This window comes from Callorhinus ursinus, unplaced genomic scaffold (assembly GCF_003265705.2).
Source record: "Callorhinus ursinus isolate GAN/ISIS: 27379988/994484 unplaced genomic scaffold, GSC_fseal_2.0 scaffold33, whole genome shotgun sequence".
NCBI classification, from domain to species: domain Eukaryota; kingdom Metazoa; phylum Chordata; class Mammalia; order Carnivora; family Otariidae; genus Callorhinus; species Callorhinus ursinus.
The window spans coordinates 5,457,814-5,523,113 of NW_027397095.1; the positions used below are offsets into that span (position 1 = coordinate 5,457,814).

General features: G+C 40.6%; 1 protein-coding gene across 1 annotated transcript; it reads right to left on the bottom strand.

The window, feature by feature from the left end:
- Positions 1-40,689: 40,689 nt before the first annotated feature.
- Positions 40,690-41,293, bottom strand: LOC112809308 (large ribosomal subunit protein uL11-like). The gene has a single exon (XM_073879092.1). It carries the CDS (start codon positions 41,227-41,229, stop codon positions 40,732-40,734), a length of 498 nt encoding a protein of 165 aa, XP_073735193.1. The 5' UTR covers positions 41,230-41,293; the 3' UTR covers positions 40,690-40,731.
- Between the last annotated feature and the right edge of the window lie 24,007 nt (positions 41,294-65,300).

Sequence of the window (65,300 nt, forward strand, 5' to 3'; positions counted from 1 at the left end):
AATCCTCCCACCAACCCTATGAAGTTGATCGTTCTTATTTTACCCATAGTACAGATGAAGAAATCAAGGCCCAGAGAGTTTAAGTGACTTGTTTAAGATCACACAGCTAGCAAACAGTGGAGATGGAATTTGAATCCAGGTTGTCTGACACTGGAACCATGGTCTACAAACCACCAAATGTAAAGCCAAGTGTGTTTCAGTAATGACTGATAATCACCTAGTTGCTGAGGTATGTTTGCATACTTTTCCTAACCTTTTTCTAGAGTGCCTATATATTTATTGAGCACCTACTATTGACCCAGATGATATTTTCATTTTAACAGTGGCATTTAATGTCTTAATTCATAGGAGTGACTAAAGTAGGCATCATGAAAGGATTAAAGAACAATTAAATGTTACATTGCATAGTATTGATCCTAAGTACACTGGTGTTTAAGGGTGTGGAATTGTGCTAGGTTTGGACAGGTAGAGATAAAGGAAGGGAAAAGCATTTTAAGCAGGGGGGGAATAACATAGCAAGGGATAGAACTGAGAAGAAGGTGAAAAGGGAGGAATGAGGAGATGTATTTGGCTAGCATAGTGATTTTTCAAGTGTCTGTGTAACTAGGACAGAACCTCCCAAACTCTATGGCCACAGCCCTTCCTGTTACATCTGCCAAGGAATATCTCTAGCAGGGAAGGTACATTGTCTTGTAATAACAGCTAACATTTATTGGGTACAATGGTTCTACAACATTTATGAAAATTATTTCATCAAATATTCAAAACAGCCTTATGAAACTGGAGCTGTTAGTCTCCCCACTTTTGAGATGAGGAAATAGAGGCTCAGGGATGCTAAGAAACTTACCCAAGGTTACATAGCTAGTAAGAAGCAGAGCTGGAAGATGAACCTAGGTAGTCTAGCTCCAGAGAATGGATCTTAACTATAAAGATATACTTTATCTGTTTGGACAGTCCTACTGCTATATAGGGTCTTATAACCTCTTTGTAAGCTCATCCTCTGGTTTGTTAATCCAGACCTTATATTTGAAAGGACTACTTTTGTCCTTCAAGCTTATGGCCTAGGTCAGGAGCAGACCAAGTAGCTTCTTTGATTCTTTTTGTCTAGGGTCCGACTTTGGTTTTGGCTGTCACTGTCATCACCACTCTTACAAAATGTAACACAGAAAAACAAAACTAAAGAAAATAGGGCCCTTCCCCCTAAAGTCTAAAACTGAGCTGGCCTTAACTGTTTTTGCTAGGCTTCTTTACCTTGGGTTCAACCATAATCCTGTTGGGCCTTACAAGTGATGAGCTCCTCCTATTAGATGCTTGAGGAGGAAGAGTTAATTCTGAGAAAGAAGCAATGGAAAGAGCAGTTTTCTTAGTCTACTTACATATACAGAAGTTGTACCATCTAACATGGTGGACAGAATGGGTTTTTGGAGGTCATTTTGACCTTCAGCCTTATGTATTATGGACTTAGAGAAGATAGAAAGAAAGCTTTAAGCTCTCCTTTAGCTGTAGGGCAAAACCACTACTACACCACAATTTGTTGCTTGGTTTACCCAAGATGATTAATAGTCTAGCCTGTGACCACTCCGGAGTGTTGTTCTTTCTTTTAATGAAATAAAATTTGGTTAAGCGTCTGCCTTCGGCTCAGGTCATGATCCCCAGGTCCTGGGATCAAGCCCCACATCGGGCTCTCTGCTCAGCGGGAGCCTGCTTCTCCCTCTCCCTGCTGCTCCCCCTGCTTATTTATTCATGCCAAATGAATAAATAAAATCTTCAAAAAATAAACCTTTTGTGAAAGTCTCTTTCATGTGTGCCCCCTCCCCTAAGCATCTGAAATTGTTCTGTACACAGTTACTTTAATTAAATTCACCAAACTATGACAAAAAGCTGCTTTGTATTGTCTATTTCTCATCTCATTCACCGCTATGTTAGAACACCCTCCCCAGAGAGGATTTAACAATGTATGTGTTGTCCCAAATGGGCCCTCACCCAGAAAAAGCCACACTAAAACCCTCCTCCCATTATCAAATGTTTCCCTGTTCTCAAAAGGAATTTAAATTTCTAAAAATTAGGAACAAAATCCCTTCCCCCTCAAAATGATTTCCATTCTCCTCTTTGCACAGAAATAGGCTTTATTTAACAGGCAGGAGGTGGCAATTATAAGTTCTTAAGCAGCATGATAAAAGTGGTGTTACAGGAGGATTGATCTGGCAATAGCATACTATTGCTATAATAATACTATCTTAACACAGTATTTCTCACACTGTGATGCAATTGCCTGTTTACTTATCTTTCTCCCTGAAAAGACTGTAAACTTGTGGGACAGTTACTTAGTCATCTCTACTTCCAGTGCCTAGTACAGTGTTCATTGAATAAGAAGAGACTGGAGGCAGAAAAGCTAATGATGTAAGAGTGGGGTAGAAGAGAGGGCTACTGAAGTAGTTCAGATATGTGAGGTGACAAGAGCCCGGATAAGGACAGCATGTGTGAGATACTTTGTAAGCAGATATGCCAGAATAATATGGATGAAGGGGTGAAGATTTAAGAGATGACAAGATTTCTAAGTTGGAGAATCATAAAATAGTACTATTGGGTTTTAGTGGGACAGAAAAGAATACCTCTTTGTTCCTGTACTGAGCTCAGAACCGAGAAATAAGACTCAATAAATGAATGAATATCAAAATGTGAGTACCTTATGAATTATGCAGATTTCTCCTTATAGTAATTGGCCTACCAGGACAACTGTAGCCTTCCCCTCCAGGAACACAGCTCATCCTGTAGGATTCTCACTTGGATGAGAACAGCCTAAAACAACGCTCTCAGTGCAGGCATATCTGAAAGAGAAAGCCCCATCTGCAAAGAGCCAGGTAATAAATATTTGAGACTTTTCAGGCCATATGACTGGTCCTGTCACAACTTTTGCCTCTGCTGTTGGAGCATGAAAGCAGCCATAGGCAGTAGGTAAAGAACAAGCATGTCTGTATTCCAATAAACTTTAGTAACAAAAGTAGGTGGTGGGCTGATTTTGGTTCATGGGCTAGAGTCTGCCAACCCTGGAACAGAAGGAACTGAGTTGAACAGTTTTTCATTATTCTCACCAATAAGCTAACTCACACCTTGAGGAAAAGGGAATGAGGGGTTGCAGACTGGCTATGTATATTATTCTAGTGGAAGCTTTTAGGGAAACCTTAAACCTGGGAAATACTAGATCCCTTATAACAGACACCATTGACAGAGTAACTTGGAAGAGAAGTTTTGTGGAGAAAAGCTTATCTTTGGAGATGCTGAGTTTGAGGTGACAGTAGGATGAACAAGTGGAGGTTTATCTGTAGCCATAGTGATGTGGGGATCTAGCTTGTACTATCTTGGGAGAGCCAATTGTGCACATCTTTTCTCAACTCTGTGTTCAGTGATCTCACTATGGTAGCTTGAAATTGGCCATGGTGGGAGTACGCATAGCATGGAAATTGGCAAAAACTAGAAATCAGTTTCTTGACATAAGCAGAACTGTTAAACATTTACCAGCACAGCACTGCAGGTAGAAGGTATGAAATATGGATCTGAAATACAGTTGCAAATAGGACTCAGTGAGGGAATCATCTGCTTGGAGGTGAGAGCTGAAGCTTTGACAGTGGACGAGTCTACTGAGTATGGGTTGGAAAAGAGCAAAGTAAACAAGCCTGTATACTTGGGGAATATTCACAGTTTAGGGTCTGTACAATAAGTAAACAGAAGCTTGGAAGAGAGACGGGAGAAGTAGAAGGAGAATAGGGAAGATGCAGTATCAGAGTAAGTGGTCATCCCTTACTACCTATGATATCAGGCCCCTTGGCAAACATATCAGAAAAGGACCACTTACTCCTGGTTAATTATAAAACAAGAAGCCTATATACCCCTGAATAAGTTGAGTTGGTGGGGGAGAGACTCCAGGGAGTCTGTGGACCTTCCAAATAGACCCAAGGTTTGTCCCTTTAAGGCTTGCTCCTTAGTCCTGCATGGTATTTCAGACAAGATCAAGGGAGACAGAATTTGGAGCAGCTGATATAATGCCACCTAACAAAGTCCAACACTGACAACTTAAAAGCCCCAAATTCCATATTATTGCTCTTTAACTCACAAAGAATCTAGCTGCTGTTCTGGTTTAAAGCCTTGGATGGCAGTCCTAGCTGAGAAATCTAACAGGAGGGATCCCCCTAAACAAACTAGAAAAGGCCAAGTCTATTAATTAGAGATCAACTAATGCTTACACTAGACCCAGTGGCCTACTTGTTTTGAGGTCACCAATTCCTGAGACTAGTAAGGATCTTGCCCTCTTCCCAGGGGATTCTGAAGCTCATGAAAACTCTGCTGCCTTTGTAGTCTAATGGCCTCAGAGTGTTTCTCCTGACTCTGGAGCTCACTTTGATCTTTCCCAGGGCTAGACCCCTGAGGCCCCAGACACCCAAAATAAAGATGTATACTTGCTAATAATGGACCCAGACCCAAACCTGAGCATACTAGTTGAAGCCACATGTAAGGCTCCAAACACAAATTCTGGTGAGGCACAGCAAAAACTGTGGCCTTTTAACATAGTACTTTGGTCTCCTAACATAGTACTTTAGTATCCAAATGCCATTGTGTTTATTCCCCAACTTTTTATGGCCGTGTTGGAGATTTGTGAGTCTAATCTGCCTACCTGTCTACCCTGCTTGGCTCTAACTAATTGACAGCAAACATAAGGAATTAGTTGTAGATCAATGTTGTACCTTTAGTACCTCATTAGTGATTACTAAAATTTATTAATATATCAATGGTTTGCTAGATATTTTATATCATATTGCTTAATCCTTATATAAACCCTATGAAATAGATATTATTAATATTCCTATTTTATAGAGGAGAAAATTAAGAGACAGAAATATTAAATAGCTTATTCAAGGTCATGCAGTAGGTGGCAGAGCCAGGATAAAAACCTCAGTGATCCAACTCCACATGTTCTCATGAGGAGATATAGACTCATTTCCCTGTCTATATCTACAAGACATGATTCTCTGTTAACGTTGGACCAGAGGATATGGTTTGGGCATGAGATAGAATGGGGCTTATGATTATCCCAAATCAAAATTAGCTATAGGCTTAGAAGCTGGAGAATGCAGTCTTCCTTCCTTCCTTCCTTCCTTCCTTCCTTTTCCTTCCTTCCTTCCTTCCTTCCTTCCTTCCTTCCTTCCTTCCTTCCTTTTCCTTCCTTCCTTTCTTCCTCTTTCTTTCTTTCTTTCTTTCTTTCTTTCTTTCTTTCTTTCTTTCTTTCTTTCTTTCTTTCTTTCTTTCTTTTTCTTTCTCTTTCTTTCTTTCTTTCTTTCTTTCTTTCTTTCTTTCTTTCTTTCTTTCTTTTCTTTCTTCTTCCTTTTCCCTCTCCCTCTCCCTTTCCCTTTCCCTCTCCCTCTCCCTTTCCTTTTCCCTTTCCCTTTCCCTTCCCTTCCCTTTTCTTTTCTTTTCTTTCTTTTTTTTTCTTTCCCACACAGATGGACTTACAGAATGGGAGACTAGAAACTGAGAAAGTGCTACAGAGAAAAGAGACAGGCCCACATAATTATTTCAGTGAAGTGACCCTAAACCTTCTGGTTAATATTGCCCAGTTAATATTTACCCTTCCTACAGTGGAGAGGAGCAAATGTGGGATTCTAATACTGTTTCCTCCTAAGCAATGGAGCAATAGTCCCTCCTTCCATGGAGATAAGAAGCAGGGAATGATATATGCAAAGGGGCTGGTACACAGTAGGTACTCCATGCATGTTAACCTCAGCTGATTTAAATAGACCCAGTCTGCTCATACATATACACAAGACAAGGCATTTCTCTCCTGGCCTTCAGCATTTGTCTCAACCCACAGCCTGTTAAGTGTTCTGACTTGCAATTCTTCCATTTCACCTATTCTGGTTCTCTGTCCTGTCTCTTGTGGTGGGAGAATCAGACAATAAAGGGAAAAATAATATAATGTTAGGTAAGTGCCATGAAGAAAATAAAACATGGTAATGGGTGAGAGAGTGGCTGAGGGAGTGGCAGCATTAGTAGAAAGGCCATCAGAGGAGGTGACATTTGACCTGAAAGCTGAGTGATGAGAAAGACTCAGCCAGACAAAGATAGGGGAGAAGGGGGTCCCAGACAAGAAGTAACAGCAGGTGCAAAGACTCCAAGCTGGGAATGGGAGTTGGCAGGTCTAAAGAATATAAAGGTCCGTGTGGATGGAGTATAGTGACTGGGGAGGGTGTGAATATATGAAATAAAGTTGGAGAAGCTGGCAGAATCTGGGTCACTCAGGGCCTCATGGGCCATAGTACACAACTTGAATTTGAGTCTAAGGACAGTGGGAAGTCCCTGTTGGGCTTACTACTCTGGCTTCTGAAATGTGCCTTAGAGTGTTCTTGTTTCCTCATGTCCTATGTCTTCCCATTGTGAATAATAACAGGTTTTCACTGTCCCAGAGAACTGATTCAATCTCCAGGGGTTTAAAACCATCCATTTGGGGTGCCTTGGTGGCTCAGTCAGTTAAGTGTCTGTCTTTGGCTCAGGTCACAATCCCAGGGTCCTGGGATCAAGCCCCACATTGGGCTCCCTGCTTGGTGGAAAGCCTGCTTCTCCCTCTCCCTCTGCCTGCAGCTCCCCCTGCTTGTGTTCTCTCTCTGTCAAAATAAATAAAATCTTTAAAAAAATAAATAAAACCACCCATTCTGTGCTGTCACTGCCCCTCCCCAGTTTCACCTCTCCATGCCCTGGCTCTGAGTGGGAATTCTTCATTGTTCTCAACACAGAAGCATTGCCGGAATTGGGGGAGCAGGTCAGAAAAGGACTCCCCCCTGAAAGGAAAGGCAACACGAATCTCCCTGGAGTAGATAAATGCAGTTGTTTGCAGCAGCCGTCCAGTGACGTGCGTGAAGGTGCAGCTGTTGAGGTGGGGGTATGTCTAAATGGCAGACAGGGAAATGTCCCCCGGAAGGCATCCATCTCAAAGGGAATTCATGGGAGATACCCTGCAGTATCACTAATTTCAGCCTGTGCTTCAGGAGGTGTCATGGTGATGGAAGCTTTTCCTGTCTGAGGAAATTTTGAAATAGGTGAGTTAGAGATCTGTGATTTCTCCATGTGTTCAAGGGACAGAGACTATGTGCAGGGGCTTTCAGTCCTTAGAAAAGCAGTCTCTAATTTAGTGTAGAATGTTTTGGGTTCTACCACAGGGGGATTAAAACTGCCTACAGAACTCTCCTGTTCCCCTTTCTCAAATTCTTTGTGCACTAAACTGCTTTCTTATTGCCAAAAATAACCACTTCCATTTGTATCATGTTCTCCCGTTCACAAAATATTTTCAAAAATCACCAAAAACAATGCTAAGTGATAAATATTATTCTCCTTTATACAGATCATAAAATCAAGGCCCAAAGCATTGTTACATGAAGCCATGAACCTATATTTAAATTAATGTAGTTCATGTTTATTTTCTCTTCTTTAGAGTTGTTTAAGGAATTCAGTTTCTTTCCTAGAGACCAGGATAGTAGGCCAGAGCATTCTGGTTATTGGATAGGTCCATCCCACCATCATCTATTAAGAACTTGGAGGTCCTTGTTATCAGTCAATTTAGTGTGAATTTGGCTAGTCTGAACCAGTCCCCAGAGGCTGGGGAAACGGACAGAACCTAGGTCTTGTAGAGTGCCAGACCCTGGATTGTGGTGATCATATCAGGGTGCAGACATCCTCACAAGGCCTGGCTGGAAAATAATCTGCTGACCTTTTCCAAACTGTCTTAACTGCAAGATCACTCAACTGTTTCCACTTTGTTTTTGAGCTGCTTGAAAAAGAGCAAACAACTTTAATTTAGCTAGCCAGTTAGCCAGCTGGAGATGTAGAACGGCATGGGGAGCTGATTAAAATGAGGTGGTAGTTTAAAAACCAGGAGTCAATTGACCTTAATTGTGTTTTTTCCAGCTTTATATGTCATTGTTGAAGCTGTAGGTAAGTGATTTACTGGCCTCTTCTCTGGAGAGGTTTTATATATTGTTCATGTAGTCATAATTCGCACCCATTTTCATGCTTCTCAGTTAGGGGAATAATTACTACCTTGGGTTCCTGCTTTTGGGGTATTATTATGTGATTCACTGAAAAGCCCAGTCTGTCTGTCCTTCCTTTTTTCTTCCTTCCTTTCTCCTTTTAACATTTCTTTGTTTAAAAGAAAGAAATCAATTTTTGAATTGATTTTAAATTGCATTTGAATTTAGAAAATTAAAACAAATGAACAGCAAAATACCATTACTTTAGAGCTCATAAGACAAAGCCTGGCTGACTTGGGGTTTTGACTATTGGTTCTTATAACAAATGGCTCCTTTAAGATGGCACCAAAGTCAATACTAATGGTTATTATGATTAAGTATAGCTCCCTTGGTGTCCGTTTCATGCTCTCTGGCTTCCCTGGCTTCCCTCTCCTCTCTCCAATGCACACACATGGATTCTGTAAAGTCAAGTGACCCTGAGATATACACAGACCAAGGAGAGAGAGTTTGCAGCTGGCACTTCCACCTTCCTTACTGTGGTTTCCCTTTCCCTAACAACTCAGTGGCCTGGCTTGAGCAGAGCCCCTGCTGCAGGTGCCCCCTCCCCTGGCCTGCACTCTCTAAAGGCATTTCAAGGTTCTCTTCCCATTACCCCTCATCCTGAGACTGCCTATCCTGGGCACCATCCTCTAAGGACCCTTCTCTCTGCCAGGTAATGATAAGATCAAACACCTGCACTAAAGGTTCACATGGTTTTCAATGTATTATGTCTCCAATATAGGATTAATCCAAGGGTGTGACTGATGGTTGGGTTTTAGGTACCTGTGGTAGGCATCCTAAAGAGAAAGCAGAGGTACTGTTTTGGGTGCCTCACATAATACTAAAACAATTCAGATCTGTACAAGACATTTTATCAAGTACTTTCTCATTCATATTTTGTTTTTTTCTCCTCCAAATAGTATTGTGAGGTAGGTGATATTATTTCATATAAAAAATGTGGAAACTGAGGAAGCTGAGGGTCTGAACAGTTAAGCGATTTGTTTGATACCACACAGCTAGTAAATGGCTGAGACTGGAACCTAGCTCTCTTGAAATTCCTTGTGATTTTTGCTCTGCCACACTATCTCATAATCATTTAACTCAATCATTTGACTACTAATTGTCCTGTGGGGATACAGTGAGGAGTGAAACAGATATAGCCATGTCTTAATAGGAGCTTATTATATTCTAAATATATAGACAATGTAAGTATATGGAGACATAGACAAAACACGTGAATGAATATATTTTAAAATGACAAATCATGGGAAGTGCTATGAATGAAAGTTGAGGTAAAACATTTTGAGGGGGAAGCTTCTTTAGATAGGCCTCTTGAAGGAGTTCTCAAAAACCAAGAAAGAGCTAGTGATGAGGAGTGGCAGAGGGAGACCAGTCCAGGTAGAGGGTATACAAGAGGCCCTGAGGCATATTCATATGGTTGCCTGACCCACACACTCTATGTCCTCAGGAGCCACATACTGTACAGGCAGATGCTTTTACTGCTTGATGGAGTTTCCTCAGAAATTGTTACACTATCAAGCCAACCATATATGCCAGCAACCCTACACACTGGGCTCATTTCCTTACTTACTTTAAGAAAGCCCTTAGACACTAGGCTGATTTTTTTTCACCAGAACTTCACAAGGTTTGCTGTTGAAGTTGGGCATTTCCCCCAATTTTCACAAATACTGTGTCATTTTACAAATACTGTATCCCCAGTATGAGATTATAGTTGGCTCAGGCAGACCCATCCCCATGAATGGAGACACAGATCACAGGGACCATACTGACAAGGGGTCACCAGGATGTGACCAGGCATAATTTTGTGTGTGAAGAACAGATTGTGTGTTCTGGATTTGCAGGAAGAGAAGATTTGGACATCTTTTGCCAGCGGGGTTCTATCATACTAAGATGGATAGGTACTTTACATTTAGCACGTACTCAATGTCTTGATTATGTAGGAATCTTGGGTTAATCTATTTACCTTACTCACTGGTAGACTTCCTTTCTAGATATTTTTAAAGCATTTATTTAAGCCCCAGCTGTATGTACCAGGCATTATGATAAATGCAGAAGTATCACCATCACAGTCCCTGCTTTTGAGGAGGCTTCAGTCTACATAAAGAGACAAAAAATACACATGTTTAGCAATTAGAGAAGGAAAATGGAATATTCCTTCAAATGCTAGGTGTTGGCATAGAGACACACAATAGGAGCTCAGGAAAGGAGAGGACACTTCCTGGGTGCTGTCAGATTGGACAAGGGTCTTCAAGGGTGGTAGGAGTTGGATTCATGGGGAGAAAATGCAAAAAGACCTCCCAGGAGGGCAGCATTGCTATGTCCTGGATGTAGTCAGCTGACGCCTTTTGGAGGTGAGATCCGTGTCACTGCATGTGCAGACTGACTCACCGATATAAATATTTCAGAGAGAGAGATGAACTTGGCTGTTGTGCTGATAATGCCCTAAGGCAAGGAGTATGAAATACTCTTGTTTTCTCTGCTTCACTCATCCTCCTCAGGTTGTATATTGCATTTTGACATTTTTGTTTTCCCTTCAAGATTACCCTTAAAGCTTATTTGTGTTCACATTCTCCTAAATACAAAGAGTGGTGGTGGTGATAGTGGTGTGTGTATGTGTGTATGTTGGAGAAATGATGTGGTTGGGGTTCAAGGAGATCACTTTCTTTACTCTGGACATTTCCCAAAGATGGCCATGAAGTTTACATTATTCCTCAAAAGTGACTCCAGTATGAGCAGGGGGGTGAAGTTGGAGTGAACATAATTCAGGCTTGAGGAGGGGGAGGGGGTGTGTGGGAGGGGACAGTCACCACAAGGGAAGAAACTCAGAGCACAGCTAAGAACACTAGCTGGTACCCTTAGAGCCAGCCAGCAACACTATGAGGATGTCTAAGGAGCAGTAGACATGCTCCATGCCCTCACAAACCATCTGGTGTGGTTGCAAAGATAGTGCACAAGTAGAAATAGCATCAGATGGCAGGATCAGCAGACATATTCCGTGTAGCTGCACAGGAAATATAGGAAAGCAGATGGGGGTAGGGGAAAAGGATGGCCTTCTAACCGTTAGAGCTGTTCATCAGTAGAAGGGCTACCACCTCATGGCATGCTGAGCTTCCTCTCAGTAGAGGTGTTAAAGGTGGGATGCCTCTGTCTGGGATGTTGCAGTCCAAAGAAAGTGTAGCTGGCATGACCTGCAAGCTGTCTTCTCCCTCTTAGAGTCTGGGAGTTTGCAGCTTCATGCCTTTTAACTGACCTCACACTTGGAGTACTATGTAAGCCACCCATGGTGACAGCAAAGGCTTGACCAGCAGGTTGGAAGGGCTCACTAGACTAAGAATTCATCTCCAGGCTCTGAGTGAGATCTGTGGCTGACTAGGAAGAAAGACTGCTAAAGGTGGCACTGACTTGACTGCTTCAGGGCTGCTCTGGGAAAGTGGTTTCAGCTGCCTCTCTTCACAGGCAGGTGTCAGTCCAATGTGTGGCAAGTCACCTCACCCTGGGAGGCACTTTTATGCCCCAAACCTGGGGAAGCACTAGAACTAAAACATCGCCTGAGGGAATCAGCTGCTGATTTGGCTCTGCAAACCTTCCCATCCAGCTAATGAGGAAGTCCTGATGGAAAACAGCAGAGGGAAATTAAAAACCAGAAGTAGCTTTAACCATAGCAACCTCCCTCCCACTCCACTAAAGGCTCAGGCCTGGGCCCCAATGCTCCTGTGAGAAAAATTAGGTGCTGAGACAGTCTTCTGAACTGAACTCTGGGCTCCTTCCCTGTACCAGTTCTTTTTTTAAAAGATTTTCTTTATTAGAGAGAGAGAGAGAGAGAGAGAGAGAGAGCGAGCGAGCGTGTACACAAGCGGGGGCGGGGGCAGAGGGAGAAGGAGAAACAAACTCCTCACTGAGCAGGGAGCCCGATGCAGGGCTTGATCCCAGGACCCGGGGAACATGACCTGAGCCAAAGGCAGACGCTTAACTCACTGAGCCACCCAGGTATCCCTTCCTTGTACCAGAGTTAGGTTCCCCAGGCTTGGAAAGAGTCTTCTTAATGGTCTTAGGGGACCAGGGCTCCGTGGAAAGCAAAAATTACTTCCCAGCCCTTCACTAACCTGGAGTGAAATTCACAGAGCTAGACTAATTTCCCTTAGAGAAAAATAAGCTATTACTTATGTTTCAGAGAGGTCTCAGAGGTGTGATGAGGCACAGAAGCCAAAGAGGTCTGCTTCTTGCTGATGCAGTTCTTGGCCAAGGTCTTGTTCTCCACCAGGTCTAAAGGAATTATCACAATGATTCATATTCATGGCTGATCCAGTTTACATTTCCACTGTCAACAGAGATTCCAGGGGACTCACTTGGGGGTGAAGTGGGGAACTGGACTCTGAAGTCAACCTCAGAGCAAGGGATCTGACATTTATCGAAAGCCTGCTATACATCTAACTTGAAGGTTAGGTATATCCTGCCTCATCTTAGCAGAAATTTATATCTTTATGGCTCTGCCATTAGTCATACATTTGTTTTCCTTTATGCCTCACCTCTTGGGGAGAATATATTGAGTATGTGGGTGTCTGTATGAGGTAGGGCAGCCTTTTAATTGTCCTTAATAGTAAATTGCCCCAGAACTTGACTTCCATCAACCAGGTGCCTTGAACTGGCAATGGAGTCTGCTTTGGCCTCAATTTTCCTGGCAGAGGATCTTAGAGACTGCCAAGGTGTCCAAGGTCATTCTGGGGTTGTTCTGGATCACTGAGATCTGCCTCTGCTTCACCTGACTTGGGATAAACATTTTGTTTACTCCAATATAAAGGGACTTGACATATTAAGTGCTCAGGACCAGGTATGGCCTGCATAGCTCTCTCAGCATATTACTTAAAAGTTTCCTGTGCCCGGGAGATACACAAGAGCACAGCACAGGTGCATTTTTGTTAAACTTTTCATAGGATTTCAAAATCCGAGGCTCCAAAGGCCCTAATACATACCCCCACCCGCCTTGGCATCTTCATCATTCTGGGCTCTCCTTTCTCTCTCCTCTTTTCTCCTTGTTGAAATATGTTTCTAATCTTCCAGGCCTCTCAAATGCATCGGTGTTTCCTGCTTCAGTGGTCCCGGTGGAGTCACTCATTCTGTATTTAATGTATTCCGCACTTTAAATGGGCCTGTTAATTACTCCCTCCTCACTCTGAATTTACTAATTTATTGATCAAATTTCTTTTTGTGCATGTGAGTTTTATTTTGTATGTGCAAAGAATTTATTTGGATCAATTTTATTGACCCCCTCCCACCCCTGCCTCCCGGGATACTTTCCCAAACTTTAATTAAGTCTCTGGGAAGTCTCTTGGCTTAAAGGGGAGTCTCTTGTTTCCTCCTTTTGTGAGCATTGATAGTATCTAAGTATCACATTCTCAAGCAGGTGGATATTTTAAAGGGCAATTAGAGTTGAGAACTAGGGCAGGGGCTCTCAAAACTGGTCCCTAGACCAGGAGCCTCAGAATCCCCTGAGAACTTGTTAGAAAAGCAGATTCTCAGACTCCACCCAGAACTACTGAATTGGAAACTCTGGGGGTGGGTCCTAGCAGTTTGTGTTTTAACAAGTCCTTCAGGGGATTCTGATGCAGGCTAAACATTGAGAACCACTGCTCTAGGGCAGGGTTTCTTAACCTCAACATTCTTGACATTTTATACGGAATGATTATTTTTTGTGGGAGCTGTCCGGTGCATTGTATGGTGTTTAGCAACCCATTGGCCTCCACTCACTGGATGCCAGAGGCACCCTCTAGTTGTGACAACCAAAAATGTCTCCAGACATTGCCAAAAGTCCCCAGGGGGACATATCATTCCTGGTTGAGAACCACTGAACTAAGGGTTCAAATCACCCTCCCTTCCCAATCTAGATTTTTCTCCTCTTTATTTTACTTGGGGATTCATACATCAGATAAAAGTAACTATGAGTGAGTACCTCAAGGTCTCTAGTATACTGCCTTGTTTCATATTGTGTTCGTATGTATATTTTTCCTATCCCCAACTATTCTGTTTTTGGGTTAGGCAGATAATAAGCCCAATGCCTGCTTTGTTTTAACAGTTCACTTAACCACCTAGTATTAATTTCCTATTTCCTGGCCTTTGTACAAAACTCCTTAAGTTTTCGAAAGAGTGATCTGATTTTCATTTCCCCCAGGGATTTGAGAGCATTTCTAGGCTGTGAAAGAAGTGAGTGGGTGGGGGGTTCAGAAAATGTCATCACTAAGGAGGGGAGTAGGAGTAGGGACTAAGTGGCAGCTTCTGGTCTTGACCTTTCCCTGCTGAGAGCACCCAAATACCCAAGTGCCATTGTGACAAGGATAGGTGAGCATTACTGTCTGTGCCTAGAGTAAATTGGTTTGGCTGAATGGATTTGCCTTTGGACAGAAATATTCTTTCCTTTCTATTGCAGCCTGCTTTCTCTTTGCATATCTACTGCCTTATATCCCTCTTCCATACCTGGTCCATGGCAAGCCTGCCCTCCAACTCCTTACCTGAATGACACCATCGCCATTCCTCATGAAGCACCACTGTTAGTACCGGGGCCCAGAATGCAGACTGAAGAAGGTCCTGAGTGTATGGGAATGCCAGGGTCAATTCCAGCACCTGGGCCACTGGGAGAGGCACAAGTCAGAGGGGAAGTCATGGAAACCTGCCTTCTACTGAAGAAACGGGCTGGAACATTTAGTTTTTGTCCAGTAGGCCAGTCTGGGAGATGAAGCGTCTGCTTTTGAGCAGTACCAGTAAGCCCACAGGGCATTCTTCCCCCTCACTCAGGCCAGATGGCCAATTAAAAGGCAGCCAGCTGGAAGGCTTTCCACAGCTTTCCAGTCTAGGTGGGCCCTAAAACATTACTGGAATAAACCAGCAATATAGTGCCAGTTTATTTAGGGTTCCATACAGAATTTCACATAACTAGGGACATGCAAATTGGTTCTGCTCCATCCAAAGTAGGCAACATCCTTGAGTGAAAATTAAAAAAAAAAATAGCACCACCACAGACTCACTTTACAGTCATAGCTGAAATTCTGACACCAATCAAGTATGGCATAATGCTGATAATGGCAATAAAAGATTTATTAACTAAACTTTAAACCTTTTGATATGACTCTCAAGAAATTGGTTGGTTCAGGGGCACCTGGGTGGCTCAGTCGTTAAGCGTCTGCCTTCAGCTCAGGTCATGATCCTAGAGTCCTGGGATCGAGCCCCACATGGGGCTCCCTGCTCCACGGGAGGCCTGCTTCTCCCTCTCCCGCTCCCCCTCCTTGTGTTCCTTCTCTTGCTGTGTCTCTCTCTCTGTCAAATAAATAAATAAAATCTTAAAGAAAAGAAATTGGTTGGTTCAGAAATTGGCAAAAGAAAAACGGAGAGCAAGAATGAAACAAAAGATGCTGCTAAAATAGCTTTGGTCAGTGGGAGTAAATTAATAAATGACTCAGTTTTTAGTAATAAAATATCAGTTTTACCCTACCCCCACTAAATTCATGTTAAACAAATATTTGAAAAGTATGCCCAAAGCATCCCCAAGCCTCAAGCCTTCCCTGCCCAGGTCTGCAGAAAGCATCTAAAAATGTACTGCATTCATTAACTCAGGGAATGGAGGCCCCTCCTACTTTCTCACTGCGGCATCATGCTTGCTCTGTGTGTATCTGTGTTTTCAGACACCTTTGGGTTCCTGTCTTGGCTCTCCCTTCTCACTTTTTCTCTAGACTGGTAACCTGGTTCCCATAGAAGCTGCCAGTAGGAATTGCCCCACACTCCAGTCTTTAGAAATTCTGTTCATGTGCACCTGCAGCAGCAATGAATCTCAGTCCCAAACTCAGGTGTGCATGAAATGTAGCTTTCTTAATTTTCTTTGTTACAGAAAAAGAGAGTGCAGATTCAGAATTTTAAATGAAGTCTTTTCTATTTATAAGAAGTATATTACAGGAAGGGAGTAGAAAAGTACTCACTAGCCAGAAGCTGAGACCCACCACACCCCTGATCCTTACATCAAAATCTCAGGGTGTCTTTTATATATGAGTACAATCTAAGATCCTTTCCCAAGAATTGTCTTGTCTTGTGACAGCAGGGGATGAAAATCCTTATGATCCTCAGAGGGAGGTAGTGAGACCTAGTGACATTCACGGGGGTGTAAGTAGTCCTAATTTATCAAACTTCCAAAAGCCTACTTAAAAGAAGTGCTAGTAACATCATTTGAAAGGGGGACATCACTGTGTTAGTCTAGTGTAATATTAGAGATCTATCATTGATAAGGAAAATCTGTGTCCTAACATGGCCAACCGAGCCGGTGAGAGAGTCCCAGTCCTAGCCCTGGGGCTCTTCCGGGTTCTTCTCCCTGCTCTGCTTCCCTCATGGACCAATCCGGGTTCTTCTCCCTGCCCTGCTTTGTGCACGCTCCAAAAGTGCCAAGTATGCAGAAGTAGAGGTGTATAAATTGTGCCCTTTGTTTGTGCTCGGGGCTCAGACCTTTGGAGACCACTCTCCTCTGAGCCTGCCAGTGTTAAATAAACCTCCTATCCTCCAAGATCTCCGGGTGCCACTTGGTTCTTCCTTCGGGCGATCCAGTCCAGGTTCCATAACATCATTATGCTGGCACTTTTTCTCTTCTAATTACTGACACGGGACAGTGCCTTTTAATGGAAGAGCTAATTTCTTTCTCATATTTTGTCCTCTTTGGATTGTGAGTCTACACAGTTTTACCTATGAATTAACTTGTCTATGAATATGCTTTGCCAAGGATTATACTTCTTCACTATCACCATAAGAGACACTCCAGGGAGATGGACAAGGTGAGAGGCAGGAAAGGAAGCCCTTTTTGGTGGATGATGGCAAACTACAGTGGTAAGCAAGGTGAATATGGTTAAGAAGACTCTAGTTGGTATTAATTAGCTCTCTTGTTTCCCAGTTCATACAGTTAGTCCCAGGGTTATCTGCCTTTGCATTTCTTTGAGACTTCATTGAGGTCTTCCCCTCTATGAATCATGGATGCCAAGAATGGGGATGCCCATTCCCCTCCTGGACTAAACATGCGTGAGCTTTGGAAACCTAGAAGTTCCCATCTAGGCTTTGAGATCTTAAGTTGTGTCTGTTTTGTAGAGGAGTTAGGGTTGCCCAGTTTTCATGGGCTCGTGGCTTGAGTCCTTGGCACTCTGGTTCACAGGCGCAGCAGACTTGCAATTAGTTGTATGTTTCTATTGGGTGATCTTGAACCCACACAGCTGTGTGGGGGTGCTATAGACTGTGTCTTCTCTAAAATTCTTATGTTGAAACCTAACCCCCAGGAGATATATGTGTATACACACACACGTATATATACATATATACACATATATACCTATACATATACATATATGTGTACACATACACATATACACAGATTCGAGATTGGCTCTTTGGAAGGTGATTAGGTTATGAGGTTGGAGCCCCCACAAGGGATTAGTATCTTCATTTATTTATTTTTTTAAAGGTTTTCTATTTATTTATTTGGCAGAGAGAGAGAGCACAAGCAGGAGGAGCAGCAGAGGGAGAGAGAGACAGCACGAGAGAGTACAAGCAGGGGGAGTGGGAGAGGGAGAAGCAGGCTTCCTGCGGAGCAGGGCTCAATCCCAGGACCCTGAGATCATGACCTGAGGCAAAGGCAGATGCTTAATGACTGAGCCACCCAGGCGCCCCGGGATTAGTATCTGTATAAAAGAGACCCCAGAGAGCTCCCTTGCTTCTTCCACCATGTGAGGACACAGTGAGAATACAGCTGTCTATGAACCAGGCAGTGGGCCCTTGCTAGACACTGAATCTGCCGGCACCTTGATCTTAGACTTCCCAGCCTTCAGAATTATAAGAAATAAATGTTTGTTGTTTTAGCCACCTAGCCTATGGTATTCTGTTATTGCAGTCTGAACTAAGACAGGGTGGATCTAGTGAACTTCCTAGGACCTGGCACCTCTGAGTCTGAGGTGGTTTCCTCTCTGGAATTTCTTTGCATAGACCTAGTCCTCTTCATTGGCATATCTTGTTGTGGAATCCAGTGTTGGTCTGTCAACCTGCATACATTCTGAAAGGAAATGTAGACATTTGTCTTTGACTATAAGGCTGCAATGTATCCTTCAACATTTGAAGGAAAGTGCTGGACTTCTATCTGGAGGACAACTGCATGTAGGCTAAGTTGTGACTTGCAGCTCACAGATTCATCATAATTTGAAGGACCTTAGGCCACTTAAGGCCTGCTTTCATGGCAAAATGTACTTAGTCTTTGCTTAATGTCACAGATTTTGTTTTGTTTTTACTTTGCCAGAGCTTTGAGGGTGGTAAAGAATATGTGTTTGAAATTTGATTTTTTTTAGAGGGAGGGAGAGGGAGAATCTTAAGCAGGCTCCATGCACAATGTGGAACCTGACGTGGGGTTTGATCTCACAACCCTGAGATCATGCTATGAGCTGAAATCAAGAGTCGGACGCTTAACTGACTGAGCCACCCAGGCGGCCCTGAAATTTGATTTTTTATAGCTTTAAGTGCATGTTGGAAATTTTGTCCCATAAAACAAAAAGTGAGTTTGTGTTAAGAGAAATTCCACAGGAAATAATGTATCCTGGAGCATTTTATTTTTTAAATAATGGTAGTAGCATCATCCTTACTGCAGAGGACAGCCTTGGGCCATCCAGAAAAAATGATACATGACAACTAAGAAATGGGAGTATTCCACTTCCTGGAAATAGTCAATAAAATCAATTTGTAGGTAGGTGAAGGTCCTTTAACCTAGTTGTGTCCTATATCACATTTGTAGCAGTTTCCTTGCATTATAATTAGCACAAAGAGAAGACATGTGTACACTGAGAAGATGCTATATTGGAAAATCTCAGAATAATTTCAGCATTTCAAATTTATTCCATTATACACTCCTGTTCACCCATGTGTGCTTTAAAGGATATGCTGGGTATATCCCATAAAAGACGGGGAGGAGGGCCTTAGAGGCCATAGAATCCTGGTCAGGGTATAGTGAACAGGGTCTAGAGGGGGTAGGTTGCTGGCCAAGCAGGCTTCCTCTTAGTGAGGCCCCATCGTGTTGAGGGGACATGTAGGACCTGGGGAAAGAACAGAGGGGCTTCTGCTGTGAGCTGACAGTCTGTGCATCTGCGTGGTAAGCAGTGTTAACAGCTGTAACACTTTAAGCATGGCCCTTTTAGTATTTTAACTGTCCTATCTAACAAACAAATCTGCCTAGAAACTAAAAATTTCTTAAAAATTAAATAAATTCATAAAAATGACAAGAGTTAAGGGTCTTAAATGTTTTAATACTAGGGTAAAAAACAAGATTTCATTTTGAAATCCTAACTCCAAATTAATTATACATTTTTCAAATTAGATTTACAAGGCTGTTGTGGACAGGGCAGATTCTTTCATATATCACAAATACATAAAATATCAAATATGCACAGCTTTCTTAACCCAAAAATATAAGTACAATGGGTTATCTCTTTTAAATATCTCTATACCTAATTCTAAATCATCCCACATAAAGAAGAATTACCATACCAACTAAATAAGGATATTTACTGCCAGAGATTTAGGCCTGAAGGCTGACTGGATTCTCATTCATGACCCTGATAGGGTATCTTGAACCCTATTTACGATTGTTCTGTGAGTGATCCATAACCTTAAGAGGTGAGTAATCAGCTACTTAGCCTACTTCCCTGGATTAAAGTTTTATACATTGTGTCATAAGATCTATAGCTTTCATTCCAATTGATAAAACCTTTTATTAATATATTTCTTCTCACTCCAAAGAACTTGGAAATTGTTGGGATCCTGAGATATGTTAATACTTTTCACATTCATTCATATTCCTAAAACCATATAAATCTTGAGTACTTAACTTTATACCCAATTGAGTTCTAGATATTTCACTTGGCTTTGTCTGATTTGAGACCACAGACTATGGGCCATTCTGATATTTCTCTGGAGTCAGAAAATGCCCTCCAAATGATGTTTTTACTATTTTAATTTCTATATTCTCCACTGATACAATAAATTAATCAATAATGCCTCATGACTGAGAAATAAAACTCCATAGAAATGCATTCTATCCTATTCACCTTCTTTTTTTAATTTTTTAATTTTATTATGTTATGTTAATCACCATACATTACATCATTAGTTTTTGATGTAGTGTTCCATGATTCATTGTTTGTGTATAACACCCAGTACTCCATTCAGTATGTGCCCTCTTTAATACCCATCACCAGGCTAACCCATCCCCCCACCCTTCTCCCCTCTAGAACTCTCAGTTTGTTTCTCAGAGTCCATAGTCTCTCATGGTTCGTCTCCCCCTCCGATTCCCCCCCTTCATTTTAAAATCACCTCTTATATTTTTTCTTTGTGTATCATTATGGGAATATGACTTCTCATATATTTAATCAACTATGGTCATTATATTCTCTCTTTTAAAAAATCACTTTATTGAGGTATGATTGACATACAAAATTGTTACAACTTTGGCCAGGAGAGTCTCTTTTAAATTTGCTCCTTGGGGTGCCTGGGTGGTGCAGTTGGTTGAGCATCCAACTCTTGGTTTCAGCTTAGGTCATGATCTCAGAATTGTGAGATTGAGCCCAGTGTAGGCTCCATGCTCAACATGGAGTTGGCTTGAGACTCTCTCCCTCTCCCTCTGCCCACACTCTGTCTCTCTCTCAAATTAAAAAAAAAATGTTCCTATGTCTTCCTCACATTATCCACTGATAATCAAAAGCTTTGTTGCTTTCTCGCACAAGATTTTCCAGGCTTATTTTGTACCTTTCTGCCCCAGACATAGAATCACTCATTTCTCCAAGGAGCTGTGATTCCTCCTAGTGGAAAAATAGTATCAGAGACCAGAATCTGAGCACTAGAGGGCACTGTGGGGGTTTCATTGCTCTTGGGTCATTTCAATGAACAAAGCTAGAAAATATTTGTGTTTTTTCTTGTTTCATATTGATATTTCCAGTTCTTTTCTAAAGGTAAAGAATTCCTTTCTAAATTTTTGATTCCTAATACAATAAATATAATTGTTTAATCTGATAAAACAAGAAGAGTTCCAAAACAATACATATTAAGCAATAAAGCTATGAAATAAAGTTCAAGATTTTCAGTATAGTTCTTTTAGATCTTAGCTGCATCCTACTAAGAATGTACAATCATATTTCTTCTAAAATCACTCTTAGCTCCTCATTCTGTGTGGTTATATAAGAATTTGTCTGATAGTTTCATTCAATTATTTGCTTTCAATTTGAAGGCCTTGACTTTTAGCAGTTGATAATTCTTAGGCTTTAGAAAATGAAGGTCTCTACTACTCCTCTGCATGGTGGAGATGGGAACTAAAGGAGAGGGGGGAGGGTCCATATATCTGTCTACCTAAAGATGATAGAAAATTACAAATGCTCAGTTTACAAGGTTCTGTTCCATATACAATTGTACAAGATTCATGTATATGATTTCTGGCTGAATGAAACATTTCTGACTCCTATTATATAATTTCTAGTAATATTTGAACTTCACATTTTCAAATATTTTTTCACTCTACTGAATTCTGTTCTTATCTTAAAACTACTTAATTTCTTGCTCTCTTTTCTGAGCTACATGCTCTTCTTTGCAACATACCTTTAATAATTGCATGTATCATGCTATGTATTGTTAACAAAAGTTTGTAGTTTATAAAATTATTTTTCCAATTAGTATTATTTTAATGCAGTAACATTCATTATCTTTAACTTTCTGTTGAGGATCAAGATGATACCTAGAATATTAAAATTCCATCTGATTAACAAAAACACTACTCTAAAGTTCTGAAGGTTTTGCCCCAAACCCTCTTTTGATTCATGGCTCACAGTTCAAATTTTACTTTGTATATATTACCAATATCCTTATTTAATTGTATATACTTGTGTGGAAGAATATTAGTTTCTTAGAGGCTCTTGGATAAATACCTTAATGTTATACAAGTTCAAACTTCTAAAAGCCAATTTAAAATATTAGAAAACACAACCAGAGTATATAAAAATGAAATATAGTAATTACTGGAAAACACATCTTTAAAATCTACCCGGAAACTTCAAGATTTTTTTCTGTAGATTTGAAACACTTCCAGGTTATCTGTCTTTGCTAGAATGTATGAGACAAGTTTAGAATTAGAACAATTTCCACTGAGATCACAAGGTTTTGATTATATTTACAATAAAGCTCTAGATATTTTCATTTCAGTACAGAAATCATAATCCTTGCATGAGATCAAATATGCCATGCCCCCATTCCTGATTTTGCATTCTAAAGGTCTACATATGATTGCATTGTTTAATATTAAGGCAAACCCAAAATGTTTTATATTTTCATTATACGATGTGCTTTTCAATCACCTTTTGGAATTTAAAAGGTGTTTGATACTAAATTCCTACATAAATTATACATGTTTATAAAAACAAGATTCAAAAATGAATATTTTATATCAAAAAAGGGATTTAAGATGAACTGACTCGTTAAGATGAGATTTTGTCCATGTCCTGTAGTCCTTTCCAGTGCTTCCAGTCAGGAAATTGGGGTACTTATTTCTTCTTGTCCCTTGGACTGAGGAATGCCCATAGGAAGTCCATCTAGTCTAGAGATGAGTACGCCCCAATTTTTTGAGGTTCTAATGGGGAATTTTCACAACAAAAGTACACTGACAGGCTAGATTCCTACCTGAAAATGGTAAAGCCTTTCTGAGCTGAAAAGGACTCAGATATAGAAGATTCTCAGGCAGCAGAGGGAAGATGAGTAGAAAAGATAAGGTTTTCCTAGGAATGCACTCACCCTGCATCCTCTTACCCATCTCCACCTTTCACTGGGGGTCTGTATTGCCTTTTCTTCTGTGGTGTCTTGCTATCTCCTTGGGATAAAATCTGAAAGTTAGGGGCTCTGGACTCTTCTACCTTGAAGACCAACAGATCTCATTCTCTGTCATCTTGCTGTTGCCCTGCAGGGAAGGTCAGAAAGTGGGGTAGAGAGCCCCCCTCTCTCAGATTCTTAGTTCCCTCAGCTGTGGGATAACATCTTCCTTCATAGGCAGGGCTTAGACATTTTGTCTTTACCAGAGAATCCTTTTCTCCTAAGGGCTTCAGGTTTGGAACTGAAGAGCCAGAATGATTGGCCAGCTAGTTGTTTTCTACTCTGCCACATGCCTCTTCTGAGACAATAAGCACAGGGCAACTACTTGCATTCTGAATGAAGGGAAGGGGAAGAGGAAAATGCCAGGGGGAATCCACCCCCACCTTCTAAATTAATAATTAAAAAAATACTATGATAGTCACACATCCAGGCACAGGCCCTTCAGAAATGAAGACTGAAGGCTGTAGGAAAGGATCACATCTTTGGAGGACAGTGCAAATCTAAGTTGTATATGGGCCCCAAAGATCCTGTAAGAACAGTGTTAGAGGGAGTTCATTAGATACAAAAAAGGAGGAAGCACATCAGGGGGCCATTTTAGGGAGAATTCCGGAAGACTCCTTGCTTCTAAATTTAGAAGTTGTATTTAGCATCTCAATACTCTAAAAGACCATTTATCTCCTTTCTTGTATTTTTTTCTCTTTGAAAATGGTGGAAAAAGAGAAAGAGGATTCCCCAGCTATTGGAGAATTTTTGAAAGAAAACAAGTTTTCATTTTTTTTAAAGATTTTATTTATTTATTTGAGAGAGAGAGAATGAGAGAGATAGAGAGCACGAGAGGGAAGAGGGTCAGAGGGAGAAGCAGACTCCCCGCTGAGCAGGGAGCCTGATGTGGGACTCGATCCTGGGACTCCAGGATCATGACCTGAGCCGAAGGCAGTCACTTAACCAACTGAGCCACCCAGGCGCCCCAAGAAAATAAGTTTTCAAATTGCATCCCACTCATCTAGTAACCTTGGGAGAGAAGGTGGGTGAGTTATTTTCAACTAGTGGGGACCTCCCCGCCAAACTCTCCCAATGTCCACTGTCAGATCATGTGCCTAGAGAGAAGACAGAAAAGTACCACTCTAGGAGATGACGATGTAGACAGGGAGAAAGCTTTATTTCCACCACAAACCTTTTCTTTCAGCTTTGTGATCAGGACTGGGGAGGCTGGCAGACTGTGGCTCCATGGTAGAGGGAAGTAGGCATCTGTAATCAAATCCTGTGGTAGGGGAAGAGGTATGATGGCCCCAGAAAAGAATGTGCAGTGCATAGTAATACAGGGGAGGAATGAGCCATGGCTAGCTTGGTCATTTACTTGGTCATTTACTTGGTAGTAACGTGGTCATTTACTTGGCAGTGAAACTGATCAGTGCATGGTACCTTGCATGTCTCTCAAAAACAAAAAACAAAAAACAACCTTGATGCTCAAGTATAGCCGCATCCTAGAACAACAATGATAAGCTGGAAGTTAATGAATTAAAACAAGAAAAAATACTCCCTCAATGCAGTGAGGTAGTAACTATAGCATCTCAAAAATATTTGGGTAAGGAAATGATTCAAGGACATTTAGGCAAATGAAGTTGCCAACTGACTAGATTCTCTTCTCATAATTTTCTCAGAAAAACTCCAGCAGGCTGATCCTATAAATAACTCTTTATTTTCTACTTTATTTCAAAAGATGGAGCTAGACTGTCTCAGACTACCTACATAAAACAAAAACAAAAACAAAACTGGTTAAGAGAGCTTGCTAGAGGTCTGATAGTGACCTCTATGAACCTATTACCTATTCCAAAAAAAGTAAAACCAATGCCACTGGCCTGACAAACAGAACAAAATTGGAGAAAGCTCTTCCAGAAGCTCTTAGGCTACCATGTGTGGAGTGGCATTCACACAGGCTTACTAGTCCAAAAGCCTGTTAAAATCACAAGCATTCACTGTGTGTTTAGTAATTATGGAGCACGCTTATGCTAATGAGACCAGATTTACAGATTAGCAATGCATTTTAATGATTTAATTATAATCCTGAAGTGATATACAAGGGATGAAACTGTACATTGCAGTGCTGTTACTGATTGGAGCTGCTTTGTTTTCTTACTATTTTTAAAGGTGTGCACACATATGTGGGGGGAGAGGGAAGAAATTTATAAGAGTTCTAGGAATGCTCACGTAATAGATCCCTGGCTTATAATAAAATTACTAGAGCAGAAAAACTACAGTATTCTAAACTCAACAGAAGGGATTTCTAAGAAGTGTTTAGTTTCTGAAAGGATAAACTGAGTAAGGGGCCATCTACTTCCAAATGCCACCCCCTAGTAAAAGCCAGTCAATGAAGGATTTTGTTGAAATTAGTATTTAACCAGTGTTAAAGCATAGTAAACCACTAAGAGTCAAAGACAATGTATTAGTAAATAACTTTTAAGAAAGTCATTTATCTGAATTGCTTATTTAGCTTTTGCTGTCATTTAGTTGAGAGCACAATCTCCAGGGGAGACAGAAAGCATGACAGAGGTTTAGCAGAGAGAAAAGGAGAAAGAGTTGCAGAATGAGGTCCTGTTTAAGCCTTTCCTGGCTTTGGGTGTCACAAAGTATGATGGCATCAGGGCCAGGAAACAGAAACAAAGATAAACTTTATCCACTTCCCAATTTGACTGTGGTTAGTCCTATTATTCACTTCACCAGGAAACCTGAAACTAGAGAGATAATCCCTTTACATTTTTATAACACTTTCTAAGTTTGTAATGAGCTCTGTTTGTTATCACTTTGATCTTCACAGAACCCTGTGAAGTTATCAGGGTCAGGTTTTATTATAACCATTTGGCAAATAGCCACCTGTATTTTCATCTTCTCTTTTGTGGTGGCTCATTCTTCAGCAGGGAAGAGGCTCAAGGAATTGGTTAGGTACTTAAACTGCCAACTGGAAACAAAGAGAACATTTACTATACTATCTGGATTACATTAAAAAAACTGCTTTATTGAGGTATACTTGACATACATAATAAGACTGTACAATTTAAAGTGTACTATTTGGTAAGTGGTTGTATGTATATATCTGTGAAACCATTACCACAATCAAGATGATGAGCATATTCAGTACATCTAAAAGTTTCCTCATGCCCCTTTATAATTCCTCCTGCCCTGTCCTCCCTGCTCTGTTTTTTCTTTCTTCTCCTTGTTTTGGGTTTTATGTGCTCCTCTTCTGGTTTCTTAAGGTTAGAAGCTGAGGTCATTGGTTTGAGATCTTTCTTCTAAAATAAGCATTTAGTGCTATACATTTCCCTTTAAGTACTGCTTTGGTGGTAACACCAACCATGGTTAGGTTGTGTTTTCATTTGATTCAAAATACTTTATTTCCCCTTTGAATTCTTCTTTGACCCATGGTTATGTAGGAGTGTAGTATTTACTTTCCAGATATTAGGGAATTTTCCAGATACTTTCTGTTACTTATTTATAATTTAATTCCACTGTGAACAGAGAATATAATTTTTATGACTTGAATCTTTTGAAATTTATCAAGACTTGTTTTATGGTCCATAATATGGTTATCTTGGTAATGTTCTATGTGTACCTGAAAATAGTTTGTATTCTGCTATTGAATGGAGTGCTCTATAAGTATCAATTAGGTAAAGTTGCTTGGCAGCATTCTTAAAATATTTTATATCATGATTTTCTGCTTAATTAATTCATTTTATCAATTGTTGAGAGAAAAGATGTTGAAATCTCTAACTATAATTGTGAATTTATCTATTTTTCCTTGCAGTTTTTTCAGTTTTTGTTTCATGTGTATTGAAGTTCTGTTATTAGGGGCATAAATGTTTAGGGTTGTTATGTCATCTTGATGAATTGACCCTTTTATCATTATGAAATAGCTTTCTTTATTCTTGGTAATATTCTGAAATCTAATTTTCCTGATAGTAATATTGATACTCAGCTTTCTTTTGATTAATGTTAACATGATACCTACTAGAAATCCTTTTACTTTTAACCTGCCTATATTTACCTAAATTTATGCCTATATATTTAGATACGAAATGTGTTTCTCATAGGCAGCATGTAGTTGGGTCTTGTTTTTCTATTCTATCTGATGATCTTGGCCTTTAAATTCAGGTATTTAGACCATTTACATATAATGTGACGATTGATGTAATTAGGTTTAAATCTATCATCTTGCTATTTGTTTTCTATTTGTCCCATCTGTTCTCTGTTCCCCTTTCCTCTTTTTCTGCCTTATTTTGGGTAAATTGAATATTTTTATAATTGTCTTTATTTCCTTTGTTAGCTTATTAGCTATAACTCTTTGTTTTATCTTGGTGGTCAATTCTGAGTTTATAGCAAATATCTTTAATCACAGTGTACCTTCCAGTTACATTATACTACTTCATATATGGTATGAGAACTTTACAATATTTTATTTCTATTTCTCCCATTCTTACCTTTGTGCTTTTATTGTCATTTTGTATATGTTATAAACCACACACTACCTTGTTATTTTTGTTTAAATAGCCCATTAGCTTTTGAAGAGATTTTAAAAATAAGAAAAACCCATATATTTACCCATATAAATACCATTCCCAGTATTCTTTATTCCTTTGTTTAGATCCAGATTTCCATCTGGCATCATTTTTTTATTTTCCTGACCCTTACCAGTGGTAAGGAGGACCTGCCAGTCTCAGAATTAGGCTCCTGAGGAGGAGGAGTAAATAATTCTTGTTACATATATAAAAACCAAGGTTTGGTTTCAGGGATAATGCCCTTCAGGTATGTGGTCATAGACTTTGCTTTGGAAGAGTGGGGAAAGTCTGAACTCTGTTCAGAGGGGTCAAGACATGATTACCTTAATGGAACAAAGCAAAGAGCCCTGGATGGTTATGAGAGAAGAAATAAGAAGTGGGTGTACAGTGGCACCTTGGAACTTTGCCTCCTGCCAGAAGACTTGGCCTGTAATGGTTCTTTCTTTCTGATATGGCCCATTAGGGAATGCTTCATCAAATTCAAACATGGCAAGATATTTATGAGCAGTATAATGGATGAGTTTGTAAAAATTCAACTGGGTGACTGACACGGATAATATTTTGGGTGTATGGTATGGTGTGGAATAGGACAGAAGAAATAGGAAGCAAGATATCTGCTAACCTCCTACAGGTTGTTGCACTAATCCAGATTGAATATGATGAGCTTTGTCACGGCACTGGCAATGGAGAACAAAGAAGTTCATATACAGAAGATAAAATGATAAAAAAAAAAAAAACCCTTAGACGCTGATGTGGTTCTCAAACATTCAAGTGTATGTGCATGCGGTAATTTCCAGGATGCCATTTGAATTTAGTAAGACTTTTTTAAAAGATTTTATTTATTTAAGAGAGAGAGAAAGTGAGAGAGAGCATGAGCAGGGTGAAGGGCAGAAGAAGAAGCAGACTCCCCACTGAGCAAGGAGCTGGATGTGGGACTCAGTCCTGGGACTCCAGGATCATGACTTGAGCTGAAGGCAGATGCTTAACTGACTGAGCCACCCAGGCGCCCAGTAAGACTTTTTTTTTTTTTTTAAACAATAATGGTCTCCAGAAAACCATAGGCTTCCAATATGGTTACTTAAAGTCATCAGATTCAAACCATATCGTTGGCTTTTCCTTACAGGCAGAGTTATCCCCAGTTTCCATTCTACCCTTCTTTGACAGTAATAGAGTCATCAGTTTCTTGTTGCGCTTATGGATGTCCACAAAAAGAACTTCTTTATTGCTGTCAGATGTAGCCATTTTATGCCAATGGGATGACAGTAGAACTTTGTGGCAGTTTTGGGGAAATTTTATTAAAACTGGCACATTCTTTTTTCTTCTTTTCCTCCTCATTCAGTTTCTGGATGAATGTGACTTAGTGGACCACAGCTGCAATTACAAGTTTTAGATTGCCTACCTCCAGACTTTCATGTAATAGAGAAATGAACTTCGGTTATTTGGGGTCTATCTTATAGCCAAACATAGTTTTAATTGATACATGTAGGTTGCTGTATGTTAAATTAAGAATAGTCCACACACCTCTCTATCTTGTCTGGCTCAAAAAGCACTAGCTTATAAAAAGAAAGAAGCTTTCTTAAGTGTGTTCCCATGTAAATACTCATCCCCACCTCATGAAGATGGGGGGAAAGAGAGACACTTTTTTTCCCCACTAGAGTATGTATTTCTCTTCTGTCAGTGATTCTCCAGAATGAATTCCAGAAGGTGTTAAATGATTTATTGAAATAATACATGAACTTTCAGAGATAACAGGCTTTGGAGGAGGACTTGTTGCGGCTCGGACAATCCCTATAACCATATTATTTGATGTAATGGGATGAACAGCATTAAGGAACAGAGCAATTCCCATGATACTTGGTGTATTAGTTTTCTACTACAGCAAGTGGTTGGCAGAATAATGGCCCCCCAAAGATGTCCACATCCTAATCTTCAGAGCCTGTGAATATGTTACCTTACATGGCAAAGGGACTGCAGATGTGATTAAATTAAGGATCTCTAGATAAGGAGATAATTCTGGGTTATCTGGGTATGCCCAGTGAAATCATAAAGTTCCTGATAAGAGAAAGGTGGCAAGGTCAGAGTCAGAGAAGGAAGTATGATGAAAAAAAAAGAGGTCAGAGAGACAGACAAAATGTTGAAGACAGAAGAAGGGGTCATGGGCCAAGGAATCCAAGTGGCCTCTAGAAGCTGGAAAAGGCAAGGAAATGGATTTCTCCTAAAGCCTCCAGAAGGAACACAGCCCTGCCAACACCTTGATTCTAGGACTTTTATGACCTCCAGAATTGTAAGCTAATAAACATGTGTTGTTTGAAGGTACTAAGTTTGTGGTGAGGTTCTATAGCAGCAATAGAAAATTAATAACACCATGTCACAAATTACCACAGAGTTAGTGAGTTAAAACAGTACACATTTATTATCTCAGTTTCTGTAGGTCAGAAGTTTGGGCGTGGCTTAAGTAGGTCTTCTGTACAGTTTTTCACAAAGCTGCAATCAAGGTGTTGGCCAACTGTATTCTCATCTGAAATCCTGACTGGGAAAAATATATTTCCAAGATCATTCAGGTTGTTGGTAGACGTAATCTTGCAGCTATTTAACTCAAATTTTTGTTTTCTTACTGGCTGTGGACCAGAGGCCACTTTCAGCAACTAGAGGCTATCTGAAGTTCCTTTTTAGGTGGCCTTTTCTATAGGCTTTTTTGCAACATATGTGTGTGTGTGCACATGTGCACGTGTGTGTGCACACACGTGCGTGTGATCACAGGAATGACATCACACCCCTATTGCTATATAACTATATAACTATATAACTATAGCTGTAACTCTATATATATGTATATATATGTGTGTGTATAAATACAATGTAGCCTAATCATAGAAGTGATAGCCCATCACCTTTGCCATTTTCTCTTACTGAGAAGCAAATCTTGAGTCTCACTTATACTCAATGGGAGAGGATTATGCAGGGTGTTAACATGGGGGCCGCTCTAAGCTCTATTTACTATCCTTGGCATTAAAAATCACAATAATTAATCAGTCCTATCGGCTGCTATCTAGTGAGATCTGGAATTAGGCAGAGAGCTTTGAGCTTGGCAGAGATGGGAAAGCTAAAGTCCATGAGAACATATATATGTTCCTCAAAATACTTGTGCTAGAATGTTCAAAGCAACCTTATTTGTGACAGCTAAAAATAGGGAAACTACCCAATTCCCCTCAGTAGTAGAATGGATAAATAAATTAGTATTACTTTGGGTGAATATATAATTAACAGAAATGAGGATGAACATTCTAAAACTCTATCTGACCCATCTGAATGAACCTCTAAAACACAATAGTGAGCAAAGAAACTAGACACAAGTACATACTCTAGGATTCAATTTATACAAAACACAAAAACACAAGAAATTGATCTATGCTGGTAGAAGTCAGCATAGTTGTTATCCTTGGATGATAGTGATTAGAAGGGAACTGGAGCTTTTGGGATGCTAGAGGTGTTTTAATTTTTAGTCAGGGTATCAGTTACATGGGTGTGTTTAGTTTGTGAAAATTCACTCTGCTGGACACTTAGGATTTGTGTATTATCTTGTATATATATTATGCCTCAATCAAAAGCTTTTCTTAAATCCAAACAGAAAAGAAAAAAAGCCAAGGTTCTGACTGGTGGGATCAAGTGAGAGGTGTGAGAATGGCCTAAAGGCAGCAGGAACTGTAGTAGAGTAGATTGGCCAATCCTTTCAGGAAAAGGGCATGGGATTACAGTCAGGGAGCTACATGGGTTAGGCCCTGGGCACACTGTCAGGAGGTATATAGTGTTCCTCAAGCCCTGCATTAAATCCCCAGCGGAGGTGGCCTTGAGGGTGCTGCTGTTTACAGCTTCTCCCCTGTTACCAAGGATACTTCTTTTTATTTTTAATTTAATTTTTCTTTATTTTTTTAATTTTTTATTGTTATGTTAATCACCATACATTACATCATTAGTTTTTGATGTAGTGTTCCATGATTCATTGTTTGTGCATGACACCCAGTGCTCCACGCAGAATGTGTTTCTTTATTTTTTAAAGTAGGCTCCATGCTGGGCCTGAATGCCTTGAACTCATGACCCTGAGATCAAGACCTGAGCTGAGATCAAGAGTCAGATGCTTAAGTGACTGAGCCACCCAGGCACCCCAAGGATACTTTTTAAAGCAAACGGTCTATGGATGGGCACCCCCCACCCCCCCACCGGGGCCCCTGATAAACTAGTAGTGTGACTTCAAGGAGCCTTCTGTGCCTATGAGAAACCTATCTTGGCTGGGTTCTTGAGTGGCCTGTCTTTTTGTGAGCTCACTATAATCTGTCAGCTGATGCTAGGGGAAAGCAGCAGGGCCTAAAATGGGAACAAAAACTCACAAAGACTTTCTGAGGCAATTAGGTGCCCCAAAGGAGTATTCTGGTTTGTGGCTTCATGTCACAGCCTTCATCTTGGCCTTCATGGACCATTTACTTACTTTTAGGACTCTACTTCCTACTGAAGTCCAGAGGAAGCAGCAAGAGTATGGCAGAATGCCAGAGTCCTCCACGAGTGAGCTCTTTATCTTCCTTCTACAGAAGCATAGTGCAGAAACAGCATCTCAGTCTGTCCCTTAAGCTGCTTCATTGTCAAAGACTCAATAGAATTCTCCTTCTGAACAAAGGGAGATACATTTCTTTATCTCTCTAATTAATGCTTAGACTTAAAAATTGTGTTTAGTCTGCAGCCTAGAGGATGAACCACCTGAAAAAGAGTATTTTTCTTTGGAAGAAAGAAATGTTGATGCTGTCTCTGTTGTATGGATTTTTACATCAGGGAGCTTGATAAATAGAGATTCAGAAAAAAAAATTCCGGGGGGTGTATTCTGCCCCAGACTAGACATTCAGGCTCCAATTCCCATTAGCTAGCAGTCCAGTGGGTTGAAATGGAGCAAATGCAGATCACTGTGAGCTACACTAAATGTGTGTTACACCAACCACTGTTTAATATGTGCAATGCTTTCTGCCTTCACAGTTATGCATTTTCTAGTCTTGTGCCAAAAGACCAATCATCAAAATATAATGTGCTGGTGGGGAGCAGAAACAAGTATAGAATGCATTCAAACTTTCTGTCTCCCAGATCAATTCTAAATTGACCCTGCTGGCTTAGGAAACTGAGTATGTGGATCTGCTAAAGCTTATCTCCTGAATAAATCTCTTTTTTCCCCATTTCATCCTTCTCACCACATTCTGTCCCTACTCTTTCTGCTTTTTTCTGTCTCGTTGCCTGTCTCCTCCCAGCTTCTTTCCAGGTGATTGGACTGTGACGCTTTCCTTGCCACATCTCAACATGTGATCATTTGAATATCTTGCAAGAGCCACAAAAACAAGTAAAAATTAGGCTACAGTACCACTAAAATGTATTAGCATTTTATCCTGATGAAATAATGTCTCAAAATAGTTTAGGAAAAGACATGAGATCTTTGTAACATGCATAGCCAGAGAATATTCTAGAAATTGAATAGCTGAAGGCTTGTATTCCCTATATATTGTAAAGTGTAACCTTCAACTATGAGAGAGACTATGAACATAAAGTGATAGGTACAGAAGAGAGAGAGAAGCCAGGTAGCAGAGCAAATGTTTTATATTCCATTGCCTCGGAAAATAGGAGAGATGTTTTTATAATTCATGTAAGGTTTGTATTCCTTAGATTCTCTCCTGAGACCAAAAGATCCTCTCCAGAGCCAGCAAATTCATGTTTCATCCAGAGGCATTATTATACTTTGTTGCCAAAAATTCTAGTCTTGCCTTCTTCCCTTAGATTAGAATCCCTTTTCTCCAGAGAACCTGGCCCAGTGTGGCCCTTCTATACCATTCTTGGTTAGATGCTAGGAGTTACCCTATGCACACTTTTGGCTTAGACTTTCCTGTTGGTGTCCATCACTAAAGCTCATCTGGTTGAGAGGTTTGGGGCATGAAGCTTCATGATCTAACACAGCAACACTGACTAACCAAGACACACAACTCCAACGAGGAAAGAGAAAGGAAGTTGATAGCGGAGTGAGTAAGGGACTTTGTAGAAAAGAAGCTGCAGTCCATCAACCTTGGAAGCAACCCCAGAGCCTGCACACTGAGGCTCTCCCCCAGAGGAGCTGTTCCATTTTTCTTAACTGTTCCAGATCAGCTCACTTTCTGTATTCACCCCTCTGGAATTTTGTTTGTTTGCTTCAGAAGACTTTCTCTTGCCTGAAGCTTCTAGTTGCAACTTTTTGGTTTGAATTTTAATGGTGACCATCGCACAGATTCTGCCACCTCAAGTCCTCTCATTTGGGAATTCAAAGCTGTGAGGTTGCATGAAACCTCTATATAAAGACATTAATACCACCGTCCCCACTAACTGAAGCATTATAAAAAAGAAAAAAAAATTGAAGGGGCAGTTAAAGGAGACAGTAGGGAAGACAGATGTATGGACAAATATAGAATTCCATCCCTTTCACTCTCCAGCCTTTCCATTTTTTTTTTTTTCTATCTGGCTGCAAGTCTTGAAATGATCACTAGAGTCTGTAACCACAGCCTCCATTTCTGCAACCTCCGCTCCCCTCTCCTCCCAATATATATACATGCAACAACCTCCCTTTGATTCCTGTTCATTGTATGACCCCATTCCTGAAAATTCCATCATCAGTCTCTCTGACAAACACCCAGGGGAAAGGAGTATATCTCACTGGTCCCCGAGTCAGCTCTGACTACTCCCCTGCGGCCTCTTCTTGTAAGATACACTCCATCTATTCCCATTCAGGTTTGTCTGTGCCGCACTGGCCCAGCCTTCTACTAGAATTCTCCTTTGGAAGTTTTTAAAAGCAATCTCTATGCTCTGATAGACAATCTTGTATATCTCTCCTTTACAGCCCTTTTCTTTATCATGGAGTCCCAACAAGGTGCACAGCAATAAATATTTTTCCTCATTAACATATCTCTTGACATTCAGGGCCAGTTGTAAATAGAACTGTGGAGTATTTATTGAGCACACACTATCTTCCAGCATTATACAAGTGTTATCTCATTTAAGCCCTGCAATGACCTTATGAAGTAGGCATCATTATCCCTGTTGCATAGGTGAGGAAATTGATATCCAGAAAGGTTAAATAACTTGTCTAAGATTAAGTGACAGAGTCAGGAGTCAAAACTAAGGCTGCCTCTTAACCAGCTCTCTACAGACGTGAATTGGCAGAGTCTGTCCTGAGTGATACTGACTACTCTGTCCATTTCCCCCATACCTCCTTCTCAGTTCCACTCCAGGTGCCTGACACTGTCAGGTTTCACCAGGACCCTCCTGGCATTGTGGGAAGTGATTTCTTAAAATCTCTTTCACTTCTGGAGGAATATGGGAGCTGGAAAAAGGCATCAAGGAGATAAATCTCCAGGTGGGCTACTTCATCTTAGTTTCCCAGCAGGGATGGATTTCGAGGCAAGGAGGTGTTCTTTGTTCCTCAATTCATATGATAGACATGAGTGCCTACTCTGCTCACATGTAAAAGCTAGGCTAGAAACCACATTTCACAGGTTTAAAAGCCTTACAATTTGGGGGAGGAGTTCAAAAAGTAGTATAGAAGTACTGTATTGGTGCTTCTCATGCTTGTTGGTACTCTGCCAATTAGCAATGCTCTGAAATCTTAGGGGAGACTCCCTGTGCTCTTTCATGATATGTCTATGCTCCCACATCTTTTGTATCTTTGTGTTTCTACTAGAGCAGCCATTCCATTCTCTTGTATTTTCTAGTTAGTTTGTCTATTTCTCATTTCTCCCCTGTACCATAATCTTCTTAAAGCCTGGGAACCACATCCCATGTAGTTTAGAACAGTACCTCACTTTATTTTTTTTTAAAGATTTATTTATTTATTTGAGAGAGAGAGAGCAAGAGCAAGAGAGAGAGAGAGAGAGAGAGAGAGAGAGAGAGAGCAAGCCTAAGTATGGGGAGTGGCAGAGGCAGAGGGAGAGAGAGAATCTCCAGCAGACTCCCTGCTGAGTGCAGAGCCTGCTGCAGGGCTCAATATTATGACCCCTAGATTATGACCTGAGCTGAAATCAAGAGTCAGACCCTTAACTGACTGAGCCACCCAGGTGCCCCAGAACAGTACCTCACTTAAAGTAGAGGCCCCATACATCTTTGTAGAATTAAAATGAAGTCAAAAGGATGAATGCTGGGCGCCTGGGTGGCTCAGTTGGTTAAGCGACTGCCTTCGGCTCAGGTCATGATCCTGGAGTCCCTGGATCGAGTCCCGCATCGGGCTCCCTGCTTGGCAGGGAGTCTGCTTCTCCCTCTGACCCTCCCCCCGTCTCATGTGCTTTCTCTCTCATTCTCTCTCTCCCTCACATAAATAAATAAAATCTTAAAAAAAAAAGGATGAATGCTGTTTGAAACTTCAGATCTTGGTGTTGGCTGAAAGGAGCTCCTTATGTGTCATAAGGCAGGCTCTAGCTACAAAAACAACATTGATTCTCCTTTCTTTAATCGTCCTTCCCTCTTTCTGACTCCTTGATTTCCTACTTTCGCCTCCCTCTATACCAGACCATCTGATGTGAGGCACAGAGCAGGCTGGAATAGATAAAGAAATCCAAAAGTGAAATCTTGGCATAGAAGCAGTGTGCTTTGAATCAGCTCTATAAATTAATAATAGGAATCAGTGAAGGGGCATTCTTTAGGATGAAAGGAAAGTCCTGAGATTAATAGCTTCTAGGTTCCTGATGGATACAACTGTCTCTCTCTGGGCCTTGGGGAAAAAAAAAACAACAACAAAACAATTCCTGCATTCATCCATGATCATGGGCTCACAGAGATCACAACACAGGGAAAGCCTCCAAGAGGAGCTTTCTTAGAGTGTTTCCCTTTTCTGGGTAGCTGAGCCCGTGAGAAACTGGGGATTATGGTGGTTGGGGGTACACAGAGGATTGCCAAAGCCTCAATCAACTGTGCATTTGTTTCCAATGTTGGGGGACAAGTGGTGGTACAGCCGCAGTTGGGTCTTACTTTTATCTGTCTATGTGCTAAAAGCCCAGGAAGGAAAGCCATATTGGGAGAATTACAGCTAACAAAGCAACCCTCAGCCATCTCACAACATGGTGGCTTAGGTATGAACATCCATGGAATTTACAGATATTTTAGTGAGTGTCTGAAGTGTAGCGGCAGTGAGAGGTACAAGGTGGACCTAGCTGTGGACATCACATGCTCTTGAAATGGACAATGTAAATGCTGACACAGATCTTCAGTTGGCATTTGCTTTTGAAGTACAAGATGTCCGATGAGATGCATGGAATTCAGGGCACCACATTTTATTTTTGGTCAGGTACCACACTGGGTTCTGTTTGATAGATAATAGCCTGTACCAGTGCCCTTTCATTCTTTCCCTAGAATATCCACCATTTCTTTACAGATAAGTTAGAAAGTAAAAGCCTAGGTGTAATCTCTCCAAAGTCCACCACTACATAATCATCATAATAATATTAATAATGCTATTGTTATGAATCACAATAATATTCATAGAAAAGCCTAATATTAGGATAAGAGTGAACTAGGATAGGGGTGCAGAAAACTTTTAAATTTTGCTTACACTCCCATTCTCTGCCAGGATCCTGATTATCAGGAAGTCAGAAAGGCTTTGAATGGCCCTCCATCTATGGCATCCCTTTCTTTCCCTTCTAATTGGAAATACCTGGGTCACACACCCATGGCTTGGACCCAGTTATATCTTCTCTGTAAATGAGGGTAAAGGTGGGATAGGAGAATTTGTTTCTTCTACATGATACATAAACATCAAGAATTTAGGATTTTTTAAAAATTTTATTATGTTATGTTAGTCACCATACAATACATCATTAGTTGTTGATGTGCTGATCCACGATCCATTGTTTTCATATAACACCCAGTGCTCCATGCAGTACATGCCCTCCTTAATACCCATCACCAGGCTAACCAATCCCTCCCCCTAAAACCCTGTTTGTTTCTCAGAGTCCATAGTCTCTCATGGTCCATCTCTCCCTCCAATTCCCCCCCTTCGTTTTTCCCTTCCTTCTCCTAATGTCCTCCATGCTATTCCTTATGTTCCACGAATAAGTGAAACCATATGATAATTGACTTTCTCTGCTTGACTTATTTCACTTAGCATCATCTCCTCCACTCCCATCCATGTTGATATAAAAGTTGGGTATTCATCCTTTCTGATGGCTGAGTCATATTCCATTGTATATATGGACCACATCTTCTTTATCCATTCGGCTGTGAAGGGCGTCTCGGCTCTTTCCACAGTTTGGCTATAGCGGACATTGCTGCTATGAACATTGGGGTGCATATGGCCCTCCTTTTCACTACATCTGTGTCTTTGGGGTAAATACCCAGGAGTGCAATTGCTGGGTCATAGGGTAGCTCTATATTTAAATTTCTGAGGCACCTCCACACTGTTTTCCAAAGTGGCTGTACCAACTTGCATTCCCACCAACAGTGGAAGAGGGTTCCCCCTTCCCCACAACCTCTCCAACATTTGTTGTTTCTTTCCCTGTCCATTTTTGCCATTCTAACTGGTGTAAGGTGATATCTCAATGTGGCTTTGATTTGAATTTCCCTGATGGCTAATGATGATGAACATTTTTTCATGTGTCTGTTAGCCATTCGTATGTCTTCTTTTGAGAAGTGTCTTTTCATATCTTCTGCCCACTTTTTGACTTGATTATTTGTTTTTTGGGTGTTGACTTTGAGAAGTTCTTTATAGATCTTGGATACCAGCCCTTTATCTGTAGTGTCATTTGCAAATATCTTCTCCCATTCTGTGGGTTGCCTCTTTGTTTTGTTGACTGTTTCCTTTGCTGTGCAGAAGCTTTTTATCTTGATGACGTCCCAAAAGTTCATTTTTGCTTTTGTTTCACTAGCTTTTGGAGATGTATCTTTTTTTTTTAATATTTTATTTATTTATTTGACATGGAGAGAGAAAGACAGAGTGAGCACAAGCAGGGGGAGTGGCAGGCAGAGGCAGAGGGAGAAGCAGGATCCCCACAGAGAAGGGGGAGCCCGATGCGGGACTCGATCCCAGGACTCTGGGATCATGACCTGAGCCGAAGGCAGTCGCTTAACCAACTGAGCCACCCAGGCGCCCTGGAGATGTATCTTGAAAGAAGTTGCTGTGGCCGATGTCAAAGAGGGTACTGCCTATGTTCTCCTCTAGGATTTTGATGGATTCCTGTCTCACATTGAGGTCTTTCATCCACTTTGAGTTTATCTTTGTGAATGGTGTTAGAGAATGGTCGAGTTTCATTCTTCTGCATGTGGCTGTCCAATTTTCCCAGCACCATTTACTGGAGACTGTCTTTTTTCCATTGCATGTTTTTTCCTGCTTTGTCAAAGATTATTTGACCATAGAGTTGAGGGTCCATATCTGGGCTCTCTATTCTGTTCCATTGGTCTATATGTCTGTTTTTGTGCCAGTACCATGCTGTCTTGGTGATCACAGCTTTGTAATAAAGCTTGAAATTGGGCAACATGATGCCCCCAGCTTTGTTTTTCTTTTTCAACATTTCCTTGGGGATTCGGGGTCTTTTCTGATTCCATACAAATTTTAGGATTGTTTGTTCCATCACTTTGATAAATGTCATTGGAATTTTGATCGGGATGGCATTGAAGGTATAGATTGCTCTGGGTAGCATAGACATTTTAACAATGTTTATTCTTCCGATCCATAAGCATGGAATATTTTTCCATCTTTTTGTGTCTTCTTCAATTTCTTTCATGAATGTTCTGTAGTTCCTAGAGTATAGATCCTTTATGTCTTTGGTTAGGTTTATTCCGAGATATCTTATGGTTTTTGGTGCTATTGTAAATGGAATCGTTTCTCTAATTTCTCTTTCTACAGTTACGTTGTTATTGTATAAGAAAGCAACTGATTTCTGTGCATTGATTTTGTATCCTGCCACATTACTGAATTGCTGGATGAGTTCTAGTAATTTGGGGGTGGAGTCTTTTGGATTTTCCACATAAAGTATCATGTTGTCTGCGAAAAGAGAGAGTTTGACTTCTTCTTTGCCAATTTGAATCTTTTATTTCTTTTTGTTGTCTGATTGCTGTTGCTAGGATTTCTAGTACTATGTTGAACAATAGTGGCGAGAGTGGGCACCCTTGATGTGTTCCTAATCTTAAGGGAAAGGCTCTCAGCTTTTCTCCATTGAGGATGATATTCGCTGTGGGTTTTTCATAGATGGATTTTATGAACTTGAGGAATGTTCGCTCTATCCCTATACTCTGAAGAGTTTTAATCAGGAAAGGATGTTGTATTTTGTCAAATGCTTTTTCTGCATCAATTGAGAGGACCATATGGTTCTCCTCCCTCCTCTTATTAATGTGTTCTATCACATTGATTGATTTACGAATGTTGAACCACCCTTGCATCCTGGGGATAAATCCCACTTGGTCGTGGTGGATGATCCTTTTAATGTATTGTTGGAACCTATTAGCTAGGATTTTGTTGAGGATTTTGGAATCCATATTCATCAGGGACATTGGTCTGAAATTCTCCTTTTTGATGGGGTCTTTGCCTGGTTTGGGGATTAAGGTAATGCTGGCCTCATAGAATGAGTTTGGAAGTTTTCCTTCTGTTTCTATTTTTTGGAACAGCTTCAGTAGAATAGGTATTATTTCTTCTTTTAATGTTTAGTAGAATTCCCCAGGGAATCCATCAGGCCCTGGACTCTTGTTCTTTGGGAGGTTTTTGATTACTGCTTTAATCTTGTTACTGATTATTGGCCTATTCAGGTTGTTAATTTCTTCCTGTTTCAGTCTTGGGAGTTTATAGGTTTCCAGGAAGGCCTCCATTTCATCCAGATTGCTCAGTTTATTGGCATATAGTTGTTGATAATAATTTCTAATTATTGTTTCTATTTCCTTGGTGTTAGTCGTGATCTCTCCCCTTTCATTCATAATTTTATTAATTTGGGTCCTTTCTCTTTTCTTTTGGATATGTCTGGCCAGTGGTTTATCAATCTTATTAATTCCTTCAAAGAACCAACTTCTAGTTTCGTTGATCTGATCTACTGTGTTTCTGGTTTCTAATTCATTGATCTCTGCCTTAATTTTAATTATTTCTCTTCTAATGCATGGCTTAGGCATCATTTGTTTTTCTCTAGTTTTTTTTTTTTTTTTTTTGGTTGTCAAATGATCCTTTATTGAAACATTTTCCTTTGTAGTTAACTAGCTGGGCATTCCACTGCACCACTGTTGATGTCATCTATGATGTCCTGAGGGTGGCGGCCATCAACATTGCAGCCCATAGACTGGGCAGTCCCCAGGATTTCTTTAATGGTTCCAGAGAGTTCTCTGGCTAAAGATCGGTGTCGCATCTGTCGGGCAATATTGACAATCTCATCAAAAGTGATATTTCCACTGTGCTTAATGTTTTTCTGTTTCTTTCTATCTCTTGGTGGTTCCTTGAGGGCTTTGATAATCAGGGCAGAGGCAGAAGGTACCACCTCAATCTGGGCCTTTCTGTTCTGAATGGTCAGTTTCACCGTAATCCTTAGACCCTTCCAATCACCGGTTGCCTTGGCGATGTCATCACCAACCTTTTTTGGAGACAGACCCAGAGGGCCGATCTTTGGGGCCAGGGCAGACGTGACACCGACTTTGCCACCGGTACACCTCAGGTTCATGACTTTGATCTCGTTGGGGTCGAACTCAGGTGGCATGGCAGAGGTGGCTGGTGTTGGATGAACCTGGATTCGGGACGACCGAAGAAAGTTGCAACTTTGCCTCCCCAAGCTGAAAGCCAAAAGCCTTTTTCTCTAGTTCTTTAAGGTATAGAGTTAGTTGGTGAATTCGGGATTTTTCTATTTTTTTGAGTGAGGCTTGGATGGCTATGTATTTCCCCCTTAGGACTGCCTTTGCAGTATCCCATAGGTTTTGGACTGATGTGTTTTCATTCTCATTGATTTCCATGAATTGTTTAAGTTCTTCTTTGATTTCCTGGTAGACCCAAACATTCTTTTTTTTTTTTTAAAGGTTTTATTTATTTGACAGAGAGAGACACAGCAAGAGAGGGAACACAAGCCGGGAGGAGAGGGAGAGGGAGAAGCAGGCTTCCCGCTGAGCAGGGAACCCGATGCAGGGCTCAATTCCAGGACCCTGGGATCATGATCTGAGCTGAAGGCAGACGCTTAACAACTGAACCACCCAGGCGCCTCCAGACCCAAACATTCTTGAGCAGAGTGGTCTTTAGCTCCCAAGTGTTTGAATTTCTGCTAAATTTTTTCTTGTGATTGAGTTCCAGTTTTAAAGCATTGTGGTCTGAGAATATGCAGGGAATAATCTCAATCTTTTGGTATCAGTTGAGACCTGATTTGTGACCCAGTATGTGGTCTATTCTGGAGGAAGTTCCATGTGCACTCGAGAAGAATGAGTATTCTGTTGTTTTAGGGTGGAATGTTCTGTAAATATCTGTGAGGTCCATCTGGCCCAGTGTATCATTCAAAGCTCTTGTTTCCTTGTTGATTTTCTGCGTAGATGATCTGTCCATTGCTGAGAGTGGAGTATTGAGGTCTTCTACAATTAACATGTTGTTATCAATATGACTCTTTATTTTGGTTAACAGTTGGCTTATGTAGACGGCTGCTCCCATGTTGGGGGCACAGATATTTACAATTGTTAGATCTTCTTGTTGGATAGACCCATTAAGAATGATATAGTGTCCTTCTGTGTCTCTAACTACAGACTTTAGTTTAAAATCTAATTTGTCTGATATAAGAATTGCTACCCCAGCTTTCTTTTGAGGTCCGCTGGCATGGAAGATGGATCTCCATCCCTTCACTTTCAGTCTGGATGTATCTTTAGGTTCAAAATGAGTCTCTTGTAGGCAGCATATGGATGGGTCCTGTCTTTTTATCCAATCTGCCACCCTGTGCCGTTTTATGGGAGCATTTAGGCCATTCACGTTGAGAGTGATTATTGAAAGATATGAATTTATTGTTGTCATGTTGCCTGTGTAGACGTTGTTTTTATAGATCGTCCCTGTAAATTTCTGTTGTATATCACTCTTGGGATCTTTCTCCTTTTATAGAACCCCCCTTAATATTTCTTGCAGGGCCGGCTTAGTGGTCACATATTCTTTCAGTTTCTGCTGGTCATGGAAGCTCTGCATCTCTCCATCCATTCTAAATGAAAGCCTTGCCGGATAAAGTATTCTTGGCTGCATGTACTTCTCGTTTAGTACCCTGAATATGTCTTGCCAGGCCTTTCTGGCTTGCCAGGTCTCTGTGGATAGGTGTGACGTTAGTCTGATGTTCCTCCCTCTGTACGTAGGGAATCTCTGTCCCCTAACTGCCCTTAAGATGGTTTCCTTGGTTCTAAGATTTGCAAGTTTTACTATTACATGCCGGGGTGTTGGCCTGTTTTCCTTGATCTTGGGAGGGGTCCTCTCTGCCTCTAGGACATGAATGTTTGTTTCATTCCCCAGATTAGGGAAGTTCTCAGCTATGATTTGCTCGAATACATCTTCTAGTCCTCTCTCTCTCTCTCCACTCCCTCCAGGATTCCAATTATTCTGACATTGGAACGCTTCATGGTGTCTCTTATTTCTCTGATTCTATTTTCGTGGATTCTGAGTTGTTTTTCCCTGGCCTCCTCTTTTCCCTTTTTATCTTTTATATTGTTTTCCAGGTCGCTTATTCGTTCTTCTGCCTCAGTTACCTTAGCTGTTAGATTATCTAGATTGGATTGGATCTCACTGATAGCATTTTTAAGTTCTGACAATTCATCTTTCATTTCTGCCCTTAGAGACTCTATGTTGCCATTAATTGATTTCTCCATCCTAGCTATTGTCTTCACAATTGCTAGCCTGAATTCCATCTCTGACATCTTGGTTATGTCTGCATGCATTGTAAATCTGCGGCATAAGTCATAATCTCTGAGTCTTTTCTATTTTGGGGGCTCCTCCTCCTAGTCATTCTGTTGATGGGTGTTTGAGGGAATGTATAGAGTCCAAATTATTGACCAGAACCCAAGCAAGATGCACCTGTTTTCTTGGGACCTTAGGGTTGCTGGCCTCTTGTTTTCCCAGCCCCTCTCCTGGGGAAGGGGCCTGCTGTGCTGTTACTCAGTCAACCCTGTTTGGGCAGAGTTGCCCTGCCCCCCTGTGGCGGGGGTTGGGCTCAGTGGGAATCAGTTTTGGGGGCTTTTGTTCTCTGGTGGCTTTCCCTGGAGGCTTTCCGCGTCTCTTCCTTGAGTCAGAGCAGAAGAGACAGTTTACAACCCTCTGCCTCAGAGCAGAGAGACTGCAGTCTGTTCTTCAGGGAGCTCTCCAGGCCACACTGTCTCTGTTTCTGTCTGTGCTGCTATAAACTGCTGCGTCCTGGGTTGTGAGCCCCTCCGCAGCGCTCCCTGTCCTGCCTCCAGGTCGGGGCACGTCTCTGCCCTTTGTGCTTCTAAAACTGCCAGCCACCCCCAGGTTGCACGCGCGGCGTGACCCCGCCACTCCGTGTTTCCACCCCGGGGGCTGCCCTGAAGTCCTTTCCCCGGCTGCTACTGGTCTTCCAGTCTGTGGCCTGTCCCCAGTGTGCAAGGCTGTCACTCACCAGCGTTGTAGGATCCCCACAGCCACCCTCTCTCCCGCTGCTGTTTATCCTCTGATATCTGCCTGCGGAATCAGGGCTCCCAGCTTCCTACCTCGAAACCAATCGCCTGCGATATTCTGTTTGTAGAGATCCAGATCTTCTTACATCTCAGGCTGGTTTTGTGGGTGCTCAGAGTGGTCTGGTAGATATCCAGCTCAATTTCGGGGACCAGTTGAAATAGGGTCCCCACTCCTCCGCCATCTTTCCTTAAGAATTTAGAATTTTTGAATTTTGGCATGGGTAACAAAGAGGAGTCCTGTCATGGCCTAGTTTGAAAATCAATGGATGAGAAAAAGACCAGGGAAAAGATGGTATCAGAGACAACCAAGGGCAAAAATTGAAATTTGCAACACCAACTAATTTATACTATCTCCTGTGATCTTTCCTCCACCACCACCCCTTGGTCATAAGTCTGTTGTATCTGGGAGGGGGACATATTTAGTGGAAGGGGACTGGGGAAGTGGGGCCTGTAAAATCTTTGTGAAAGCCTCTCTCCTTGAAATATGCTTGAAGTGTAAATGTTAAACATTTATGATGTGGCGTTTGCATTGTGTTGATAATATTGTCATAGGTTCTTCTAGGTCAGTGTCTGTTCTCTGATTTCATTTGCATTTCTTACCCCAGGATTCTAGATGCCATGGCTATAGAGGAAATGGCTCCTGGTTTTGGTCAAACTAAATAAATCTGGATCATTGCCTCCTCTCTCATTAGTATTATTTAATTGTCCAGATTAATTTAATTATGGTAATTAATTTAATTATAATAAACCTAACCCAAGATTAGAATGGAGTTGGTGGGATAAATGCCCCTGAAGAATTATTAGTACATTGCTTAGGCCTCTGTGCCTGACCTTGTGACATGCTGGTTTTGTCTAAAGGGTCTATTGATCACTTCACCTACGGGGTGCAGTGTCTTCTCTCCAGAAGATAGATCCCTTCTGATTCCCTCTTTGATCCCTGTATGTTTATAGTTTGCTTGTTTATTCATGTTGCCCATGCAGATATCTTGCACTGTACTAGTCTTCCCTAGCTAATCACTTTGATAGCTGAGGTTTAGGGCATTTCTTGGCTGCCCAGAGTGAAAGTTTAATTAGATACTTAATCAGCTGCTGCTCTTGTAGTCTGACATGTTAAAAATGTATACTCTACCATTATTATAAGGGTTGTCTAAACGTAGATATTGCTTTGGACCTTTAAACTTTCTGATTGATCTATAGAAGAATTTTATGTATGGCACAAGTTTATCCCGAACAAATGGTTTATTAAGTAAAAATCAGCTTTTAAACAAACATGTCACAATTATTTTATTCTCTGCAGCAGAATTCCTACTGTTCATGAACACCTAATTGGAATTTGGTTCTGGCAAGGAGTGAAAAACAGAGACATACTGTGAGGACATAATTCCAAAAATAGCACAATGAGCAATACAAAGGACCAGAGTGGTCCTACCTTGTGTTTTCTTTAGGCCCCCTTTCTTTCCTTTCATATGAAGGAGACCATTTGGCCCCAGTATAATCCCAGTTTGTGGCCAGGAGATGGAAACACTAATAGGTATCTAAGCTACATCCAGGATGTCTCATGAGTTCTTTTCTGGGTGTGCTGGAATAAACAAGGTCCCAAGTTCATCTCTCCTTAACCACCTCTCCCTAATACCCAGAATTCCCATTGCTAATGTATCTCTACAACTTCCCTGCTGAAACTCCAACAGTCCTAGAGAGGAGTTTTATCAGTAGTAACATCAAAATGGCTAAAAATTATTGGACATTTGCTATATATGGGTTCTGTGCTAAATGCTATATATACATCATCCCATTTAATACTGGCAAAACCTCTGAGATCTATACTATTATCTCCCTGGTTTGCAGATGAGAAAATAGAGGTACATAGTGACTGAATGACTAGCTCAAGGTCAGTTAGCTAATAGGGGATAGAACTGGCATCAAAACCCATTTCTGTTTGACTTCTAACCACTATACTACTAATGTGACATACATATGTGTGGTCATTCAGCCATTAGTGCCCACTAATATATTAGGCTGGACTCAGTTATCAGATTTGCAATCACTCACCTCTGTGCTTGATTTAATGGCACACAGGACAGAGGTGTTTTAGAATGAGGTCTGAGTGTGGTGTGTGTGTGTGAGAGAGGAAAAGTGTGAATAGAAGGATAAGTTCACAGCAGTGTTCTATTCCTTATTGATTGAAGTGTAATACTAGAAAGTCCAAGACAGTTGCAGGGAGGGACATTAGTAGGGGCATTATGAATATCCTTGAAATTAGGTTTTATTAGTGGAAATTTCTGATAAAGTGGATTTACTGCCTCAAAGACTGTAAGCAGTGCACTCTTCCCTTTAAGCACACTGACTGCCTCATTGTTGGCTGCACTGAAACATGTAGTTTGCAAAATCTCACTATGCTAGATACAGCCACCAACCCTTGCTGGGGGAAACAGTGCAGTCTCAGGTCCCAGGGGATGCTGCAGTGAAAGAACCCCAGGTGGCCTGCAAAATTAGCAGCTTCTGAAAGGTAGCCTTTTCTCTGAGCCGGGGGCACCAGGCACCCTTGGCTTCTAACTCCCCATATGGCATGCGTTATTGGGATGGGCTGCTCTGCTCAGTGTCTGGTGTGATGTGGCACTTAATGCTGTGGAATTATTTCCTTACTCAATTAAAAAAAATACCCTCCTCTAAATCCTCATCTGTTACTCCCCGCCAGCCCCCCTGTCAATCCCCGAGGCACTGCACGTATTTTCTGCTTTGCTCCTTGCTTGTTCTTTCTTATTACCTTTCTTTTTCTAAACCTTTTCCCCTCTGACTTAAAAGTGCAGGAGAATGGAGCATGGCTGCACACATTGGGCCTGGATTCTCACAAAACCACTGATCCCTGAGATATGGCCATTCCTTTTCTGAGGAAGGCTTTTGGTTATTTCTTTCCAGCCATATTTTTCAGGATTCCACTCTGATTAGAGTTCTTGAAAGCAACAAACAAAACAAAACAAAAAAGAAAAAAGAGAAGACTGAAACTAAGGTACTCTATTAGGAGACCCATTGATTTTTATCTCTGTAGCTCCTCACCTTCTGCTTAGTTCTTCTGAGTCTCTAATCCCATCTGGTCACTGGTTGTGCTTACATGTTAGTTTTTCAAATAATCACTTTCAATGTTTTTATCACACTGCTATCCTGATCAGGAATCTCCAAGTGTGTGGGATTTCCTGAATCTCCCCTATGCATCCTCCACAAAGCTTGAAAGTCCTAAGAATTTAATGGTGTCTCCTCAAGGCCCCAGTGAACAATGCAAATGGTTCCTGGGATACAACCTGCATGGATTTATGAGCATTGGTCTATCCAGAGTTTGCATCAGGATTACTTGGAGAGCTTGTTACAGTGCTTATTCCTTAACCCTATCCTAACTATACAGAATTAAAATTGCATGTATGTGCATGCAGGTGTGCAGGGGGGAGAAGGGAGTCTTGCCCAAGAAGCTGCATTTTAAAAATAAGCTCCTAGGCGGGGCACCTGGGTGGCTCAGTCCGTTAGGCATCCAACTCTTGACTTTGGCTCAGGTCATGATCTTAGCATCATGAGATGGAGCCCCATGCAGGGTTCTGCACTTAGCACGAGTCTGCTTAAGATTCTCTGTCTCCCTCTGCCCTTCTCTCCTGCTCTTTCTCTAAAAATAAACAAATAAAATCTTAAAAAAAAAAAAGCTCCTAGGCAGTGCACATAGCAATTTGAGAACTTTTGTCACAAGGTTCTTAAGCAGGGAAGAACCATGATCAGATTGAAAAAAAAAAAAAAAAAAAGGAACTGACAACAATGTGGAGGTTTTCTGGCCTGGGGCAAAGTAAAGATTCAGATAAGAAAAGCAACTTAAAAAGCTGCTGTAGAGTGGGCAAAATAACAGGTCATCCGTGGGAAACCAATAGGAGGTTCTACTTTTAGGTGTTAGGAAAGAAGTTGGGGGTGCCTGTGTGGCTCAATCGTTAAGTGTCTGCCTTTGGCTCAGGTCATGATCCCAGGGTCCTGGGATTGAGCCCTGCATCGGGCTCCCTGCTCGGCGGGAAGCCTGCTTCTCCCTCTCCCACTCCCTCTGCTTGTGTTCCCTCTCTCACTGTGTCTCTGTCAAATAAATAAAATCTTCTTTACTTTTTTTTGCAAAAAAAAAAAAGTTGGAAATCTGGAATAAATGACTAGTTTCTGAAACTCCACCTCAGGCCTCTCTCGTAGCAGTTGCATCCTTTATTTAAAAACTATTTTAGAGGGCTGTTCATTCACCCTTGTCCATCATAAGGAAAGAGTTCACTTCTCCCGTTTAAACCAGAGCTAACAGGTATAACATTCCATCTGTGTAAAGCGTTGTGCTACTGAAGCAGTGGATCCAAATATTTCCTCTCAAAATGTGATCCTCTGATAACCTGCATTAGAATCAGCTGAAATGTTGGCCAAAATGCAGATTCTTGGGCCTCACCTTGGACCTACTGAATCAGAATGGGAGCCCCCAAATCTGTGTTATAACCAACTTTCCAGGTGACACTGATACATAATAAAATTGGAAAAGCAGTGTTCTATAGTATTTGTATCCTTGCTCCTCCTGGGAAATTCTTTGCCTCCATCTCTGCCTGTGGAAATCTTGCTTCTCTGTATAGTCCCAGCCTTCCCTGCTCCACTTGCCCCAACTCCAACAGACACAACCTCTTCTGTTGCTGTAAAGATGGGAAATATGGAGAAACATCATGGCTGGGGTAAAGGGGAGGGTTGGGGAACACCGAAACTGGAGGTAGTGGAAAGGACCCAGGGTTTGTACTTAAAATTTCTGCAATTGAGTTGAGGTTGCAAAATCTACAATCAATTCAGGTAATTCTGATGACCACTGATGCTCAAGAAGCACTGCTTTAGGGTGCCTAGGTGGTGCAGTTGATTAGGTGTCTGACTTGGTTTTGGCTCAGATTCTGATCTCAGGGTCCTGAGATCCAGCCCTGCGTCAGGCTCCCTGCTCAGCACAGAGTCTCCTTAAGATTCTCTCTCCACTACATCAAAAACTAATGATGTATTGTATGGTGACTAACATAACATAATAAAATAAAATTTAAAATAAATAAATAAATAAAATCTAAAAAAAAATATTCTCCTGCCCCTCCCCCCACTCTCTCTCTCTCAAATAAATAAGTAAATCTTTAAAAAAAAATAAAAAAGAACCACTGCTTTAAAGGATACACTGTATTCAGTTCATATGATCTCAAATTTTTGAAGCTGGTTTTATTTTCCTGGTGTATTATCACTTGGTGGATAGCACAGTCCCTATTTTTAATTACTCTTGGCTGAAGTAGAGTTTTCTTTCATGTGTCCTAAACTACTAGTTCTCAAACTTTAGCGTGCATACAAATCAAATGAATATTTTGTTAAAATTTAGATTGTGATTCAGTAGGTGTGGGGTGGAGCCTGAGGTTCTGCATTTCTAACAAGCTCCCATGTAATGCTGTTTCTGCTGGCCCATGGACCATATCTTAAACCATTTTTCCAAGTTTTAAAGATGTGCCACTAATTCAGGGATAGCAAATTCCAGTGTCTTTACTGGCCAGGCCAGTAAGTAATTATAGATATGTGAAACTACAAGAAATGACATGAATAGGGCATGATAGAACCTGTAGACATTTAAGCACACATTTTTATAAAAACACACTGGCCTGACCAAATAGTCTACAAAGTGCTTCCATCTGAGGTAACTTATTTGCAACCCTTTTGCTAGTACAACTATTTTAAAATTTGTCAATAAGCATTTGTTTTGCCATCTACCCATTTTATGGGTTTTTAGATTTCAACCACAATCCATTTTCACTCTTCTTCTCGCCACTTTTAATTGGTACTGCTTGATGTAAGCAGTTTTAAAGGTTATTATTTTAAAATGTGTGTCTTATATAAATAACCAGGTCGTAACTCTTCAAGGCAGGAACTGGGCCTTGTTTCTTTTGTCTCCCCTCAGTAATGTTTAGTTCAGTGTTCAGCTCACACTGGGCACTCAGTCACAGATGACTAATTGACTCACTGTCAGGACCAGGACAGTACTTCAGAAGACAAGTGAGTTCACTAGGATGGCTGAGATTTGGAGATAAGGACCACATCCTATGTGATCAGCATACAGTTTCTCCTAGTTTGAAGTAGGGAAACTAGGATTTAAAAAATTTTTTTCCAATATTAGAACACAGACCAGGCTTACTCAACTGCTATTGTTTTGAATTTAACAGGATGTGTTGTGTTTGTAGCTTCTGGACTTACTGGATCTGCTATTTTTTGCTGCTCTTCATTAAATGGATTGTTGATAAGTAAATATACAAGTTGCTATACAAAATTGCCCTAATTTTCTTGTGAACTTTCTTCCTGCAGCTTGTGGAAAGGCATTATGTTACTTCTCCACATTCAAGAATATTTTAAGTACTTGCAGCTAAATTGTGCTAAACCAATTGTCAAAACTTAGGAGTGTACCATAAAAGAAAATTGATATAGATAAAATCAACTTGTTTTCAAAAATGGTCTCCTGTTTATTTATATGTATGCAAATATATCTGTATGTGGCATAGATATACACACACATTGTGTTATGGCTTAAAGATTCAACTGGAGTTAAGGATCATACACAGGGAAGAGCTATTAGCAAATTAATTAAGAACCTGTCAGGCTATTAAAATAAAGTTATTTGTTAGCTTAAAGAGGAACTCTCCCTCACTGAAAATTGTGATTCTAAAGACTATTAGCTGACCTCTGCTAGAAAAGAGGCTTCTCTTCAAATAAACAAAAGGTTGTAGATGACTAGTCAACCAGAGTAGCATAAACATGAACTGAATTGAATACTTTTGGTTATGATTCTCTAATTTTTCATTTGTTTAATAACTATTGATTGATCAAAAAGCCTTCTATGTGTCCGATGTAGTACTGGGCACAGATGAACAAGGGGTTATGATAGTGAACAAGACATTCATGTTTCTCACCTTCTTGAAACTTCTATTAATTCCAAGTTGTATCATCAATGTGTATATGTGTGTCTTAGTCCCTTTGGGCTGCTATAACAAAAATATCATGGACTGAGTGGCTTAAACAAGAAATGTTTCTCATAGTTCTGGAGGCTGGAAAGTCCAAGATCAAGGTGCTGGTAGATTTAATGTCTGGTAAGAGCTCTCTTCCTGCTTCATAGATGGCTGTTTTCTTGCTATAACTTCACATGGCAGAAAGGGTGAAGGAACTCTTTAGGGTGTCTTTTATAAGGGCACTAACCCCATTCATGAGGGTTCCACACTCATAACCTAATCACCCCTCAAATGCCCCACCTACTAATACTATCTCCTTGGGGGTCAGGTTTCAACACAAGAATTTTGGGGGACACAAAAATTCAGTCTATTCCAATGTATATTTGTATATTGTAGTAATCACAATAATCTTAGATATCTTCTTTATACAATCAAAGAATAATACAGTTAGATGATGCCTTAAAAATGACATTTAATTTGGGGTGTCTGGGTGGCTCAGTTGGTTAAGCGACTGCCTTCAGCTCAGGTCATGATCCTAGAGTCCCGGGATCGAGTCCCACATCGGGCTCCCTGCTCAGCGGGGAGTCTGCTTCTCCCTCTGACCCTCTTCCCTCTCGTGCTCTCTATCTTTCATTCTCTCTCTCTCGAATAAATAAATAAAATCTTTAAAAAAAATGACATTTAATTTATTCCTTCATCCTCCAGGTACCTGGGAGAAGTTGCGTGTATGTTATAGTCATTCTGGTTGATGAGCCCCACTCCTCTCTCCTAGGCACTCATCATTTCTGTCCACACACATCTGACAGCTTTGAACTACAAGCACCGTGTACTTGTCTGTATACTTTTTCTTTTTCTGGTGTCTTGAGCCAGCATGACGTATGCTGGGGAGTTAACATATCTCTCTTAATCAGTGAAGTCAGCCCCAATCAAGAACTGATAGGAATTGGTAGATAAATACCCCCAGCTCTCTCCCCTTCAGTTGGGATAACTCTGAGGCATGTTCTACAGTATCTTGCAGAGGTTCCCTCAGGAGATTTTGAGCTTCAGTTACCCACAGTGGTGATCTGCTCAGTAATCACTCTATATTGGCTTCCTTCTCTTCCCTGCAGCACTTTTCTATTTTCCTTCTAGTGTTTCCTGGGATCACCCTCCAAATACACCACTGTATCACATTCTTGTCTCAGGGTCAGCTTTTGGGGGAACCCAACCTAAGTCATGTGTCAACCCTTGGCTATCCAAGGTTACACAATGGAATTGTATATTGAAGGGCAAATTTATTTTGAAAATCATGTATAATGTAAACTACTTCACTATTATTCATAGACAAATATAAGTACATTATTTTTGTCAAACATTTAGATACATATGATTAGCTAATTAAGTATATTTGGAGAAGCTTTTATCTTTGAGAAAAAGTAAAATTCATTTGCAATTTGGATAATAGAACCCCACTTTTGGTTTGGGCAATTCACTGGAATTTTCAGAAAATCAATTGGCACCTTTTTGGGGTGCCTGGGTGATGCAGTCAGTAAAGCATCCGATTCTTGGTTTTGGCTCAGGTTGTGATCTTGGGGCCATGAGATCGAGCCCTGCATTGGGCTCCGTGCTTGGCATGGAGTCTGCTTGAGATTCTCTCTCCCTCTCCCTCCGTCCCTCCCACTTGTGCTCTCTCTCTCTCTGAAATAAATGAATAAATCTTAAAAAAACAAACAAAACAAAAAAGAAAGCCAATTGGCACCTTTTAAGATTATGAAAGCTTGTTTTAGGATTTGGCTACCTCTTTTAATCTCTTCTCACCCCTTTCTACCCCCATAACCCAGGTCTTCCTGGGATAGAGTGTTGAGCTGGGTGGTTACAACATAACCTTTTTGTTTCATTTTCTGTTGTCCTTTGTTGCTGTTTTTTTGTCATCCACAGCCTATTTCTGTTTTTCTCTATCTTGAATGGAATCTTACCCCTAGTTTTACAGACATGTTGTTCAGAATTTCCCTTTGCAGTCTCATAAACCCACTGCAAATATTTCTCTCTTCCCTTTATTGGTGGTGAGGAAGTCATCTGATTTTATCAGACTTAGTGTATTCCAATTTATGAATAATATAATGTGGGAAATGAAAACAGACAAGCAATAAAACTGTTGGGCTTATGGGTAGGACTGAAGACTTGTAACATGAACTTTTTATACTTGTACATTTTATGTATATATACTGGAATATATTTACCTCTCTCATTTTAACCTCATTCTTCCCTCCAGTTCCCTGCAACTGTTAATATTCTTTCATTTGTGAGCTTGCGGGCCGCCATTCCCAGGGAAGAAAGCATAGGAGAAGCTCCCTGATTGGGTGGGAGGACTTGTCTTCAGTTACTAAAGTCTTCGTTGTTAGCACTCCATGTTGCTGTCCCCACTTGCTTGTCTGGATTCCTGAACTCTTGCCTTTTCCTACAAATGTCTAGGTTCAGGATATTTGCTTAGATTTTGGACTTTGGACCTCTGTCTTATTTTCATTTTCTATGTCTAATGTCCCTACCTAACTCACTACCTGTTATGAATTTTTGCACCTAGTAGGTATTGAATAGATATTTCTTAAATATTGGATATATTCCCTTACTCTTCCTTGCGTGATCCTTCTAAGGCTTCTATGGCTTCTAAGACCTGAGCCCTTTACTCCTGACTCCAAACTTGGTCCTGAACTCATGCTTTTGGGTAATTTCCCAGGGCTGGCAAGCTCTTCTGTCTGGATCCTTCCCTTTATCCCCAGCCCTGCCTTAGTTTCTCAGACTTCTAGTTCCTTATTTTGCACCATGACTTGCTGTAATGCTGACAGTCCAATACAAATAATGTAACTAGAATGCTCACTATAAGGGAGCAAGTTAACAAATCTGAGATACACAATCCTGTTTATACTTTTATTTTGAAGGATAATTATATCTTTGCTTAAGTAAGACCCTATGCATTGAGTGTAGGTGTCAGAGCAAGAAAGTGTTGACTAAGACTGGGTTCCTGCTGTGAAGTGCAAGATGCGTGAAATTCTAGCATATGTGCAGAAATTTAAACCCATCATTTACTGACAGGCAATAATTACTTTAATGAAGTCAGGAGACTATTTCAAATAAGCAATTAGAGTTAACAATAAAACTGTAAACAGGACCCTAATTAATTAATTTTCAAACTGTATTTCCCTCCTCTGTGAATGCTGTGGGCTATAAAAAGAATGAGAAAAATAGCTCATATTATTATTGAAAATTTATGTCATGTTGGGCAATGTGCCAGGTACTTTACATATATTGCCTTATTTAATCCTCACAACAATTCTGTGAGGTAAATACTAGTATTACTCCCATTTTGCAGATGAAACGGAGGCTCAGAGGTGAAAAACATTGCCCAAAGTCATACAGGTTAGTAAATGGTGGGCTTATAATTTGAACATTGATTAGTGTGACTGTGGAACCCAACCTCTTATCCATGACACCTAGACTATATGGTCTATATAGGACATATGTAAAACCCACATCCCAATTGTGTTGGTCAATATGTGCTAATAGGAAACACATGGTACATTCAGATTAGGATAATTTAAAGAGGGTCTATTCATAACTAGCTATTTACAGAGGTGTAGAAATAAAGGACCCACAAAGGGTAGCATAATAGTATCAAAGGGAGCATGTATTGCATGGAGCACTGGGCAAATAATGAATCATGGAACACTACATCAAAAACTAATGATATACTCTATGATGACTAACATAACATAATAAAATAAAATTTAAAAAAAGACAAAGGGAGCTGTTACTATTTCTAAGTTGAAAGGGTAAGTGGAGGGAGCAGTTATAGTTATAGGCACTCAGAAGGACAGACACATTATAGTAGGCTGATATGAGGGGGACAGTTATATCTGTCTAGAGGCACAGTGAGACCAAGGCAACTTTGCAGGGAGGAAGCCAGGGAAATAGATAACCTCACCTCACCTTCCTCCCTCCCTCCTTCCAATCATCTTTCTGGGCTCTCCATTGGCCAAACTAACCAGAAGCCAGAGTATAGTCTTATGGGTTATCTGGTAAATGTGTTGGAACGGCACACCCAAAAGTAGAATATATTTGCTTCTGAAATTCAAAGAGGCCTGCCAAGCATTTTGCTTCTTTCTTCAGGGTGGGCATTACAAGGTATAGCAACTTGTCTCTTATTGTAGAAAAGATATCCAGACTTATCCCAGACCACCGAACCTTCTAAAAACATCACCAATGCAGTAAGCCCTGAACTTTTGCAGAATTTATCTTCTACCCTCTGGCATATATATATCTTACAGAGACATATTGTTACTTCCTGCTCATTAGGTCATTGGCCATATGTATCATGTAATGAAACAGCAGGATGTGAAGGGGCCTCTGGACTATATTATGACAGAGAGCAGGAGAATTGACACAACCCTGGAGTGCAGTGAAGATATACTATTGCTCCTACCATGTAGATTCTAACTGCTTATAATTTTCCATACTAACTGAGGTGGAGAAGAAAGCACTTTTCCAGGTCAATAGCTGTATACCAGGTGCCAAGGTGGCAGGGAATATTGATTTTACTTAGTAAAGACATCATACCTGGAACCACAGTTGTGATTGTCATCACTATGTGATTAAATTTATGATATTTACTATTATTCACCAAGACCCACCTGAGTCTTTATACCAGCCAAACAGGCAAGTTTAGTGGTGTTGTGACAAATATCACCATCCTTGTATCTTTCAGGGGCTCAATCTCATGACCCATGAGATCATGACCTGAGCCCAAACCAAGAGTCAGTCGTTTAACTGACTGAGCCCCCCATGTGCCCCCCAGGTATTCTTTTTTCCCTAGTATATGGCCACAGGTACTTCTGGGAAAAGCTTAGAGAAGATTTACAGTTTATCCCTGTGGCCTCAGGGGCTTCAGGTCTATGAATGGACTTATGTTTGGGAATTGTGTGAGAGGCCATGAATTGCCACTACAGTGAGTTGAGTTAAGTTTCTGCTTAGTAGACCAAGTTTTTTTTTGCTGCCTGTATATGCCAGGCACCATGTTAGTATGCTTCATGTATTTCATTTTCAGACTTCTGTGATCAATTCACCATTACCACAGATCCCTGCAGGTCAACAATCTGATTACCACTTTGTCCTTGGGTCTTATATAAATTGCACTCACTATATCACTGATTGTTAAATGATACCATCTTGCCATTAGCACTTCAGGAAACGAGTATGCCCATTGAGAATGGGAGACACAATTCTACGATAACATCTCCTACCATCATCTATAACCTATAAGAAGACAGCCACCACAGAACTTTTCAAGGTTGATGGTGCTCTCCCTCACCAATGTTTGTTGTAATGCCTTGATAAGGAAATGTTGTCCAGGCCCTCATGGACTAATTGCTATGGCTATTTGATCTTCCGAGACCTTGCCCTCTACCTGCACTTCATTCCAGGCTATAATAGGTAGTAATTCGAATGTTTATAATGCCACTGAATGTCATGGATTACTTATTTCTGTTTTTCCCCAACAGTGTGGTTATCCTGGTCTCCTTCAATATGACCAAACCAATCTCAGAATCTCATTTCAAAAGTCTGTTTCTTTGGGGGCTACTCTTTAGATAAAATTCCAACTAAAATAAAGTGGAAAATTAGCATAATTAATGGAAGATTTGTTTATGAAGGGATTTTTTATAGAGGTGTAGGTGTAGAGAGACAGAAAGGGATTGTATAATAACCCAGGAATGGTAGGAGTGAAGACATTACCACACCTAGACCAATGGAATGAAGGAAGGAACAGTTAGCAGTACATGGAAGGAGAGAATTATATAAAGGAAACTATCTGGAGAGGAGTAGTGACCTTTGGATTAGGCATGCAGCCAGGCCAGAGAAACCTTGCAGGGAGAAAGCCAGAGGAATAAATACCCTGACCTTATTTTCTCTTTTCTTCTGATCTACAGTAGAGCACACTGGCCAAATCCATCCAGAAGCCAGAGGGAAAGAAGCCAATTAACAAGGTCCATATAGGTCACCTTCAAAAGGCAGAGAGCATGATGAGGGCTGGAGAGTAGATCTAGGGGGCAAGTGGAAGGTATCTGCCATCTCATGTATTAGTAGAACATCCTCATCTACCAATGTGCTCTGCTTAGGTTTAGACAGCTGTTCACATTGAAAGTGTAGATTGCTCTGGGCAGAGTAGACATTTTAACAGTGTTTATTCTTCCAATCCATGAGCATGGAATGTTTTTCCATCCTTTTGTGTCTTCCTCAATTTCTTTCATAAGTGTTTTATAGTTTCTAGAGTATAGTTTCTAGAGTTTCTAGAGTATAGTATACTTTCTAGAGTATATAGTTTCTAGAGTTTCTTTGGTTAGGTTTATTCTTAGGTATCTTATGGTTTTTGGTGCTATCGTAAATGGAATTGATTCCTTAATTTCTCTTTCTACAGTTACATTGTTAGTGTATAGAAAAGCAACTGATTTCTGTGCACTGATTTTGTATCCTGCTACATTGCTGAATTCTGTATGAGTTCTAGTAATTTGGGAGTGGAGTCTTTTGGGTTTTCCACATAAAGTATCATGTCATCTGCGAAGAGAGTTTGACTTCTTCTTTGCCAATTTGGATACATTTGATTTCTTTTTGTTGTCTGATTGCTGAAGCTAGGACTTCTAGCACTATGTTGAACAATAGTGGTGAGAGTGGGCATCCCTGTCGTGTTCCTGACCTTAAGGGAAAAGCTCTGTTTTTCCCCATTGATAATGATATTTGCTGTGGGCTTTTCATAGATGGTTTTTATGTTAAGGAATGTTCCCTCTATCCTTATACTCTGAAGAGTTTTAATCAGGAATGGACGTTGCATTTTGTCAAATGCTTTTTCTATATCTGTTGAGATGATCATATGGTTCTTGTCTTTTCTTTTATTAATGTACTCTATCACATTGATTGATTTGTGAATGTTGATCCACCCTTGCATCCCAGGAATCAGTCCCACTTGGTTGTGGTGTATAATCCTTTTAATGTACTGTTGGATCCTATTGCTTAGGATCTTGTTGAGTATTTTGGCATCCATGTTCATCAGAGATATTGGTCAGTAATTCTCCTTTTTGATGGGCTCTTTGCCTGGTTTTGGAATCAGGGTAATTCCCTTCAACAGATGAATGGATAAAGAAGATGTGGTCCATATATACAATGGAATATTACTCAGCCATCAGGAAGGATGAATATCCACCATTTGCATCGACATGGATGGAACTGGAGGGGATTATGCTAAGTGAAGTAAGTCAAGCAGAGAAAGACAATTATCATATAGTTTCACTCATATGTGGAACATAAGCAATAACACGGAAGACCATAGGGGAAGGGAAGGAAGGGAAGGAAATCTGAAGGGAGAGAAATCAGAGAGGGACACGAACCATGAGAGACTGTGGACCCCGGGAAACAAACTGAGAGTTTCAGAGGGGAGGGGTGGGGGAGTTGAGGTTACAGGGTGATGGGTACTAAAGAGGGCACACGTTGTGATGAGCACTGGGGGTTATATGCAACTAATGAATCACTGAACACTACATCAAAAACTAATGATGTACTATACAGTGGCTACCTGAACATAACAACAACAATAAAAAATAGTTAGCTGTTTACAATTTCCAGCTAAGCAGAAAATATGAACCCTTCACCAAGTGGGGGTTTATGCCTTTCTAAATGGTTACAGCAAAGTTGTCATTTAATGTCTCAGGAGCACCTAATAATGTAGTCACTATTTTCTTTATTCTGTTGAATTTAGGTCAGAGTTAATGTGACATTTACATTACTGTGGTCTTCTCAGGGTGATAGTTCAGTTATTTATAAATGCACCTGAAGTTTTTCTATAACTTTTCATTTTTATCTCCCACTCCTTGAGACTTTTTTTTTTATTTCTGTCAAAAATATCCCAAACTAGAAAACTGGGGTCATCTTTGTCATATCCATCTTGTCTAACATCAAGCCAGTCGCCAATTACAGTTAATTTTTCCTCTAATTTCTTTTTTAGCTCCAATTTCTCTCTCTCCTATTGTAATCACACTAACACAAACATTTACCACTTCACACCTGGATTTTAGTGATAGTCTCTTCATTGCCACATTAACCTTAGATGGTTATTTGAAAATGAAACTCTATTCTCAAAAAATGTCAGTGGATCGTCAGTATCCACAGGAATAAGGCCACACTCCTTAGCATGGCATTCAAAGCCCTCTACGATTCATTTGCCACCTTCCTTTCCAAACTTGTCTCTTAACAGTTTTACCAGGCAGTTCTACTCTAGTAAAATTACTTAACTCCTTATGCCCTGAAACTGCTAAAATGCATTTCCCTTTCAATGTGTTGCCTCAGGTTGTTCTTTCTTCTTGGAATAGCCACTTTCTTTCTCTTCAGTTGTCTAAATTCCATTCTTCACTTGAAGCTCAGCTCAGTTCAGCTCCTGTTTCTTTTTCAAGACTGCTTGTATTCAGTCCTCAGTGAGATCTTCTGCATCCAGTAGCCCTTACTGTCTGTGAATCAAAGTAGTACTCATTTCCTAAGGCTTTAAAAAACAATGCTTTTCTCATAGGCTTTTTGTGAGTCTTACCTAACTTGACATATCATTTTTAGACCAGTGCCTGGTATGTAGTAAGTTCTCAATAAATTTTACCTGCTATCAAAATTATTTATTATTTATCATTACTATGTTTACAATCCATTTGACAATTAGCATGGTTCTTTTATATTGTTACTTTGCTTTGCATGTATATAGACTATTTCCCTAACTAAATTAGATTACCATCCCCATGAGGAAAGGGTATGGGTTTTTTTCTTTTAATCAATTGTTGTATTCTGAACATTTAGCATAGAGCTTGGCAGAGAGTGAATAAATGCTTACTGTGTGGTAGATGATGGAGATGATGATGATGCCTGCTACTCTATTCTCTGCTGCTTTTGTAAAGTGGCTGTAATATATATCAATTTATAAAAGGATTCATTGCATTATAAAGCTGGCAAGTACCTCTCAGATAATTTGATTCCACACCATCATCTTCTGGATGGTAAAGTCGAAGTTCAAGGGAGAGGAAAGGATTTGCCCTAAGCCAGAGTTGCCAGTTAGTGACAGACACAGGGCTAGAACTCAGAATGTCTTCTAGATCATTGAATTGAACAGATATTTATGAAGAACCTACTATGTGTTAAATACTGTGCTGGTTGTTGGAAAGATATCTGTGACTAGAACTGTGTCCCATCTTTTCATGTCACTTACATTTTAATGGTGGGGAGACACATAAATAAACATATGGGCAAACAAAGAAACATAAACAGTGATGACTGCTATGAGGAAAGTAAAAGGGCAATGTGAAAGACTAACAGAGTGAAGGAAGAAGTAGGTAACTTAGGTCTTCTGAGGTAATAGTTAAGCTGAGTCTTGCATGATGAGAAGGAGGCAACCAAGGTAAGATATGGGCAAAGATGGTTTCAGGTACAAGTAAGAATAATTGCATAGGCCCTGGGGTGGGAATGAGTCTGCTGTGTTGTAGAAATGGAAGGTATGGTCAGTATAGCCAAAACATAGTGCCTGAGTGAGGGAGTGGTAGGATTTGAGGTCAGAAAACCAGGCAGGGGTCAAATCACATAGCATAATGTAGGCTATAGTAAGGAGTTTGTATTTTAATTTTATGCCCTGTTTAAAATGACCATTCTGGCTGTTGTGTGGAATACTAGTCTATACAGAGAAAGACAAGTGTGTGTCAGAAAAATTAACCAAAGTTTGGAACTAGGTAAAATAGGTTACTGAACTGGCTTTCACTGCAGTGCAGGGCTTGACTTTCTGTCATCTAGGCTATTGTACAGTCCTTTGAGGCAGAGGTTAACTTGTAGATTGTTGCTCAGTAGATAGGCAAATAATTTTTTTTGCCATTCCCATTGTAAAATATAATGCCAAATTATAGTTGTGGCCTTGTTGAATATTAACTATTTTTAAATCCAACCTATAAATAATATCCCAACATTACTTATAAATATTTAGCTTATCAAATGGTCTCTGGACCAGATCTAAAAATCTTACTGGTTCCTGCAAAAATTAATGAATTCACCCACATCTTTGACATACGTTCATTTGAATCATGAGTTTATGTTTTTGATTATTAAACTTTAACAAGTGGAAGCAGACAGAATAGTTAGAAGCCAACTGGAGTAGTCCAGGTATGCTGTGACAATGTCTTGGACTAGGGTCGTGATAGTGGACATGGTTGGAAGTGATTAGATTCCTTATAGGTTGGAGGCAGAACCAATAGGACTTCTGATTGATGAAACATGGAAGATCAAGGGAAGAGTAATAAAGAAATACCCCTAGGTTTTTGGCCAAAGTAACTGTTAGTGCCATTAACTGAAATGGGAGAGATTGAGGATAGAAAAGTTTGGCAGAGCATGGCAAAATCAAAAGTCCAGTTTCAGATAGGCTAAGTTAAAGACATCAGTTAGTTTTCCATATGGAAATGTGAAATAGGCTTTGGGATATATGGGTCTGGAGCTTAAGAGGGGATTCTGGGCTAGGGATAAAAATTTGGGTGTCATTATAGTTTAAGCAATGTTTAAAGCCTAGGCCTGGATGGAGCTGGAGTTCTTAAGGGGATGTAGGAAAAAAAAAGGATATTATTGGGCTCTATTACATATTCAGTACAGTTAGGGCAGAGCCTGGAAATCTTCAATTCTATCACATGATGCAGGTGGTGATTTTAACACTGAGAAACAGTGATCTGGGCAGAATTTGGTCAACTGTTTTCTGTTAAGGTCTAGCTAATAAATATTGTGGGCTTTCTGGGCTGTACAGTCTATCTCAGCTCTGCCACTATAGCAGGAAAGCAGCCATAGACAGCACATAGATGCCTGAGCATGGCTGTGTTCCAGTAACATTTTATTTACGGACCTGAAATTTGAATTTCATATAATTTTCACATGTCACAAAATATTATTTTTCTTGTGATTTTTTTCCCATTTTAAAATACAAAAATCATTCTTAGCTTATAGGCCATACAAATATTGGCAGTGGGCCACATGGGCTGTAGTTTGCTTACACATGATCTAGATCATTGGTCTGTCAAGAGACGTGGGAATAGTGTTGTTTATTTTTTAACTTATTTATTTGAGAGCGAGAGAGAGTGAAAGAGAGCATGAGCTGGGGGAGAGGCAGATGGAGAGGGAGAGGTAGACTCCCCGCTGAGCAGGGAGCTCTATTATGACCTGGGATCATGACCTGAGCTGAAGGCAGACGCTTAATTGACTGAGCCACCCAGGCGCCCTGGAATAAAGTGTTTTTTTAAACATTTAATCTCCATTAAAAATTTCTAGTTGTGTAATCTCTACAATGTGATCATCATAATTATACTTATGTAGCTCTTTCTATGTGGAAGGAGTTTGCATATATTAAATCATTTAATACTCACAAAACCCCTTGTGTTAATAATAATAGTCTGATCCCATGATTAGTATCCTCATGTTATAGATGAGGTAACTGGGGTAAGGAGAGGTTGAATGAGTTGTTCAAGATTACACAGTTGGTAACTAACAGAATCAAAATTTGATTCCGGGCAGTTTGGTATCAAAGTCTGTCTCTTTTAACATGTGCATGATTCTCATAAGTAAGTATTTTTCTCTTCCCTGATCTTGTCTCTGTCTGTCTGTCTCTCTCCCTCTCTCTGTCTCTCTCTCACACACACACATGTATGTCCCAAACTACCTCACTACACTCTATACTGTTAAGTGCTTTTAGATCTTTAGCTTTATGAAATTTCTGTCAACCAACGTTTCTTATTAAAGCAATCTAGTTCTTTAAAAACAGAAGCACTGCTGACAAATGTCAACACATGAAAACATTTTTGAAATAAAATAGAGCATCTGGCTCTGAGAGGAAAACATTTTAGAAACCAGGATTTCCTTATTATATTTGCTTAAAGGGAGCTGTACCTCAAGCTGCTTGTCTGCCCACCCCGATCAATGAGGATTTCTGTCTGTTAAGTAAGTGAAATACCTAATTGTATCTGTTTTTCTATGTTCTATTTTGTTGAAGCATGGTGAGTTTGAAGGTCACACTATTTGGGGGCATGTATCCTTTTAAATTTCCCCTAAATCCTTTTCTTACCTCTGGCTCCAAATTGGTTGTGTTTTCTATAAGATGTGCAGGTAAGAAAAAAGAGATACTAGGTAAAGGTCAGTATGGGTGTGTGTGGGGGGTGGGGGTTTCTGTGCAGAACTGCTCTGCTCAGTCTCCTCTGGAGTATGGCAGATGGGGAAGGCCACCTCTTGCTCCAATACCCTCAATCTAAAGGCTTTGGGTTGTTATATACTGGAAGCCTACGGGGCCAGGGGAGAAGGGGATAGTGCTAAGAGGGTCTGCATAGGGGATCCTACAAAGTAGAGTTGTTTGAATAACAAGAAGTAAAGAAAACAATAGGAGACCAATCACAAGGAATGGGGCAGAGCAGAGTATCCTGGGGAACACTGGAAGAGAGAGATGCAGGAAATGGCATATAAAGCAACTATGGTTTCTCTAAAAGGAGGCTTTTGCTTTATTTTTCATCTCTCAAAAGGTGTCAATTTAAGAAAACCTTATAGCTCCTGTGGGCTGCTTGCTCTCAAAGGAAAATGAATTATTTAGGAGTGTGATGAATAGTTTATCAAACCACCCTCCAACAGAGTTGTTGCTTAAGCTGGGAGTAATTGACCAGGAGCAGAAGTGGGAAGGGCCTTTTCCTCTTCTTTCTTTTTCCCTCCCCTTCCGTGGGACAAATGTGGGAGGGTGAGGGTGAGGGTGACGGCCTGGGGTGGATCTTTCATTCCAAAGGAGAAGAACAGACAGGCCGAGCCAAAAACAGAGGTCATTCCTAGGACAGGCCTGCAGGAGGAGCCAGTGCCCTTCAGTGGAACAAGCTCTTTTCCAAAGGGAGGGCTCTTAACCTATGAGGCAAGAAGCCTCAGATTTCACCTTGAATCCCAGACTCCCAGTAAGAGCAGAGGCAGCAGGTACTCCCAGGCCATTTCAGTCTCCTCTTTTCCCTGTTGCAGGCCCTGGAGGCTTTCGGGGTCTGTCAGTTGAAGGTTGTCTAACAGAAAGAGAAGTGCAGTGTAGCATCCAGCCACAAAGCTATGTGTCCAAGCCTACCTCTGAGCAGTCTTGCTTCACCCCCAATCTTCCCTCACTCCTCCTCTTCCTTTCTCTCACAAACAACAAAATAACATCCACCTACCCACACCCACACAGCCACACACTTAATGGAAATGGCAAAGGAATGCACCCAGCCTTATGAAAACAGATTCCAGGCTGAAGAAGCTGCATCTTTTTAAAGGCAAAGAAAGGACATGATCAGAGTTATAATATCACTGACAGGATTGGAGGAAGACAGATGAGAACTATAGTTAGCCTCAGCCAGATCTGTAGACGAGGTGAGATGTAATATGATGCAGTGCTTCTCTTTTGTCTGCCAAATATGGGTTCAAATCAGGACTGTGCTCCTAAACTGTTTGACCTTGGGCCCTTCACATAACCCCTCTGAGACTAAGTTTCCCTGTCTATAACTTGGGGATGGTAATAGCTCTCTCACAAGAATATTGTGAGGATTAAACAAGCTATAAAGTGCTTGGCCTATAGCAAGCATTTGATAAATGCTAGATGTTGTTGTTATTATTATTATCCTTCCCCCACATTTGTCATAGATCACATGGGGGACTGGGTAGAAGAATTTGAATGGCTCTGGGAAAATCCACTCCTTACTGCTGGGGAAAACAATCTGTGTCCAGGTCCTATGTCCTGTCTCTTCTAGGCACTGGATTGCTTTTCTCACCAAACCATTCTGTTGCCATTCTAATGCACTCTTGCTCTTTCTCTCTTTCCTTCTCTCTATCCTCCTTTCCTTTCCTTCTGCCACTTGTGTTCTGGGAGAATTTTTCTGAAGTGTTTTGAAATGTCTGCTTTATATAGTGCCACATTCTACTATTAAAGGATTTGCATTATATTACTAAGCTTAGTTGGCCAAAACTTCATCACCTACTGTTCTAAACCTAACTTTATTTTGCACAAAGAAGAATGGTTTAACTACACACACACACACACACACACACACACACACACACACACACACACA

What these genes read in the sequence shown, in the direction of transcription:
- LOC112809308 (XM_073879092.1), bottom strand. Translation starts at nt 41,229, where the DNA reads ATGCCACCTGAGTTCGACCCCAACGAGATCAAAGTCATGAACCTGAGG.